The sequence below is a fragment of the Python bivittatus genome, unplaced genomic scaffold (genome assembly GCF_059951505.1).
Source record: "Python bivittatus isolate LINGU-HERP-01145 unplaced genomic scaffold, Pbiv_v1 ctg000980_np1212, whole genome shotgun sequence".
Taxonomy (NCBI): Eukaryota; Metazoa; Chordata; class Lepidosauria; order Squamata; family Pythonidae; genus Python; species Python bivittatus.
The window spans coordinates 55,829,758-55,901,846 of NW_028277125.1; the positions used below are offsets into that span (position 1 = coordinate 55,829,758).

Genomic DNA, 72,089 nt, shown 5'->3' on the forward strand with positions numbered 1-72,089 from the left:
TTTCAGTATTAATTAAATTTGTATTGCTAAAAGAGATATCAAAAACTGTGCCACTGAATTTCAAAGGGAAACAGAACTGATCTGATTAACAAACTACTTAACGTGGAAACATACAGCTTTTATATGGGGAGAGAGGAAAGGACAGATATATTCATGGTTAAAAGAAGAAAAATCCCTTCAAATTAATAGTTTAGGAAAGTTTTTTCTTTCTTTCTTTCTATCATCTATCTATCTATCTATCTATCTATCTATCTATCTATCTATCTATCTATCTATCTACCTACCTACCTACCTACCTACCTACCTACCTATGAATGAATACTGAAATTCTTGATTTGATGATTACTGGATCTGATTGAAATATGTTGACTTTCTACTTTTTCCTTCCTTTCCTAATGAAGAACTGCATCCAATTTATATGTTATTCTGAGGTAACAATTTAAGCAAGAGAAAATTAGAAATTTGAAAAATAAAGGAATGTTCCAAAAAAAAAATGAAGTACTATCACTGAAATTTTTATTTATCTGGAAAGAAAGGGCTAAAACATTACCTCAGAATACAAGATTACAACTTCAGCAGGACATAATGTAAATCCATTCTAGTGGTGAAACATCAGAAGACATAATCCTTTTTCAAAGACCTTTTGTTATTTTAATGTCTGACAAATTATACTTTAAAAAAAGAGTGAGAGAAACAGAAAGAGAGAGAAGGAAAACACTTATATTTAAGAGGTTTCTTTTACTTCAGAAAAGGAATTTTCCTGTTTATAAAGTTTTAATTCTCCTCAGCCAATGGTATCTACTAGGCTGGGTATGTATTAACATAAAAGTGGAGTTATTTACTTTCAATAGGATTCAGCACAAAGTTACCACCAAAGATTTTTTTGCATCAAGTTGTTATGGCAACTCCACTTCTAAAAAGCACTTAAAATTTAGCAAAGGCTTTTGTTTTGGCCAAGATAATTGATGGCTGGTCCTTCAGACTTAAGTCGCTTCTGTAAAAACTGTATCTATATACATTGTTCATATCTGCATGTGAGAGAAAAAGTCATTAAAGTACACTTTGCATTTTATTTTTATTAGAAATAATACAATGGAGTTAATTTATATGAGCTACTCTTCCATCGCCTTGAAATAACTGTAAACTTCATTTGTTTATTTTTTGAAATAAAATTTAATAAAATAAATACATTTATACAATAAAAGTTGAAGGGATTTGATCTAAGTGGACCTAACGCAAGCAAAATGGGGTAGGCTTGAAAATGCTTATTAATGTATTAATAACATTTGTAAGCCACTCACTCAAAGCAACTCTGGGCATTACATTACAGTACATTACAGATTAAAAATGTTAAAAAGTCAAACAAAATCAGAACAAGGAAAGGAAAGGAAAGGAAAGGAAAGGAAAGGAAAGGAAAGGAAAGGAAAGGAAAGGAAAGGAAAGGAAAGGAAAGGAAAGGAAAGGAAAGGAAAGGAAAGGAAAAAGAAAAGTTGGACAAACGGGGACAGCAAAAAACCATAACAATAAAACTAATATCCAATAAGCCCACACCGTCTATTAACCCAATGCCTGGGAAGGCCAAAAGTCATCAACCAAAGTGATCGAATACAGCCACAGGGCAAACAAGAGTTCATCCAGCTGCAACAAAAGAGGGTGAAAAGCAAGGCCAGTTAAAAATGGGTTTCAAACCAGTAATATTTGATTTCCAAGAATGTGCTACTGCAACAGCAGTATAAGGGGGAAGTCTAAAAGGTCCTAGAGCTAATGATATGCAGTGGCTTGGTTGAAGGCCCATCCCTTCCTCTGCAAAGTAGCCAATGAACTAATGAGGTTAGTTCTAGCCCAAACGGACAGGAGAAATCAAAATGACAGAACTAGGAAAAGTATATTTTGTAAGATGAACAGAGAAACATGCTGTGAGGTTGCTTTGGGAAGTTAATGGTATCCATTTCTGCCTCCATAAACAGTTGCCTACCCATTCTGGTGATGGGGCAACAGAACAATGCAAATAAGCCCTAAATTAAATTATTAAACGCACAGGTTGGTACAGGATGGCCTGAAATGGAGATTGTGCACTTTCCACTAGCAGCTCAATCTTCCAAAATGTCTATGAAAGTTGCTAAATTCTATTCAATTGTTAAAAAGTTCTGGGTTGGAAATGCATTTAGGCTTGGATGGTGTGGTTAGCTAAATTAAGTGCAGAAGGCTGATATTTTTTAATATCTGCAGGTATCTTCCTACTGTGTTAATTTCTCATCCTATTTTTTTTGTTGCATTTGTGTTTTGCTTTGAGTCTTCAACTATAAACTTAATAAATCAGTAATAATAAACCTCAATGGAGTAGCATCATGTTGGTAGAAAGCATCACATAGATTTTGTTGAAGGGACCAATTGAATGAAGTCACTGGAACTGTACAGTGGTACCTCGGGTCACGAACTTAATTCGTTCCGCGACTCTGGTCGTGACCCGAATTGGTTGTGACCCGAATCAAATTTTCCCATAAGATTCAATGTAAATATGGTTAATCTGTTCTGACCACTATGAATTTGGTCACCAACCGATTTTGGTCGCGACCTGAATCAAATTTTCCCATAAGGTTCAATGTAAATACGGTTAATCCGTTCTGAACCATATGTATTTTTTTTAAACCACAAAAATATGACACAAAGTACAGTACAGTACAGTATGAAGAGAGAGAACGCTAACCTTGCTTGAGGCGTGGAGGACAGGAAGGTGGGTGGGGAGGCGGTTATTGTTTGGAGGGAGAGTCCCCCTCCCTACAGGAAGCCACGACCATGTGTGTCAGCAGGGAAAATGGCCGTGAATCCTGTTCGTCACCTGATGCGGAGTTCGCGAACGGAAGCAAAATTTTGCGAATGGTGCTGTTCGTGACCCGAATTGGTCATGAACAGAAGCGTTCGTGACCCGAGGTACCACTGTACTGCCTTCATTCTCATCAGGGTTTGGTTTACGGCTTAGAGCAGGAATGCACAACTTTTGCCAGCTTGAAGGTCATATCAGGTTTTGCACAGAAGGTCAAAGGTCACACTCTAAAACACTTGCAGCAAAATAAGCAAACATAGCTAACAACTATTGTATACTTCTCTCAAAATACTTTTCATGGCAAAAATAATAGGCACAGTAATTTGTGTTTACTTCAACCTGTGGCCAAAAAACAAATTGATAACCATCCACCGAAGGTAATGGCAATTTTTGGACATGGAATATTAATTGTGCAGGATGATATGATTCATTTTGACAAGGTGCAGCATTAGGCAAGCCTCCTTGTAAACTCCTTTGCGTAGCTTCTGAAGTCACTTTTGCCTTTTGGAAGTGCTGGAGGAAGCCTCAGAGCATAGTGAAGTCAAACAACATGGCTACCTTGCTTCAAAGGGGTTCTCTCTTGAAACAACACTGAAATGAAATATCCCTTCAGACCTTGTCACAGCCTTAGTACTTTGTTATTTGGACCCAACAGACTTGTTCAAGCAATAAGACATTTTATTATTTAAAATAATTTCCCAGTAGTTCATTTCCCAATAGTTTCATATTCTATGTGTGTATTTGTACCTACCGTAGTTCTAGCACCCATCCGCTGAAAAGGCATTGCAGAACCAGGTATCCCAGCACTGTGCCTCTCTCATTGCATTCAGCCTCACTGATGGTGCTACCCCAGTATCCAATTCCTTGATCGATGGCAGTGCCACACCCCCACATCCCACTTTTACATAGTGGGGCCACATGCTTTGAAACACTTCACTGGATCTAAGGCATGAAAACATTATCCACATAATGTGCACAGCAGGCTTCATTTTGGACTGTTATTTTCAGTGGTCTAGGGGATGGAGGTAATTTCCCTGGTACTCAGCTTAAACATGCCCATGTAGTAAAATAAATAGAAACATTATGTTGAAAGCACCTGTATTTCTCTCATGTAAGTTAATGCCTAATACTAAGCAGTCAAAGATCTAGAAGACACTTCAGAATTGTCTACCTGTTTCCCCTTGTGGCAGATAGTGGATAACTGTTAATAGATTTGCTTATAAAGTTTATTTTAAAAGATATTTAACAGTATTATTTTTCATGGAGGGGTGAACATTGTTAAGCTCCTTAAATCTTTATCAGATAGGTTCCTTAGGATGCTAAAATGCATCCTAACTTAGAAATCAGTTTGTAATGGTATTACATACACAGTGCTATTCTAATTCTGCAAGAGTTGGGGATGTGTGTGTGTGTGTGTATGTATATGTGTATGTGTGTGCAGATGATTGATATAAATAGACAGACTTAGATTCCTTCAAGCATATTTGTAACACTTAGTATACCCTAACTATTGTGTAATCCACACAACAGTGCATAGTTATATTTACTATCTTCATAGGTGGATTTGACAAATTTGACTAAGTCTCTATGTTCTGCTAACAAAGTCTTGTGACTTCTGGATGTAAAACATAACTTTAATCCTTTTTATTTTTAAGCCAAATTTATTTCTTGTGACTATGGATGTTACCTTACTGCTAATACAATTCTCTTGCTTTCAGCTGTTTCTTTCAAATTTCCCTTTGATCTTACTGTTACAAATTGCCTATAAAATGTACTCCTTGAATGACATTTCTGTACTCTTCAATCAGAGATCAATAGACCAAATATATATGCTTCTTGTAATCTAAAAAGTTCTAAAAAGAGTCAGGAAAATTTTTCAATGTAGAATTATTTGAAAATGCTCTTTCTTCAAACAATGGATGGATGGATAGATTTTTGAAATCATACATCTTGGATGAAAGAAACAAAGAACAACTACAGAAATATTTAAACATTCTTAAATGATTATTTGTTATGTTTTAAGTGATTGTACTTCACATGGAGGTAAACAACAAAAGTCTTCAATGTGAGCCAAACTTAATATAACTGTATGTGAAGCAAATATCCATATATTAAAGATTTTAAAAATCATATATTCTTAAACTTGAGCAAAAAAAAAAAAAAAAAAAATCTGAAGGACAACTAGTTCAACAGCTGAACGACTCTTTCTACAAATACCACCAGCAAAAATCATAGACCAAAAAAATTGGATCTTTTAGATCAGACCAAGGATTAATTTTATTCTGTATCCAGTTTGGCAGAGTGTCTCATTGGATGCTCTGAAAACTCCACAAGGGCATGAAAGCAATTGTCTTTTTGTATTATATGCTTTGAGTATCTGTTCTGATACTGGAGATTGCCTAACAAGTAGCCATGATGGACAAAGAACGATGATGAACAATGTTACATAGTATATTGAATGTCTGAGTTGCCTACAGATGTAATGCCACTCTTGCTGAAATCTGTAAGACACCAGGGCTATGATCTAAAGCTCTTTCTCCCCTTCCCAGCCTATAACAGTGGAGCTGTTCTTAGAGCAGATGTTTCACCTGGGGAAACTGTGCAGAGCTCATGAACATATGCATTTCCCCACTAGACTGCAATTTAGCTAGCTCAAGTGGAGAAAATAAATAATATGCTGCCACTAGAAGAGAGAACACAAACACACTCTTTAGTCAATATTTAGAGATGAGCAAAAAAAGAAAAAAAACAAACCATCCAAACCCTAACAACTTGTCCATAAAGGGAATGTATGGCATTTTGAAAGTACATGGATTTAGATTACATGCAGTCATGTATTTTTTGCAGTTATTAATGAATTACATTCTTAAATGATGAATTACAAGAGAACCAGGATATTTACATTGTCAAAGCACTACTTAGAGTCTTAAGGATATTTTTATAATTTATGTCCAACTGCAGAAGGACTTTGTCGTAGATATATACCACCTTTGTCTATTCACTATTTAGTTTTATGGAATCATATTCATGAAAGCTGCAGTGGAGCCTTTAATACTGGACATGACACCAATGACTACTTGAAAGTGCATCATCTTTTCTCATAGCAAGAACTTCATGGTACAGGGCAAATTTTGATCCATAAATCAGGAAATAAAGGAGCAGATACTATTTGATTAGTTACTCTAATGCCCGTTTTTCTCCTCTCACATTTTTTTGAATATCTTTTATACTGTATCTATCAGAATATGAATGTGCAGGCAAAGTCTGTCATTTTTAATCTTTGTGCAGAACTAAGGAAGTATTGCCTTTGTATGTGTGTGTATAATTTGCTGATGTGCTGATATTCTATTATTTTAAAAATCTTACTAGCATGAGGTTTTAAAGCAGTTTTAACACCTGCCACAGATGTCATCAAGTTTTGTTATACAGTTCTGGGTTCAAAATTAGATTGGAGTTGACATCCTAACTGCTGTCATTCACTGACAGAAACAGATGATAAAGGACATTACTGCTGAAAACATACTGTAAAGGGGATTTATTCTTCCCTATTGATCAGAGACAGCATTTCTAAACCCAAATTTTAGATTGCAATAGAAGACTTGGTATCCACTGGAATTAAAGATCTACGATCCACTTACATGGATTCCTAGTGATAGGAAAGGCTTCAACATAGCAGTACACAACTGGTCAGGATTAATCATATGAGTCATCTTTTTCATTGGATTGTTTCTCTGCTCACAAGACAAAAATTGTGAAAAAGATACATACCTTTCCACATGATTTTGGCATCCAAATTCATAGCACAGTTTAGGAGGACCGTAACACAGAACAATGTCTGCTCAGCAACTTAACAATATGTGTTGAAAAATGATGTCTTCCCATGATAAAGATATAGACAAGACACTGGCAGACAAAATAATTATTTTAAGGTATTGAAGAAATGAAATGGGTTTTAATCTTATGAACAGGAAATTATTATCACTTCTGGCTACAGTTTTAATGAACTGTTTGATAGAATCAATGGAAAGCAAATGAGGGGAAAGTTTTTATTTTGACATGGCTTGCAATAAATGTAAGTGATGTGCAGAAATACATTTGACTACTCAAATTTAAAATGTTTGCTGTAAGTGCCCCTTTTATTGTTGAGATACTGGCTATAGTTGAATTAAGGCTTCAGAAATTACTTCTTATAATCACATAAAGTGTTAGAAAGTGTCACTGAGAAGAGAAAACCTGCAATTCTGAATGCTGTTTTGCCAGTTTAACCACACCAGGAAAGAAAAAATTGTCTGGAATGCTGAAGCCCTGTGATTCACACCAGTAATTTATGATTTCTCAATAAAATGTTCCATTACCTGTTAAGGAGACTAAAGTCAAGTCAGATCATCCCAATTTTTTTTGTATAGCTCCAGTTATTAAAATATTAGATATTCAGACAAAAGGAAACAGATGTGAATTAGAAAAACAGTAATATAAATATTGTAGTTCATGCCAACAATACCACTTTTACAATTTAATCCACACACCTTCGTAATCCTAGCAGCCACACTTGGTAAGGTGGCCACTCTAGCATCCAATGGGTCCTAAAAACTCCTGTGATTCTTTATACACATATCAAATATATATATATATGTCATTAATCTACTTATAACGTGGAATATTATTGAGTAATTCCAAAGCACAAAGATAGATAGATAGATAGATAGATAGATAGATAGATAGATAGATAGATAGATAGGAAAAATTCTTATTTTAAACTAAAGGAATAAATTTTCAGTAGATAATTCATATGCCGTAGGAATTATTTCAAAAGAAATAAAAAATATTAATGAAAAGTACTACATCAGAGGAGCAGATTTGGCTGTGGCTGCTACAGACAAACAAAAAGTGTTACAAATTAATGTAAGAGAAGGAAACAATATTAAATATGACTAAAGAATGTTACTGATTTAATTAAAATTAAATTTAAATGAATGTGAAATCATATCACATTTCGTTTTTGTCATCACATTGTTTTTTGAAATGTAGCTTCCAGCATGGCAAAGGCAAATTGCGTACTCATACTAAATGCTTGACTTGATGGTAATTTTTGCTTGCTTGCTCCACCAATATGCGCCAATAATTCATCAGACTGTGAATTTAAACTAACAAACTATTAATTTAAATTCCCCTATGTACGATATGAGGAATCTAGAATTATCCATGAATGATCATTTCAGATATATCATCTATAATATTTGTAACTCATACTATAAATCAGCTGATGCAGTGTTGGAAGGGATTTCCCCATATAACATGGAGAATAGTTTTGATCTTTGACAAATTACACCTGCTCAGAATATGAGTATCGTTTGACAGGAAGGTAAAAACTTCTTTTTTGTAGAATTATAGTCACATTTCCTCATTTCTTTCTATAAATATCAATAATTGTTTTATCATCTTTAAGTATAAAACATATTATTCATGCTTGTTAGTTTCTGGGGGTGACAAAAATTAATGGCCATTTAGGTAGGTAGGTACAGTAAAATGAACTTGCCATAAAGTAGCTACATCATGCCTACTGTGAAATAACAGAACATTTATTTAGCTGAAATGTCTATTAGTAATATATATAGTCTTTAAAACCCATTAGGCAAACTTCTTACAGCAAGATAGAAACTAGACCAGGCAGACATATATTTTTCCACTGCATTAATGGATCTCTTAAATGTTACTAGAAGAATACCCTACATAAACTTTATGTCAAAAAATATTCTTGAAATGCTCTTACTTCATATAGAACTAATTGGTCTGAATATTCCATTAATTATGTTATAATGGTCTCAATCAGTGAGTACCTATTACTTCAATCAGTATGGCAATTATAGGATTACATATCCCATAAACTTTTCAAATGTTTAGCTTGTACTTTTGGTTTCTTTTTTAAAAAACTGCTTTCTGCCATGAATACTTGCTAGAGTAGCAAGATGAGGCTTAAACTGACTAAATAAATTCCATCATTAAATTGAATAATATTTATCTACAACTTGTCATATCTTTCTTTTTGAAGAAGAAAACAAGGTAACTCATTTGGGAAAGCAAGGAAAAATAATAATCTTTTCCCCCAGACATACATTTTCCTTAGGCTATATTTATTAAAATTATATTGTCAGCTAAGAACTAATGAAAATATTTCCGCTAATGTTTCAGGGAAACTGAAACTTCCCCACTGCACATTTGCTTTGTTTGTTCGTTCATTCTGTCATTTCACTTTCCTATTGGCAATGGCAAATCCACTCAAAGCTGTTGAGATTTATATATACAAGGTTCCAAAGAGAACAAAAAGCATTGTCCTCATTTTGATTTAGCTTCCAACATTATACATCATCATCCTGTAGACAAATCAGAATAACAGGAATGCTTTCTGCACTTATTCTGATGTTCTGCTGAATAAAACAAATTACACCAATAAAGTTATTTTTAAAATGGCAATAGCATTTATGTACAAGACTACAGCCATCTTGTTCTTCAGTCATGCTCATGTGGCTGAACTGCCCATTCCTTAAAGAGACATTAAGCACTAGTTTAGGCAGGATATATTCACATTCCCACTAGTATTTATCACAGAACTCCCTCCCCTTGTTCAACTTCTCAGTATATTAAAGTACAATGCAGCACAATATGTATTACATAGTTAGTATCTAACAATAGCAAAAAAATAATAATAAGCACATGAAAGCTTGTCCAAATATAAAGATAAGCAATGAACATATGTGGCCACTTCCTGTTCCAAATTCATGGCAACAAAAACGTACAATGGCAACTCTATTTTGTTGGCTCTTGAAGAATGTATAAACTTAAATTTTGATATTGCTGAGAAAACTCTTCTAGTTGAAATCCTAAAATGTTATTTATGGAAAGAATCTAGGCTAGAAGATGAAATCTGTCATGTATGTTTAAAAGTTGTTGTTATATTAAAAACTACTTTGATAAGGAATTAAATTCAAATGGGTCTTTAGTAGATCCATTTTCTTTGAATGTCTAACTATAACAACATTATACATACTTGTAATGACACTGAAGTTGGAAAATAGTTGCTTTCGCTCTTTTCTTCACAAAAAAGCCCTCTTCTAATGATATCTGAACATAAGTCTTTAGAGATTTATGATTCTATGTAGTAAACCTGCTTGGTCAGTAATTTATAGACTTTGCTGTGTATTTAACTGTCAATATAACTGATTACAGTTAATTCTACATTACTCTATAGCAAACTCATCTTTGTGAAATATTATGTTTCGTGGGAAGGATGTGGAGGAAATCACAGATCCTCAGGCTACAAACAAGAAAAAAAAATCCATATTTGGATGGAAAACTAAGGACTTGCCATAAACCTTGAAATCACCATTTCTTGGTATAATGTTTTAACTCAAGTTGTCAAAAACAAGTAGGCATTGTTAGATGAATATTCATTGTACTTGAAATATGTGGTCTTCCTTAATAAGAACCAGGAAGCCTGCCTTCTCAGTGGCGGCCCCTGCCTTTTCAATCGATCTCCTGCCTAATAAATGGTTGACCCTTTATAAGGCAATTAAGATCTGGCTGTTTGCGGATAATGGATAAGCTGTGCTCCCATTTGGTAGGAAACAACAGATTTCAGTTCTGGTAGCCCTTTAAGGATGTTATTTTGTTTTAGTGGCATGTACTGTTTTTCTTCTGCATTTTTGTTTAATGATTTTTATATACCAACCAGAGTCACCATGTGTGAGTTGGGTGGCTACATAAATGTTCTAAAGTAACGTAGGTGAAATATATTGCAGAAATTACTGGAAAATTTACTTGATGTTTTCAGAAATATAAACATTTATATTCTTATATAAATAATATTTAATATTTATATTAAATATTACTTTAATAGTATTTAAAGAGACAGGAATTTCAAACAATGTATTGTGTTTAAGATAATTTATTAGTATTAAAAACAATTGAATAAAGCTGGCATATTTTTAATTTTAATAATTTTTGATAAAATATTTTACAACTTGAAGACTTGTGTAATGAATAAGATAGAAACATTTAAAAGGTTGAAGGCTGAATACCTGAAATATAGTAACATATGGAAGAGAAACTAATTATTCTATGACTCATCCAGCAGCAGAAATAATGCAAAATAAAAACAAATAAAAGTGTAATTTATGCATCATCTACATTAACAAACCTTTTTCTCCACTTTACAATTTTTCAGCCTTTCTAGGCAGAACTAACTACATGTATCCCATGTTGCTTTTTGTTTCCCATCTTTTCTTGGCTTCAAAACTGAAAAGAAATACAAGCATATGTCAGTCTCTACTGAAATACACTTTAGGAAGTTTCAATCAAATTTCATTCAGCAGCAATGTCTGAACTGGAACTAGGGTTTTAATACTCCAGCAATTAAAAATGGAGAGTATAAACATTCAAATAATGTGTCAGATGTACTAAAGACCCTACATAAAATAGATGCACTACTCAAAGAAAAAGCCAAGGTTAAATTAAATATGGATCAGTTGTGTTAATTTGAAGGAGAAAAATATTTAATTCAGGATATCTACTAGTTGCAAAGACAGAAGCCAATGACTTACCCCCATGCAAGTTTTTTGTTCTTTTGGGCCTCTTGAGTAGCCTCTGCATCTTGCTTTGTTTTCACAAAATTTCGGCAAGCGACAGCTTTGGCAATTTTCACACCAAGCTAAGGAAAAAAGAATATAAATAAGAGTCCATAGAAGTTAGAGAAACTAAAAGCAGTTTTCTTTAAGATATTTGGGGAATGTTTACATGAATCAAATTTGTCCTGTATCTACCATAGGAAATGTCTGTGTATATTCAGTGGATGGTGTAGTCAGCTCTGACTTTGGGAAGCAAATCTGTATTATTTGTCTAGAAAACAACATAAAAACATAAAAGTGGAGCGAGCAATACTCATGGTGAGCTAATATTAGCTGCCTGAAATAACTTAATAACCTATTTTTAGATTTCTCACAATATGAAAATAAGGCAAAGGTGACCTTGTAATACTAATTTATCTGTTAAAATCAAAATGGCCCTAGAGTTTTGCTTATACATATAATGTTTAAGAACTGGACAGCAATGGCTCCATTGCTGGAATTCTCTGACTTTCTTAACCTGGATATTATAAAGGAAGAGTTTTGGAAGACACCAAAAGATTGAAATATGAAAAATGGGTGAAGAAAAGAATATAGGCAAGCAAGAAAGTACAGGAAGTTATCATCAAATTATATTTTTAATCAGTCATAAAATAAATAAAGACAAGCATATGAGTTTTATTTTTGGTTCATATTTTGTATAGGAGTTGCATAGTTGTTTTTGGGTGGCCCTGTCCAATTTAAAACATTCATACTTTAGACATTTTACAGTATATTATATACAGAAAAAAGGGCTGTTTTATTACATATACTGAAATGTAGTTGTTTCAAACAGAGATATGGGAGTGGAGAGATGGGAGAAGGCATATAAGTAGGAAAAAGCCAAAACTGAGGTGACAGAGTGTGCCTATGATGATAAAGATTATACAGTAAGCAGTAAAAGATGAAAGAGGAGGGATAGCCCCTCACATAGCTGTTATAATGTTGGGGAGTACTGGTGGATTAATTGGATATATCACATCAGGAGCCACAGAGACCATCAGCATAGGAACAATTCATTTTGGTGGTGTTGGTTCCTGATTGGTCTTTTGTTCATGCCAGCTTCTGATTAGTCATTTTTGGAGTAGTGATTCCTGACTGGTTTTTTGTTCATGCTGGGTTCTGGTTGGTTAATCTGAGCAGGTGAGTCCTGATTGGGTCCTAGGCAATTTTTTGATTTGCCCATTTTTGAGAACTGATTCCTGGTTGGTCCTGACTTGGGCAGGCAAGTGATGGTCATTTCCTTGATTGAAGCCATGGCAGACTATTTCTGTTTGCTGGCTGTGGACTTTGTGATCTTAGTATGGCACAGGGAAGGACTAATCAGAAACCAACACCACCAAAATGATGAATCAGGATTGGAACAAAGAGCCAATCAGAGACCAGCCCTCACCAACCTGTACCAATAGGAAACCAGCCTGGCTAAATCAAGTCAGGTCACCTAGCTATAAAGACAGGGACCAGTTAGTCCCTGCTCAGTTGCCAATGGTCTGCATAGCAGACTACCTTGCTTCTGAAGATGCCAGTTGCCAGTGAAATGTCAAGAAATTTGCTCTCTAGACCACTGTCACTAAACCCTGAAGCCCAACATTTCCCAACAGATACTGGCTGTAAAAATTGCTGTTTAATAATTTTTTTGAGGACCTTGCCCAGCATAGAGATCAAGCTGACAGCTGTCTGATTTCCCAGATCCTTCTCCTCCTCTTTCAATGAAGAACTTAAGGAAGGATATACAAAGCCATTAGAAAAGAGGTACATACATGCAGGGAACATGTATGATGGGTTAGGAGAAAAGGGGAAAACATTCTTTAGTGCATGTAAGCATAGATATGCATATGTGTTTGTATATACACATATACATAGACACATACACATGCAGACAAGCAATCTTTTCTTCCTCAAGAATGATCCTGGCTATCATGTATTTTAAAATCAGAAGACAAGTTTTTTTATATCAAGCCTGTGCTTGGAAAAATGCTTTGATCATCGAAGTAATCACATTCTTCCAAAGATTTGGTGCAGCCACCCTGTGGGATTTCCTCATCTATGCAATGTGTCCTTCTACAAAAGACATTTCTGCCAGGACTGTTGCTTCACTGCACAGCAAATCCTAGTGGAAATGTCTTATTTAATTAGCAGTATGCATAGAGAAACTTGGAAGCAACCATGCCAAAAGTTTGGGAGGAAATGACCGTATCATCACTTTGCTTATGTTACCATGATTGATGCCTCCCAATGAAGGATTCACACAGTCCTCCTGTATATTTCTTATCATGACATAAAAAGCAGTGCTTTTATCTTGGAACTTCACTAACTCCATAAACCCCATTAATTCAATTTTTCATAATTAATACTGCGCAGTAAGTACTATATAGCTCCTTGTAGACTTGCAGTTTGTATGAATACCTCAAACATAACACTTATTATGAAAGGAATGAATGGTGAACTTTAATGGAAAGAATTGAGACTGTCACTTGCCAACACTAGAGGGCTACATCAGCTGAGCAATTTCAGTTCAGTGGGAAATGTTAAAATTAACTTTTGTATCATTAACCTAGATCATTAACATCATTCTAGATCAGGGAAACTGATATTCGTTTGTTTGCTTGTTTTCACAGCAACTCTAACATAAGTACCATGGAATCTAAGGACAACAAAATGTCATGTATGCCCTTTTTCTTAAGACTTGAGAACAATACAACTATTTTCAGAACATAAATTCTTTGTATAGAAATTTTTATGGGGTTTTTCAATTCCAAGAATATCTTTACAGAAAATGCAACTACCAATTAATGAAGGAGGATTCGGTTTTCCAAATCTGGAGCTATATCATCAAGCTTACCTATTGTCAAGTATTAGATACTGGAAGCCAACAACTGATGTTAATTTTCTAATTTGGGCAACATTGGAATGTACTGTACATACATAGCACCTTTGGTTGGATGGGCAGTATTAGGATCTAAATACAACAGAACTGTAATATGTTTGGAAACAATTGTGTCACTTAGAAAGCTTTGGAATGTAACATCCAATAAAAAAAGATTTGTTTCTTTTTCCCATGCTAAATTGACTCTATGGGGAAACGCAACATTAAAAATTGGGAAAAAGATGGTGATATGGAAAAGTTGAATGGAAGCAGAGATACTGACTCTGGACCAATAGACAGATGGATGAAGATACATTTTTAACATATGCTGTGTTAAGAGATAAATATCAGCTATCAGATGTATCCCAATGGCAATATCTACAGCTACAACATTTGTTAACAACATTGTTTGGACCAGCAGCATTTTCAGCTTCCGAGACACCTGAGGTACTAGAACAATTTGTTAAGTCCTTTATAACTAAAAAACCTACTATTAGCTTTTATAGATATTTGTTATCAATAAATCAGTTTGATATGCAGATGTTACGGGATGAGTGGAATAAAGAATTAGAGGTTTCTATATTGCCTAGACAATGGGAGCGTGTCAATGGACCTTAAACCACAACTTATACAAGAAAAATTAATATTTAGAATTAATGGACTCCACTACATTTGTATAGAAAAGGATTGTCAAAAACAGCATTTTGTTGGAGATGTAATAAGGACAATGCCTCTTTAAAGCCTATGTTTTTACAATGTCCTATATGTACTAAGTTTTGGAAGAAAGTAGTAGACTACATAAATATGATTGTGTAACAAAAGCTAAAATTTTCAGTATACCTGCTACATGGAATTTGACATCTGGACAACGTAAATGGATTTTCCGTGCCCTTACTATGGCCAAAAGGCTGATATTGCAGCATTGGAAAGATAAATGTATGCCCCATTCACCCAATGGATTGAAGACCTGATTGCACTTGCCACTTACGAGCAGATTGCCTATAGATGTAGACTTTGTACGGACAAGTATAATGAAGTACGGGACTCATTTATACAAAACACAGTAGATTAAAAAAAAAAATAGTCACATAAATGTATTGGAAATATATTTGCAACTGAATAATATTTGCATTAGATAAATATAGATTTGTACCTATTTACCGTTATAATAGTATACTATGCTAAGTTTTTATTTCTTTTGTTGTATTTTTGTCACTTTTTTGTAATAGCACTTTTTAATGTTTTTTTATTTGATAGTGTATTATTTTTGTGTTTGTTATTAATAACAATTAACATAACACAATGATTAATAACATTAATTAAAATTAATTTCATTAATTAAAAAGCAATATAAAAAGGACTTGAGAACAATATAGATGTAGTGAAGTGCTGTTCAAATAGTTTTCTTCAAATATTAGATAGAGTAACATGGATTTGAATATGTGAAGCTTTGATGAGTATAATGGCACACACTGATGAATTAATTAATTGCATGCATCATATTCTCTAATTACAAATAGGTAAAATCTTCAAAATTGGCTTATCAAGTAAGTCTCCCAGCAATTGGATGAAAAATATTACATTTCATTTGTTATTCAATAGTTAAATTATTTTGCAGCTTACTGTGCACTTCCATTTTTGTTAGATAAAATATTTGTTACAGTGTCAGTAAGGAATTCTTCATGGGCAACAAAATGGGAGGGGAAGATATATACACAAACTGCATAATCAAGTGAATAAATGGAGTATGGTAAAGCAACTAGTCCAAGGAATCAACTACATTTTAATAATGACTCAGACAATTGGTGACATGAGCGTAACATTTGTTGATACAGGATAGTACAACCTTATATTCTAAAAGAATTATATCCACTGAGTTTTATGAGACTTATTCTGAGATAAAAGGAACACTATACTAGCCTAAATTATATACCCAGAAATGGTATGAACTATGAGCCCATCTAAAAAGGACATATTTATATTATTACTTATATACGCTATGTATTATATTTTGAAATTCCAAGGCATATTCCCATATTTCTGCCATTATAATGTCCACAAAGTATAATATCTAATAGAGCCTAACTCTGACCTAGACCTAAGCATTTATGTCTAGGCCCTACAGGTAAAGCTCATCTGCCTTTCATTATCAGCAATAGGGCTTATATAAATGCTTTGCACTGCTGTCTTTTGTTTAAGTTTCTGACAAATACAATAACTCACTCTAATTTGTCAAAGCATGGGTTTAAAAAGGCTTAAAATGGTATATGCTGTTGTAGAAGGAAAAATATTTTATGATATTCCTATTACAGTAAAAAGACATTATAGAATATGGGATGTAACTTTTAAAAGACAAATGCAAATAAATTGCAGAGAAAGTAGAAAGAATAAATCAGTATGACCATGTCTTACTCAAATGAACATTTTATGCTCTCATATACACTCTTGTATATAGCTTCACTTCCCATCTTAACAGAGACCCCCAAAATCTTGGTCAATAGGTTTTACATTAAAAAAAAAAAGGTCATCAGATAATGTAGCATGCTGCAATGCTATAAGAAGCAATAAAACATGAATAAAAATACATACAACACTTTCTTATGTAGTCAAAGTATCAGCATTTTCCATATAGAACATCCAATATTTTGCTGCATTTTAATTAAGGTGTCTAAACATTATCACAAAGAACTGCAAATTGGTCAGAGCACGCAGTAAAGAAAATTAAGCTCTAAAGGCTTTTTATCACCACATTTCAGGAACCAAGGGTGTAAAATGTTCTAATTTGGGATATATTAAAAGCCATAAAAGGTCTTTCAAAAAGATTAATGGTACTTTGCTTGGATTTAAGATAAGGGCTTTAGCTGGTTGGAAAAGCAGGGCCCTGGCTAGACCCTTGAGGCATTCATCTTTACAGCCACTTGGAAGATTTGTAAAAGCGTCTGCATAACCTCAAGCAAGCGCATTGCGACATTTTTTTTAAAAAAATCCTGTCAATTTTATAGGTTTAATATGTGGAAGTTGTATTGGGAGTAATGTTTATATAGTGATTCATCTTCATTATCATTTTTAAGAGGCAAACTTTTTTAATCAAATAAGTTTTCTATGAGGCAAAAATCATTCATATTGAAGTTCAAAGATAATCATTTCAGAAATCTTGCTCTAGCAGCTTAAAGAGCATAACACAAATTTCCTATCCATTATTTTTCACAAAGAAAAGCTATATGGCTATCAAGAATACCTGGTGACAATTTTTAAAATCTTCATCTTTTTCCAAAGAGTTTGAAGTTATTTATTTAAAAAAAGAGCCAATTATCATACTAAAGTTGTTTTGTGTCTCTGTGTGTGCCTGTGTGTGGAATAACAGGTTTCTATATAAAATATTCATACTATTCACTTTTGTTCTTTAATTAAATGAAAACAGATGTTTTCTAAAGTAAAGCGGAACCATTACTGAAGTACTTAAAGTGCTAAAGTCTTTAATTTTTATATCAGTTTGGTCTACAATTCCTGATTGTCTTTACTCAAGCTCAACATTAATGTCAAGCAAGTTACCTAGGAGACGAAAGAGATCAAAGAGACAAAACCCCCTCAAATGTCTGATTAATCAAGCCTGCAAACAGCTTATTTCTTTTAGCCTGCATGCAAGTATGAAAATGAGATTCAGGGAGCCGTACATTGTGCAGATTTGTTCATTCTTATCAGAACAAAGCCAGCGGCAGCTTATTTCATGGATCATTGGCACTGTCATCAGTGCTACACAGAACGGGTGACAGCTCCTCATTTTAAGGCTTGAACAAAATTAGCAAAAAGTCGGCACAAATTAGCCTCTCATCTTTTTAGTAATATGACATTATTCATTTACTTTTTATCCAATTTTTAATTTTTTCCTTGTCAGCTATCCCTCTCTAGTGTTCCTTGAGCAGCATCATAAAGCCCTTTTTTAAAAAAGCTATGAAACAGATGAAGTTCAAATGGTAAATAAAGTTGAGGCAGAGAGAAAATACATTATCTCATTCAACCGCATAGATACTTACTAAAACTTCCAGAAAACATTACAAAATTCTTGATATGTTTGGTGAAAATGTTTAGAGGTGAGTAGAGGTCATTTATGAGTTGCGTGGTCCTTGAAATCCACTAGAAATGCTCTTCTGGAATCACTATTTATGTGCCAACCAAATTAGGCCACTGTATGGAAGCTAACTATCACGGTAAAGTAAAAGCCATGAAGCTCATTCCTTTTCGAAATTTGTGTACGATCCTGGCTTACTTCCAGGGGTAATACAAGGCTATTTTGCTTAGGCTGGTCTTTAGTCACTAAAACCAATCCTTCTCTTTTGAACGGTGTATAACTTTTACTTTGTAAAATTGTGGCTGGGCTTATAAATATTTGTATTTTACATTTTGGTTACCTCCTTGGGCCTCTAGGTTGGTGGTATCAAATTTTAAAAAAGCAACAGACAGACAGAGAAACAGCCAGGCAGTCAGAGATAAAGATTTATTTCAAAGACCTATTGTAAAATACACATTCTAGGATAAGAATAATTCGATGGAACATTCAAAGCTAAATTCAAAAATGTAATATAAGATCTGTTCTATAAAAGACTAAACCCAAAGGGGTTTTAGCAGAACATCTCTATTTTAACAGGTCCTGAAGCATCCTGTGGTCTATCAGAGAAACCAAACAGCCTTTTAATACTGTATTACAGTTTCTCATCAAATATGAATCTAGTTATTTCAGATTCAGCCTGTGGCAATGATTTTCCTCTTTTATGTTATGGAATGTTATCCACTGCTGATGTATATTAAATATATAAAGCAAACAAGAATCTCAGCTGATTTTGAAGAGAAAATGATAATCTGCCAATTGTTTGTTCAACTTCAAAATACTCCACTCTTTGTTGAGTTCTATTGCTATATACTATATTAAAATATAATCTGATGAATATTTATATTAAAATATCAATAGATAATACCATCCTCATGTTTTAGTTTTGCTTTTTACTGAAATATTTAAATGCAAGTAAATTCTTCCATTCATAAAAAAAAAACATTAAAAATTAACCATAAGCTGTTAGATGTTTTACAGTTCCCTTGTAAGAAAGGGTGCTTTTAAAAAAAGAACTGTAGTACTGTTTTCAGCAATTTCTTTATCTCTGTTCTTCTAAGTAAGAAAGCTTATTAACAAGCTTTGAACTTAAAATCACATTTACAATAATGTGCCATCAACAGTTTTATAAGCTAATTAGAAAAAAAGATTAATTAATGACTGGCTGCTAATAAAATGGCAATCATGAAGAAAGAAACCAAGGGTGCTAAGCTTCAACTACCACCAATTAAGAGCTAATTACAAACAAATTATATATGTGTTTTGCTGTGGGCTTTAATTTACTAAAATGGTTTTAATTAAAAGAGAAAACATGCTGATTAATTGAACTGCAGAAAAAATCTACAGTATAAACTGTGCTTTGTCTCTTTAATTAGACTTGTAACATTTGAATTTTTTAAAGGTTTGTTAAAAAGATATACATAATTAAGAGAGCATATGAATATAATCCTAGGTGATAACCCATGTCATATAGTAAAGGTTAAGGGAAAACACCCCTGATGAAGAGAAACTGAGAAACACCTTCAATTAAGAAGATAGAATAATTAACAATACAGTGCAGTATTTCTAATTCTTCCCACAGTATAATAAATAATTTGAAAGTTATATATAGTTCTTTGTTATTCATTTTTTAAAATGTTTGAACAGCTACAATAATATACATTTTCTGTTTTTTAAAAAATGACTCGATTCATTCTTAAAAATAAAATAAACTCTCTCTATACTATATCAACTGTTTCACTTCAAGCATTATTTTTTGCTGAAATTGTGGGATATAAATTAAATAAATAATTCTATACTAAATTATGTGCCACAAAATTCTTTTACATAAGCACTTCAGATAGAGTGTATAATATATAGGAGTATAACTCATTAGCTTTCTATGGGCTTGTAGCTGCGAATTATCATATTGTGCTCCACATATTAAAGAAAGACTGCCATGGAATCTGATTAATTCTTTTAAAGCGGGACACAGTTTAAATTTTGATAGGATACTTTAATAGAACATAAATGGTAATGACATTGGTATATACTTATTTATATATCAACAGGATGAGTAAAAATCAACAGAAAGAATGAAAAAAATAGGAAAAGATGATGGAATACACAAATCAGTTTGAATTATTTCAAACAAAGATAAAGAGCATATAGCTATTCAATAAAATTATAACTTTGAAACCATTCATACAAAATGCCAAAAAGTACTGAGCTGACATTAATAACAGTTTTGATAATATTATTTGTATTTGGAGAATAACAACTGAGGTAATTTAGGATGCAATTCTATATTCACTTGCTTAAGAGTAAGTCCTGGTATACTCAATATGATTTACTTCTGAGTAGACATGCAAAGAATTATCCAAACAAGTTTCTTAACATGAATAAAATCAAATAAGCATTGTTCTTTTTCTCTCTTCGAGTTAACAGTATTTATTTTTTAACCAAAATAAAATAAAGCAAAAAAACTACAGTACAAGTTACTGTATTAATGTCATCTCATAAGCTAACTGAATGGCTTAATGGAGATCTGCGAGTCTTGTTTTCATTTCTTTTATCCCTTAACTTTTAAGACATCCATAGCAGCAACTAGTTATTAGGGCTGTATAAAGCTTTGAATGGGTTATTTGATTCTAGGAAGCTTCAGTCAAACCACCTCATTGAAGGAGATTCACAAACTGAAGTGGGTAGCTGCTTTAAAGCAACAAACTGAATTGGATGGCTCTAAAGCTCTTCAGAGATTCCACAGCTTTTCTGCTGCTTTTGGGATTTTTGCAAACATATTACAACTTCAGTTCCATATATGAAGAATGGAGAATACCTTGAGGGATGTTTGAGTGTTGTGATAGGCTCTCTAGCATTAATATGAACAGCCAGTGAATAAGATTTATCACTGCATTAAACTCTACACCTATTAGAGCTCTTTTGGAGTAGCAAGGCTAACACATTTTGGGCTTCATTCACTTTCTCAGCTCTCAGCTTCTTTAATGTAGCTAGCTAGCCATAAGCCCTGACTTTGCTCTCTCTTGTGCTAATGGAATGTTACATTTCCATGCTGGTCCTGCAAATACAATTAGGACTTTAATTCAGTTGTCAGCATTCTAAATATTGGCTCAAGGCTGATCTTACTTTTAAATTCTACATGATGGAAGAGATGTAAGTCTTGATAATGAATGAATGGCTGCCAGGTTGACATTTACAGGCATAGGCTCAAACCTTTACTGCTTTAAAAGTAGAGGTAAGATGGCAAGGCTACATATGTTCTTTCTCTGTGCCAGTCTCTTTGTCACACTGTATCTCATCATGTCATCCTACTTGTGCTGCTTCTCCCAATACAGCAGTGTTTCTCAACCTTGGCAACTTTAAGATGTGTGGACTTCAACTCCCAGAATTCTCTAGGCAGCATTCTGGTGATGAGGTTATTTCCAGGAAGGGCCAAACTTGCCAACCAGCTACACCAACCCTCCTGACATCTCAAAAAGCCCAGTGATCATCTTTACTACATCTATAATTCTTCCTTCCTGGAAGAAGTCAAACTTTGCCAATGTGCCCTGCCCAGCCTGGAACAAAGCCAAGGCCAGTGAAAGTGAATCATTCCCAGAAGAGACCAGCTTTTCAACCAGCTAAGCCAGCACTTCTGGCAGAGCTTACCATACACCTATGCTAACTCTCCCACTACTTCAGAAAATCCTGTAATCAGAAGAAGTCTGTGTCATGTAAAAAAAGCAAATGACATTTGAAGTTTCCAGTTAAAGTCTGTGTGTGTGTGTATAAATAAAAAATTAAATCTTGAAACAATTCATACTGAACTATGTTGCTATCAAATCTTAAATCACAAACTTGAATTCTTCCTACATCACTGGCAGTGCTCTGATCTCACTATGGTAAATTTCATAAGGAGTTAGGGATGAAAAATTGCCATAACACTCCCAGGAACACAATAAGGCAAAGTTGATTTGGATTCAATCCAAATCAAGTTCAAATTAAATGTGTGTCATGACTGGTGTGGGTCTTCCGGGCTGTGTGGCCGTGTTCTGGAAGTTTTGTTTCCTAACGTTTCGCCAGCACCTGTGACCGGCATCTTCAGAGTGCAGGAGCACAGACAGGAGCAGTTCTGTCTGTGCAGGAGAGAACTGCTCCTGTCTGTGCTCCTGCACTCTGAAGATGCCGGTCTCAGGTGCTGGCGAAACGTTAGGAAACAAAACTTCCAGAACACGGCCACACAGCCCAGAAGACCCACACCAGCCATCCTATGCCAGCCGTGAAAGCCTTCGACAATACACTGTGTGTCATGACTATTCATCTGGTCCTAAGAACATGTATTTTCACTAATTTGAGAACATCCTCTGATTTCCATCAAACCACACCACTGTAATTCTCCCATCCTATCCCTGCTTCCTTATTTATTTATTTCTTAGGTTTCTAGTTCATCTTTTGTACAGGAGCTCAAGGTGACATATAAAGGGCCCCCTCCTCTTATCTTTCTCCACAATAAGCCTATGAAATAGTTGGGCTGAGAGTTTAACTGGTATGGAAGTGAGCTTCTATACCTGGAGAGGAAAGTAGAACCTGAGTCTTTCTGGGACCAGTCCAACACTTTAATCACTACATCACACTCTCTTGAGAACATCCCAATATTTAATTGTGGCTTTTAGAAGTGCCAGAGAGGTTGTGAAAACATAGATCAGTTTATGTTCGCTTAAACCTATTCTATTATTATTATTATTATTATTATTATTATTATAATACAAGGGGGCATCTATGCTGGGGATTATTATTGTTGGTCGCACAGTCAACCAGATGTTTCGACTGTATTTGGCATTTTTATCCAACTATCGAGTTTTTCCCAAGAAACTGGGATAGGCAGATGTGGTTGTTTGATGGTGTTAAAGGTATCACAGGATGTAAGCTGTTCCAAGTAAAGCTGCCTTTTGCAACTGACTGATGGTGAGTTTGTCAATGCCAGTGGTGTTGAAGTGGTGCTCCAGATGTTTTGGGATTGCCCTAAGATGCCTATGATTATTGGTACTATCTTTGCTTTCTTTTGCATTAGTCGTTCTATTTTTATTATTATTATTATTATTATTATTATTATTATTATTACTACTACTACTACTACTACTACTATTTCCCGCCTTTAATATAAAATTCAGGGCAGAGAACATATCTAATACTCTTGCTCCTATTTTCCTGTGCGGTAGGTTGGGCTAAGAGAGAGTAACTGGACCAAAATCACTCAGCTGGCTTTCATGCCTAAGGAAGGCATGGAACTCACAGTCTTCTGATTTCTAGGCCAGCACCTTAACTGCTACACCAAACTGGCTCTCTTTGTAATTATAAAAATTACAAATATTTCACAAAAAATTACTCATAAAAGTTATCAAGTCACTACTTCTCTGAAGCAGGCTTAAAAATATCTTGGATCTCAACATTTAATAGATATTTTCTATATTTTGTGATCTGTATGAGTTTAAGAAAACATTTTACAATGCAGAGATTAATAGAACTTTGGTAACATTACAAGTATGGGCTGCATTCATTTACAGATTTCACAATGGAAAGGAATATTTTATGTCAGTCTCTGGTGAATTGGTGGAAAGTGTAACTAATGCTGTAAGAACTAATCTTAAAAGGAAAAATCAAGAACAATTTTAAACTGAAGCTTTGTTTCATGAATCTTTTATAATCTTATGAGAACATCAGACTTCCAGTGAGGACATGAAGAGCTAGACGTCCTTGAAGGAGCAGGGATGGCATTATGGTGAAGATTAGCGGCCAGGGATGGATCCTGGCCAGCAAAATCTCTCCAGAGCAAGGAGAAAGGGTGGGATTGCCTACATGTACTCCAAACTGCTGCTCCTCGAGAGTAGACCACAGGAACCAATGTTTTTGCGATTGGCTGGTGAGTGGAGTGGCCGGGAGTCTATGGCTTCCATCTATGCCCACAATCATAATGTAGCCTAAATAGACACAAAGCTCAACCAAGCCTCATTTCTTAACCACTTTTGGAATTACTTTTTTACTGCTTTTCAAACCTTCAGAACAGCAAGTTTGATGGCATTCACTGGGTGAGTTTCCTTCAATCCTCAATGAAAGTAATTTTAAGTGCAACTTTAAGAATTTAGCAGTTTTTTGGGAATAAACAGCAAAAGGGGGATTACAGAGTTATAAATGGACTAAAAGTCTAGATGGACTTGAAATGGGATTTTGAAATTAATTAAATGAATCCTTCCCATACGAAAACAGCTCATGTTCTGAATTCTGGAAAAAAAAAAACATGATAGAATGGGACTTTGAAGGTTGGACACTAGAGGGAGCTAAAAGGAAGTAATGATTACAATTAAGGAGAAGAACACCAATTTCACTTGTTAAGGTAGAATGGAACAAAATACCTTAACATTGAATGTACTGAAGGATACATGAGAACAATGGACTCAGAAGTTAATTTTAAGAATGTCTGCCATCATAGATAGACTGTATGTGAATGATGTCATGGAACAAGTTCTACTTGGATAAGACTGAAATAGATTTGAACATGGATTTAAAAATGACAGGTTAAAAGAACGATCTGGAAAAAGATGAAATACTGGATATACAAATGAAACCGGCTGATATTTTAATAAGTAAAAGGACATACAACCAACCAACCAGGAGAGTGACCTCGATAATTTCTGTATATTGGATTTACCTGTTAAGATTTTGGAAGACTTGGTGAGAAGGGACAAAGAAAAAAAGAAAAGAAATCAAGTTCTAGTTTATCTGAAGGGATTAAAGATCAAAATTGTTAAAATGGAAGGAATATAAAGTTGGTCTATTTGATCAAGGTTAAAATATTGTTATTTCTATAACCCTTAATGTACTTTTGCTGACCAGGATTGAATGATGAGGTTTTAAGGATTTGCCTATAGATAAGAGAGGTGATATGGGATGAAGAGATTGTTTGATGTATTTTAAGAGAAAGTGATAAGTTCTTAAAATTGTTTATACTTGTTGAGACAAAGGGGGAAATTACTTTTTATTTCTTTTGGTTTTTTTTGTTATAGTCTTATTTTTTATTTCTTCTCTAGTCTTTCTTTTATATTATTCTTCTTTTCTTTCTTTTCTCTTCTCTGCACTTTTTTTTCCTTTCTATTCCTTTATTTTTTTTGTAGTTTGTATTAGCTTTTATCTGTACAATTTCTATACTTAGCAACGTTATTTGAAAAAAAAAAATGTACTGAGAGCATCGTTGAATATGAAGACAGGCTAATCCAGTAAGTACTGTTATTATATACCAGGTTTTTCAAAAAGCTTTTGAAGAAGATATTCATCAAACAGACAACTATTACAATATCTTAAAATTCTATAAAGATACCAAGAAAATGAAAATACCAACAAATCTGACATGTATCTCACTACTTTGTGAGCATTATTGATTACTGGCAATTCAGACAGGTATAATAAAATACTGTAAAGTATCACCTATATAATAACTCAATGACAAAATATGTTTTTTATACAGAGTATCCTATACTAGTCTACCAATCTGCATCTTAGGAAGGAATTAAAATAAAATAATTCTCATTATGCCCGAAACCTCAGAGAAAAGTTCACACTTGTTAAAAAAAAACAAAAAACCCGAAGCCTGGTGAATATTCATTTCTTAATACTATTGTATCAAAATAACAGTAACAATCCAAACATGATTGTCAGCCATATCAAAATCTAACTGCACCAAGTGCAGCATGGTAAAATAAAGTTACTCATGTTTCAGTCTACTGTTTCTCTTTGGATTGTGTGTATTATTTACAATTTCTTCAATTCCAAGGCAATCTGATTCCATAGAAATTGGTTCTCACTGTGACATAATGATAGTACACTGACAGCTGTATTTTGGCATTCTTTAGCTCTTCAGGGCATGTTTTCATAGCTTCTCTTAGCCATCTCTTTATTTTTGGCCTCATTTCCCCTTTAAATACTCATGCTGCTCTATCTGTTTTACAGGCTTATAAATGTTATACATCAAAATTAGTTTCACTTATTAAGGGAGGAAACATTTTAAAGCATTCTGGAATCCATGCCTCAAAGCAAAGGCTTTATCAGCAGGTTCCTGTTCCTGGTTTCTTGAAAAAGGAAAATATTAGTGACCAAAACTGTACCTGATCTCTACAGAATACTTACCTACTAAACACTCATTCATCAGATTCAAAAAATTAATTGTATCAACAAATTCATATTTTTATTTAAATTGAAAATACATAAAAGCATTAGTGGTACTTAATAAGTTGTAATCAACCTTTATGGTTTTTTTTTAGGTTGGAATTTGGTCTCCTAAAGAATATGAAAATAAAAAGAGGACAGAAATCTGCGAACAATCTTATGTAATTGTGATGGAATGGAATTATGAAGGCCAAGCTCAGGCAGATAAACATTTTCTTAGCTCGCCAGAACCGCGTGGGAGGAACAAGAGGATGAGACTGGCACCTCCCTGAGGAATTCACACTGTTGTGGCTAGAGGACATTGGGAACTGGGGTTTTAGTTTGGGAAGGATTGATGTCAGGCCTAGCCCAAGGAACTCCAAGAGACAATGCCAATTCAATCCAGCTATGTTTATTAGCTACAACCTCTAGCAAGAATCTTCCCAGACTAAAACCCCAGTTCCCAAAGTCCTCCAGCCACAACAGTGTGAATTCCTCAGAGAGGTGCCAGTCTCATCCTCTTGTTCCTCCCATGCGGTTCTGGCGAGCTAAGAAAATGGTTATCTGCCTGAGCTTGGCCTTCATAATTTCATTCCATCACAGTAATATTAAGGCCACTAATTACATTTCTGAGTATTGGGAATTTCAAACATAAGAAGAAGGAAACATATTCTTGTTACATGACTGCATCTCAGATAGGGGATTCTAGTAGAGAACAGTTAGTAAGTTTACTTGTTATCTATTCATCCTATCCCTAAAAGACACAAAATAAATGTGTCTCAAATCCTAATTGTAAAAAAAAATAGTCATAAAAATAATTTGACCTGAGTTAATGACAGCAACTGGGGGCAGAATTGCCATCGCTAAGTGATGCGGTCATAAAGCACAGTGTCACATGACTGCACCACCTAGCAATAGCAATGCCAGCAGTCCCAGTTGCCATTGTTAAGCGAGGACCTCATGTGACCGTAACTTTCGACTTCTTGCCGACTTCCCCATTGACTTTGCTTGTGGAAAGTTGGCAGAGAAAGTCGCAAATCACGATCACATGACTGCAGGGACGCTGCAACGGCCAGAATGCCGAGGACCAGTTGTAACTACCACTTATTCTGTGCTGTCATAAGTTTGAACAGTCGCTGAATGAGTGGTCATTAAATGGGGACCACCTGTATTATTTATATGAAAGTTGATGATTAATTAGAAAGAAAGCTAGAAATAAATTTAATATCAAACTTTTTTCCCCAACACATTGGCTGCCAAGTTCACCTTAAACTAGTCAATCCCAAATGTCATCTTTGACTGTTTCTCCTCATCAGATCTGACAGGCTGTCCTAAATCTAGGCCAAATATGTAGTTCTTCACATCTTCAATCCAATTCAGTACTCATAGCTCAGTGCATATTAGTCCCGGGCTATTAAGATATCTTTTTATCTTCCACCTTGGCACTTTTTCATATTCATTACTGGTTTATACAGTCTCTCAATTCAGATATAATTCTAAATCACTGCAACATTACAGGAACAAATCTCTTGAACCCTGAGTGTGAGTATTCTCTTTTGGGGGAGGTAATGTAAATTCTAATTTACTAAAACAGTAATATAGTTTCAATAAACTCTAATGTAAAATACAGTTACTGAAAAAATAATATAGATTTAATAAACTATACATCAACTACAGTATAGTTTAGATGCAACAACAAAATCTCTTAAAGTTACGGTAATTTATTTATAGGCTATGACAGCAGATTGTAAAGATTTCTTAATGTGGTGAACATTCAGAATTAATTCAGTGAAGCCTTATTGTTTTGCATCATTATGGAACTTTATAATCATCCTAAGATGATACACTAAAAAACTTTGCCACTTGCCACTGCTCAATATATATATTGTCCTTTCCCTAATTTTACACTGGCAGTCCCATAATATTCAGCATATTCAAAGCTAGCATGAAGTAGTGTCCAGAAGTCTTTATTAGAAGCAGTAGAACAAGTTGAAATATCCATATAGCCCTTACATCTGTTGAATCCAAGTATTGAGTTAGAATCTGTCTCTTGTATTCTGGCATGTTACGGGCCTCTGTTTTATATATTAATTTCATGCTCACACACCACAAATGGGTTCAGAATGAAGCAATTCAACAACAGAGTTTATCCACAGAATTTCCCAAATAACTCCTGCATTTCCCAAACGATTTAACTTGAAAATTGTTCCATAAAATAAGTAATTGAAAACTGTGTATAATGTTTCTTACCATATTAAAAACATAACAAAACTGTAACTTACCTCTCGGGTAGCTAATCTATCACTTAATTCCTCAGCTTGAGAAATATTACCTTCAGCTAAACATTTGTCTATGCTGCTTTCAAGGCCAGACTAGAAAACATAACAAAACAAAGAGTAAAAATCAGTGTTCTTCCTAGAATACCAACTGAATAATATAAAAATGTCCTAAAGTAAAGCTATCAACTCCAAAATAATATTAAACTTCACACCTGTAACTTTCATATGTAACAAATTCATATATAGCAGAATGATTTTTAAAGTAGTTTAGGAAATTATGACTGAGTAGAGCTCAACCTCTGATAACTTCAAAGGCAGATCCATATAGTTTTCTTGTCAAAAAATTGAAGTATATTGCAATTGCCTTCTTTTGGATATTTTTGTCAACTTTCCAGCTTACTGAGCACACCTGGGATGTCTTCCATCCAGGTAGTAAGCAGGTCTGACCATAGGTTGGTTTTGATTTCAACTTTGAGTATCCTGTGGTACTGTTAAATAGTTGCAGAACTGTTGTATGAGAACAACCCTTTATATTACTTTCACCTTACTTTTTGAATAAATTCTGCACTTAAAAATGTCAATGAACATTTTTATGTTATACCAATCATAATAATGTTTCACCTCAATAGCTGATTCATCCATTTCTTTCCTGAACATATTTATTTTTATTTATTTATTCAATTTACATAGCCGCCCATCTCAAACCAGTAACTCTGGGCAGCTAACAACAATAAAAACATCAACATTAAAAACAGTACAAAAATAAATATAATATAAATACAGCTGAGAGATCTAAAAACCGTTGGTATCAACACAACCATGAAACAGGACCCTTCACAACCCTGGGTGCAAAGCCAGGTCTTCAAGGCCTTCCAAAAAGCCAAATGAGTCGAGGCCATCCTAATCTCAGGAGAAAGGATGTTCTACAGGGTAGCCACCAAAGCAGAAAAGGCACGTCTGCTGGTAGCAATGGAGGCAAATATGTGTAGCTCAGGGTTGAACTGTGGAGTCCTTGGGGTTCTCTGAGGTTGCAAGAAAAGAACCAAGCTCAGAGAACCCCAAGGACTCCACGTCTGCTGGTCCCCACCAGCCGACATTACTTGGCTAATGGAACCCGGAGCATGCCCAACTTGCCAGACTGGATTGGACGTACTTCTCTCAAGATCCTCGTTGCTGCAAGTTGCAGCATTGGAATGGATATTGCTGCTCCAGGTGTAACCTTCAGTGCCTTAAAACCAGCAAAAGAGGGGCTATGCCATTTTTTCCAGTAGTTTGCAGCTGTAGATAAATTCGGGAAATTTCTTGGAGCTAGATTGATGATGGCTGGGTGTCGAATTGCACTGGCAAACTTGAACATGGACCCTGTCTTCTTCTTCACTATGGAAACAGCTGCTTCAAATTTTGGTATCTCAGCAACAACTTGCCTCATAGCAATTGTTCCATCCATGCACTGCTTGAGGTACGCTTCTACACTGAAACATATAGTCATTTGTGCTTTGTTGGCTACAAGTTTCATTTGGTCTATTAGCTCTTTAGCAGGTGATTCTGCTTCAAGTTCAATAAGATTGAGTACCAAATGACCAATCCATGGCTTTGAGTTGATCCAGTCAATAGCATGTCCAGCATTGTATAGTGTAATAGGCATTGCATTTGCTGGTAGTTTTCTTTTGAAGTGAGACCATTAGTGTTTCAAAATGTTTGTGGACTTGAGCACTATTGATTCTGATTTTATCGCTGGATCCAATGGCTAGTCCAATAAAAAGGTCACAGCAACGGCAAAGGAGTAAGGTGAGCTCTGTGGCAGTTAGTCCTGCGTCAGCTTTGTTTTGGGTTGATTTCTTGTGCAGTGTACTTGTTCCTTTTGGTCTCCCCTCCTTTGGTGTTAAAAGCCCTGAAGTCTCTGAAACACCAACAGTTTTAAATGCTGAGTGTAATCCATTGAAAATAAGGCACAGAAAGACAAGGCTTGCAGTGACAGGATGGAATTTGTCATGCCACGCTGGATCAAGTAAATCCTTGGCATTTTTTTTTTATATCTTCCTCCTTTCCAATCCCAGGGCCTGCTTCTGTGGTTTCATCAGGGAACTGATAACTATTCCCTGTTAAGTAGCTACCAAACACGGCTTTGGGCTCCCCTTCGTCCATGTCTGTTTCATCCTCATTGTTGTCGGTCTGCTTGTTTCTGGCATTTTGTTTGGTCTATATGTATCAAGTTACATGAAAAGTCCAAATTACTATTGTATCTTTGCAATTCTCAGTTCTTATATTCATCAAGGAAATGATTTCTGACATGCTACCCCTAATCTATTTAACTATATTATTGAATTCAAGCCTGTAAATAGTCAGATGTAGAAGGATACACTTTAAATGTCTAAAATCAAGCATTAAGAACAAGGTTTAATAATTCAATAATAAATCCTAAATTGTCTTAACTTGTACAAATTAACAACTACTACTTAACGTAATAATGTCACAGATTTTTATCTCTGAAACTCTAGTTTATCTTTACTGAATTTGTAATATAGCTGAAGAACAGAAAAAAGAAATACAACACTGAATATAAGTTTATTAGAATTATACATTTCAATGACTAGATTTAAGTAATCAATATAACCCTTATAATAAGTGGTACCTGAATCATCTTATTTTCCTTTTTTTCTCCCCACATTCTTTCCTTTTACCAATATTTTTTTAAGGCTGTGAGCTTGAAAGTGGAGATTTTTCTTTTCTTTTTTACTGATTTATTAAAACAAATTGAGAGTCTTTCCAATTTGTGTGTGAAAATAAAAACTTTAAATGAATACATGCATTCATTACATTTATATACACGCTTCTATAACTGGCCATGGAACAAGGTTCACTGGTAGATTGTACTCCCCTTTTTAGACCAAAACAAGAGCACAAGTTCAACCTGGTCCTATTCACTGATCAAGACAAGGACCTTATTTCTCCCATTCTTGTTTTACTCTGGCCACACCAATCAGCACATGACTAATGGCTGCTGGGTTACAGGGTTCTGTATGTCTGTGTGTGGGCGTGCATATGTATTCACTGCAATGAAATGTAGGCCAGCTTGAGAATCTTTGAATTACAAAGTGAAATACAAGCTTAAAATGAATTTTAAAAAATCTAGCAAGTCACCTTTGGAGTGGTTTCCTTGCTTGCAAGTGGTTTAAACCTATCATTGATTCCAAAATATTGAGTGAGCTCTTTTAAGTGGCTTTCCTTTGTGGATTGTTGGCTACAAGGAAAGGAAAAAAGAACAAATAGTTGGACAAGGTCCCATCACAAGAAAATAATCATATTTTTAAATATGTAACATATGCAATATAATATTAAAATTAATAATTCTATTGCAGACTTATCTAAAAGAAATACATATTTAAATCTAAAAGGACATATTTTATAGACACTGTATTTTCTTCTATCTGGCAACAGTTATACAATTCAATTTTATTTACATTTGTATCTTTGATATAAAAGAATATACCTACTTTATGAAAACAAAGCCGTACATGTCTATCCTTTAGCAGGTGGGCAGACATTTTTTTCAAATAATATTTCTTGATAGGATCACTTCTGTATAAAAATTCACTACTGTGAAGAAGAGCTGAACATTTTGACTATGCAAAATGAGTTTTAAATAATCATGTCATGTTTTCAAATACCTTTCAGTTATTTCTTCACTGTTTTTCTTTTTCATTTCACCTAAAAAAAAAAAATCAAACCCTAAAATTTAGTATGAACAATTTCTTATGAATAAAAAGTTTTACGACTTAATTCAGTCAATTGCTGATGTAGTATTCAGCATGATGTCCCCCCCCCCCCACTTCCATAGCCACAAACACAAATACGTACTGACACATACCTAACTTTAGAGGGAATTAAAGGCCTATATGCTCTGTATAATAATATAGTATGCTAAGTAGTGCATGTGGGCATTAAGTTACAGTGGGAGAGGGATCCCCTTTAGCTGTAACAGGCAACTGAGAAGTGCACTTATTTTTAATTATTTTTCTGATGGCTGAAGATTTCAAGACAGCGATGGAATGATAAAACCAGAGGTGGGTTTTGTTTTGTTTTGGAGGTTTAGGACTGAATTGTAGGATTAATTTAATTATACAATGCCTTTGCACCTATAGCCAAATCATTTATAGAAAGATAATTTCTACTGCTTTAGTTAATCAAGCCTCCTTATAAGACTTACTTAAGATGGGCAGCCATATAAATTTGTAGAATGAATAAATAAATAAAACACCCCAGTCAAAAGAATACGTAACTGGGGGGGGGGGGGGATGAAGTAAACCCTTTAGACTCATTAAAGGGTAAGAGCACTGTCACAGAACAGGTCACTAACCACTAAAGATATATAAAGATATGTTCAATCATAATTTCTCTCTCCAACTTTCCTCTGTAAGTATTGTGGGAATATTACCAAAAGATAGTATTATTCCAACACAGAATAATCATGACAGAGACAAATCAGCTTAGTAAGACAGTTTCTGGTACAAAGATTCAGAGACTAATTTGCATGCAAATCTAAAATATATAAATGGGTGTAGACCTGAGCTGCATAGCCCACTGTGGCCTAGAACTTCTGAGTTCAAGTCATCTGCCAACCTCAGCCTCTAGAATAACTGGATTGCAGGTTCATATCACTGCACCCAACTAAACCAAATGTTAAATCAAAAGCCACAACTGAAGAGGCATTGTTTAAATTTTGTATGGTCTAACCATTAAAATACAGAAGAGAATGTCTGAGATATAATTAACAGTGAAAAAAACCAAAATTTAGAATTAAATCCTAGACATTGACATTTTGTTCTCCTACAGAATACTTCCACTATAGAATTAAGAACACCACATGTAACACCACATGCAAAAAGTATTACATAAATGAACAAAAATGCAAAAACCTATTTCAGGCACGTGAATATTTTCTGTGATGAATGATCTCTCTCGCCTTATCAAAAAGGGCTTTGAAAAAGTCCTCATAAATTCCATTATGATTTTGCCTACAGCAAGTAGGCTGCTGTTTTAGAAAAAATGCCAAAGCCTCTTTGTGCACCTGGAATTAGGCAAATGTTTATATGGATACGGATTACAGTAAATGTTTTATTCTACTGGTTAACAACCAAATAACAGAAAATCAATAAGGTGATCATAAAATTACCCAATCCTTACACTGAATTATTTAGGAACTTTATTATAGTGTTCCCTGCAATTTAATAATTGGAAACAAACCTTTTCGGGAATGCTTTCTCTTTCGTCGCTTAACTGTCTGACATTTTTCTTGATTTTTCATCTCAAGGTTTTTCTTTTGTAGGTTCTGAAATTTCTGTTGAAAGAGAAAACTGATTTTTTTTTTTGGCTTTATTATAGTAAATTGAGTAGCATAAAAAAACAACCTATTTTAACTTTTCCACAATACCAAAAAAAAGTACAATATTCAAAACACAGCAGTTAGTGAAGATGCTTACATATCCACTGTACATGTGCAACTCAGCTCAGCTCATACATTCATGGATTATCTTGATATAAGTACATGATACTTTCATTTTTTTTTATGTAGGAAAGTTTTACTTACTTACTTACTTACTTACTTATTTATTTATTCAATTTATATAGCTGCCCATCTTAGACCAGTGACTCTGGGTGGCTATATAAAATGAATGAATGAATGAATGAATGAATGAATGAATGAATGAATGAATAAATGAATGAATGAAGTTCTGTAGACATTGACTTCAAAACTCTACATAAAGGCTGAGATCCAAAAAGTTTAATATATGTAAGCATGCCCAATGGGACTTTATTTTCTTCTTTAAAAAAACATAACATCACTAAGGATTATGATTATGCAACACTTCAGAACATATGGGAACATAAACGCAGCATCTTCTATAATAATTAAAACAGCCACATCTGCTTTCAGAGTTATGCACCCTACTGAACATGCCATACAACTTGCCACTTTTGAAATTCCTTTTATATGTAATCAGTGACTTTGACACTACTCTAAGAGTTGCTGAACTTAATGTAGCTCTAAAAGAGCTACATCTCTTTCAGGCTCATGTACAAGCAAGCAAGCAAGCAAGCAAATAAATAAATAAATAAAATGATGGGCTGTAAAAAAGCATTTCTCCTAAATTATTCTCAAAACATGCAAGCCCTAACAAACAAGTGTGAAATCCATTTAATGAATATAGTAAGGAATCATTCATGAGTGAGTTAAGAATTCCATAACATTTACTACACACACACACATACATACACATAAACATGGCAACAGAAGTCAAAATCAACCTTAAAAAATCTAAAAGAGATCCAAGAGTACTCTGGTATATAAGCACTTCAGTGATTATATATTTGTTGAAAAGGAATTCATCACAACTTCCTCCAGTCTTATTTAAAATAGAAGTTTATTAAAAAAATGTTATTAAAACAATATTTTTCTCTATAACAGAAAAGCTTAAAAATACAGACGATATTCTATTCAAAATATATTTAATTTACTCTTGCCAGAAGGATTATGTGCCTAGATATCAACAACAGGAATAACTAATCTACACTTCAATTTCAATGAAATACAGAGTTGTAAACAAACCTACATTCCACATATCTAAGGAAATTCCAGGAGGGCATGCCAGACATTCCTGTTCTTCTGCAGAAGGAAGTTGGTTTTCAGCTATATTTTTTTCCTCATGATCACTAGTCTGTTTGCCTAGGAATTCCTTTTCTTCTCTTTTTTCATTTAAGATAAGATTGGGAAGGGACACAGTTTCATCATCATCTGAACTTATGGCAACATCAGCTTCATTCACACCAGGAGGTAGTAGACCACTCCACATCTCTAGAAATGAAAGATCAAATACTCACTATCATCATGAAGGAATCTTCAGCAAAATTATTAAAAATATCTCTAGGGCATCTTTACCAGTGATAAAACCAGGGCAAGAATTCCTGATGCACTGCAGTCCTTAACTATTTGTTCATTTGTATCAGTTAATTCAGGTTCATTTGCTTCTCTTTAAGATCCAAGGAAATTGAATATGAACATAAATTAGCCATACAAGAAATGAGAAAAATACAGAACTGCAAAAATAGCAATGCTTCATTTAAATAGCTTAAAAGACTTATTAGAACTAATGTCCAATAACCTACAATTTATTAAAAAAAATACCAATGTGCATAAGTAAATTAACTACTGATAATAGTACATAAGCATTTGTTTTTACTGTTGTTCTGGCAGTTTTAGCAGCAAATATTTTGAATCATATACAATTTTTAAAAAAGAGAAGGTACAAAGAAAATGTAAAATCATATGTATTTGTAATAATCTGAATAAATGTATAGCATATTCGCTATGATTCTTTAACTAGAGTACACACAGTGCAATAATACAAGATTTCCTATCCAAGCTCAATTTCTGTGAATAGTAAAATTATTACACTATAATAGCAAACACTTTAGCTTAGAAAAAGATAAAGCAATACAATAAAAGAAATCTAAAGAATAAGAAAAAAATAGCGGCATGACATCCATTTAAAGCAGAAAAGTATCTGAAAAGAGAAATTAATTAAATGTTAAACATTTGCTCATATTGCCAGAAGTCTTTAACAGTTTCTTGGAAGAAGATGACTAATCTCCAATTCCTTGGCACTACCACTAAAATCTCCTATTCCTGAGAAGGAAAAAGTTCTCAAGTTAGGATTGCCTGATATTTTACTACATATATACATACAAAAAGGATTCTAAAGCAGGAAACAAAAAGCATTGGTATTTTACCAATCTTTAATATTGTTAAAAGAAATTGTAGTTTTTTATTCTACTCCTCATACTGCATGATTTAATTTTACTACTATGCCTATAGTATTTTATTTTGGACTGGAAATCACCCATGAAGCTTGGTGGTAGTATAGAAATGTTTTTATACATAAGTAAGTTTTCTTAAGGTGGGCTGTTTTCTTTACATTTATAAAAGTAGCAATTACATATTTTCCTAGACTTATTCATCATTCACCAATTTTTCAAACAAAACATATTCTGCAGTTGTTCTAGATGTCCCTCTTCAACTTTTGTGTGCATATGTATACATGTGGTACACAAAAAGATGGAAGAAGCAGACAAAAATAAAGAATGGAAAATGTCATCTCAACAACCTTGTATGGATCCATACATTTCCATGTATGGCCATCTTAGTCTCAGTCTGTTTCAGTTATAACTCTGAATGGTATGGCACTCTATGAAAAAAATCTGTGGCTATCCTTCTGGACTTACAGCTATTGTTCTCTGGGCAGGCACAGGATATGGCCAGGTAGGCCTATATCCAGCTTCAGCAGGTGTTCCAGTTGTAGCCATATCTTGGTTGAGAGCTCCCGGTGACAGTAACCTGTGCCTCATCACCATGAAGCCAGACTACTCCAGTGGGCTCTACACAGCACAACCTTTAAAGACTACTCAAAAACATCTGGTGCAAAATACTGGTGGAAGATGGCCACCTCACTCATGTTATACCAATATTGCAGAAACTGCACTGATTGCTGGTAAGTTTTGGAGTACAATTCAATGTGTTGGTTCAGACCATTAAAGCTCAACTTGGCTTGGTTCGTAGGTTCCATCAGAACCACCTTCACCAGGAAAAACTGTTCTGTCCACTGCATTTACTCAGCAGGGACAGTTATCTGGTGAAATTGAAGGGAGTGTTTTTCAGTTATGGAACCTGCTTCATGAAATAGCATCTCCCTCTCTCTGACACTGGACTGGCACATATTTTAACATCAATTTGCAAAACAATAAAAACTAATCTGTTCTACATGGCCTTGGATATTTAAGGCTACCTATGTTGATGGTACTTATAGATGATATTTTTACTGAACTTTTTGGTTTTATGAATTATCAACATTTTATTTATTTTATATTGCCCTATTTTGCTATTGTAAACTGTTATGAGCTGTACAAATTGGTGATATGTAAATACAATAAATAAACAAGTACCATACCCCACTCCCTAAGATTCTATGTAGTTCCCTTTGGGTCGCTCACCCATCCCTCATTTTTGCAGTAATGTTTTTCTGTTTGCTTATTTCTGTATTTTGTTTTTTTTATTAGTCCCTCCAAAATAGAACACTCTACCCAATCTTTGTTACTGTTATAAATGTTTCTGTTACATGTTTTATTTTAGAAAATCTCAAATTCTAGTAATTTTTAATAAAATAAGATTATGGTGCAGTCCAGTAGTTGTAGATAGACTAGAGGTCTCCTGATAAGAGGCTGGATGGTCACCTGTCAGGGATGCTTCAGTGGATCCTGCACTGAGCAGGAGGTAGTATTAGATGAGCTCTAAGGCCCTTTCCAACTTTATTCCATGATATGAAGCAACACATTATTGGTTTTACTTCTTGATGTCTGTCACTTCTGAATGAAATACATACATTTTAATTGTTAACCTGATTTTCTCATTTGTATAGCATTACTAAGAATATAGTTAAATACAACTGCTTTCCACTAAATAATTCACTAACAATATATATCAAATTATATATTGCTGAGCCTTAATAGTCCCTAACTCAAAAATGAGCCCACTTACAAATAGTGAAACAATAGAAAACAATTGCCTTTTATCATATTTATGTTTTCCCATTATTTGTTTTAATGTTAGAATCTCTGATACATTATAATTCAGGTACACAACTTGTATATACACTTATTCACACTTCATTTGAGAAAAATCAACACAGCTTACCAGTTTAGAAATCCAGGATGTTTCTAATCCTATAAATACACTGAATGAAGAACAATAGCTACAGATTATAGTAGGTGGCACAGACGTTATCTTATGAAGATTTCAGCAGCAAAAAACTAGCCAATCTGAGAATGAAATATAAAGATGCTTATCGTCCTTCATACAAGAATGTTATCCTTCTTGCCTCATGTCTCATTGTAAGGGCAAAACTAAACAGAGATAAAAATCCATATTCTTAATTCCAGCATTATTACACTCAGGTACAGAGCAGGTGTGTCATTCCATTTTTGGAGCAAACATGCTTGCATGGAGTAAGTATGGCTAATCCTCCTTTTCACTCATCAATCTGCAACATTAATTTCATGACATTACAATATTAGATCCCATCTGATGGAAATAATCAGCAGCAGTGAAATACCTTAATGTTTTCAAAGCAGAAAAGTAAACATGCTTATCACCACTCCTTTTTTATTTGCATACCACTCAGTCATTCACAGCAACAGGTCTTGGCCCCAGATTACAAAATAGCTACCATCAAGTGTATATTCTTTTATTATCATTTAGAAGTTATTTCTACTATTAATAAATCTTACACTATGATATATACCCCGTTTTATATATTGCACCAAATATTTATGGTGTTAATGGTTCAGCATCTGGATTGCATCTCCTTCTAGGTTTCACCTATGTCCATGTTATACTTTATTGTTATCCACTCCTTAAATCCTTCAAACAGGCTTAAAAGTTTCTCACCAACTTATCTATGCAAAACTTTCTGCAATAACTATGAAATAATGTTAGGAACCCTATGAGACAGTGGGAGCTGATGCCCAAATGTTCTCGTTCCTTTTAACACAAAAGCAGCCGAGCAGCCCAAAATCACCTCAACGAGCTCCAGCCAAACGCAGATTTTCCTTTTCCTACGGAGCGGTGACGGCTTTTGCTCGAACATCACTGATGGCCTTTGCATGGCCAAACCCACCAATGAATAAATAAAAGCAACTGAAAGCGGGGGTGAGAAGAGAAAACCCACGGGTTCTCCGGCACAAAGCATGCTTCAGAGTTGGGAAAGGAACGCCGCCACACTCGAGGGCGCTTCTTTCTGAGCAAATCGTCGGTCGGGCTCATCTTTCCCGAACTGCACACCTGGGTCTGCCAAAGAGACGGCTTTGATCGAAAATCTGTGAAAAGCCACAGCTTGCCTCAGCCAAACTGCCCAGGCAACTTACTCCCCTCATTCCCCCACCACAGAGCTACCCCAGTAACACTCAAATTGCCATCCCGACTTACCGCCGGATCTTGTTTACATTGCCGCCATCTTGGAGCTTCTCCCACAGCAGGCCTAACGGCACGAGCTCCGCCCCTCCACAGACCGGCATTGGCCAGCCTTTAGGCGCGGGCGTCTCTATAGCAACCGGTCGTTCTGCGTTTCCAGTCGAAAGGCCGCCTGTGGAAACTTCCGGGTTCTGCTGGCGGGAGGGTTGTCGGTGCGCGGAAGCAGCGCTTGAATTTGAGGGGAAAATTTAGACAGATCGAGAAGGGTTGAAAGCTTTCTTCCGCTGGACTGCTTTGAAAACGGTATAGGTAACCCCGTCTACCCCACAAAAATTAAATTAAAATAATATTCTGAGTGTAGTAAAAAATTCAGGTGTTGCCATGACCAAAGAAGTTCGGATAGCTGAATTTCTTTTGATTATGTTATTCAAGTCGTTTTCGACTCCTAGCGACAATTTAGATAGATTTTCTCCTTGACGATCTGTCCCTAACCTGGTGTTTCAGATCTTCCAATATTGGACCCATCTCTACTGTATCTGGGTCCATCCAGCTTGTGGCTTGTCATCCTCTTTTTCTCTTACCTTCCACCTTTTCCAGCATTAGAGCCTTTGCCAGAGAGCTAGGACTTAGCATAATGTCTCCAAAGTAGGATAATTTGAACCTGGTCATTTGTGCCTCTTATTTGTTCAATGATCCATCGGTTTGTTTTCCCAACACCAAAGTTCAAAGGCATCAATAGTCTTCCTATCCTGCTTCTTCAAAGTCCAACTTTCACTTCTGTGGAGTGCACAGGGAATCCATGGCTTGCACAATTCTGATCTTTGTAGGTATAGACACATCACTGCATTTTATATCTTTTCCAAGGCCTTCCTGGCTGCCCTACCTAGTGATCACTGAATTTTCAAATAAGGAATGACTCCACGGATTTCCTTCCCTTGTATTAACCATGATCTTGAAAGTGTTGTTTGTGCAACTTGAGAGGTGTGACAGACGTTTAAAAGGCAGTCCCTCCACAAGTGCACGGGGAATAGCTATACTACTGGAAGTAAACATTTCTGAGAGGAAAAATTGCTGCCTATTGATTTCGTTTGATTTAATAATCATTAGCTAAGGCAGAAACAAGCACACAGCAGGTTATTTGTGCCAAGAGTTAACACCCAAGGGGGTAATCCTCCCTTACCTACCACTTAGAGACTGATTTCTAGAAATAATAATACTATAAGAATTTAGGTATATTGGTTTGGGTTTTTCCCCAAGCCTAATGTAGTAGAGAAGCTTTCAGGACTTTGTTTCCTAATTAGAAGCTTCCTTTTGCTGCCAGAATAAACCAGTAGCCAGTTTATTTATATAAAATAATATTTTAAAATATATAAAAATAAAATAAAGCAGAACATTGCCAGGAAATGGAGAGCTGTTTGTATTTCTTTCTGCTTGGATGCCAAAATAATACGATTGACTCAAATATTATACATCTTGATTGAGGGGGGAGGCAAACTGCTTCAACTTAGCCAACAAAATGTTTGTAGATGACCATACTCATTAATACATATTGGGAAGTTATTTGCTCTTCAGGGCTACAGGTTTTTCCCCCATTCCTTATTTCAGGACATGTTAAACCATGAACCATGATTTACAAGTCACAATCCTTGGAATCATAGATCATCATGCTAAATCCAAATCAAACTAACTACATTGTGGCTTAACATGATGAGTCCGGTTGCAAAATTCCTTTTCAAAGAGTTATTTCTTGAAATAAGGGATTGTTAACAAAACGATTAAAACCTTGTGTTCCTTATTACAGAGAAGTTCAGTTCTGTTAGCTTTTTGTACGTGTGTCTTTGTTAGACTTACTCTTCTACTGTGTTCTTTTATTTGTTATTTAATATTAGGTAAGGCTGCAAAGGCAAGAATCATTGCATTTAGGAGTAAGAGGATCATTATAGTTGCTAGGCTGCCTCCATTTATTATAAACAATATCCACTGATTTCTGTAAATTAATCAAAAGTTTTGTATGCAAAGCTGAATATAAATGCCTTCCTAACTATAACCTCAGCACGTTAATCAAACAATCCATAAGAATACCTTCAAACTGATCTTGGTAATCAGCATGGTTCAGCCTGAATTGTCCTCCTCTCAAGCAGTAGGTTAAAACCCAAACATTCCTTGTGGAAATGGTTGGTTCTGAGCATCTCTGTTAAGGCTATTGGATTGGGCTGCAAAAATCCAAAAGAGTACTAGAGAGTGGTTATGTATTGAAAATACTCTTTACTGCCAACTAGTATTCATTCAGATTTTTGTAGCCTTAATTTCTGTCAGAAATGTTAGTCTAGTCACTTAGCTTTTATTCTAACAGGGAGCCAGGAATCCAGAGAAATGCTTCTTTTCATCCTTCACAATGTTTATCCTTTGAGTCTGCCCACTCATTAACCGTATCTTGAAATCTATACCTTTCAACCTATTCCACAGTCCAATGTATATTTTAATACTCTGTTATTAGTATAGTAATCCCAGAACTTTTAAGATCCAGCTAGAAGTCACTTGACTCATATCCTACTCCTTCCGAATGCTCTCGTACCTGATGTACACATTGGGTTGGCTTTGTGCCAACTCATCTCATTTTCCTTCCCTGTTAACAAATTCTCATTTTCAGTGGCAGATTTCTTTTCCTTTCAATCATCTCCCCAAAAGTCATACAGAAACACCTCTATTTCATTTTTTGTTTTAAAAAACTAACGTTGCAGGTGTTTAGTTATTCATTCATTCTTGACTCATGACCCAATGGGCAGTATTTCATTAGAATTGTCTTTCAGTAATGGCTTCTTTGAGCTCTTGTGAACTCCTGCTTGTGTATCAGTGATAATATCTAGCCACTTTGTCTTCTGTCATCCTCTTTTTTTGATTGTGTTAGATTTTTCCAAATATCAGTGTCTTCTCCAATGATGATTGCCTTGATATTATGCCAAAAATATATTATTTACCCAAAAATTAAGTTTTAACTTTATGTGCTTCCAGTGAGCCATTTAGTTTTACTTCTAGTATAGAATCGTTTGTTTTTCTTGCGGTCTAAGATACTCTCAATAATTTTCTCTAGCACCACAAATTAAAGGCATTTTTTTTCTTTGATAGCCTTTTTATGGTCCAGGTTTTGCCACCATACAGTATGTTACAATAGGAAAAACCATGGCTTTAACAATATGTATTTTTGTTTTTAGTGTGATATCTCAATCTGCACTTTACTATTTGTATAGATCAGTCATAGGACAATTACATACTGCTGCCTAAGGTATTTTTCTCCCATGCTATGCCTGGCTGTTTCTTAAGCCAACTTCAGAAATTTCTTAAGACGACTTCATAAATTCTTATCTGGATTGCAGTAGGTTGGCAAAAAGGCTGGGCTGGTGCTTAGTTCAGACTATGGTGACTGCAAGACCTGATTAGTCATATTACTGCTTCTTGCCCTCCCCATCTATGCAGGAAAGGCAAGCCTCATTGACTGGCTCCTGGTCAGACCAATCTACCAGTGCTTGCCTTTTTCTTTTAGAGATTGTTCCCTCCTCACTAGTTCCCACGCCTTTTCTTTGCTTACCAAGATGTTTGCACAGATGGAAGCTTTCACTCCCCCTGCCCCGTCTTCCCACATTATCTCCTTTGACACTAACATAGACCTTTTCTTTTTTCTCCCTATGGTACCATCCTAGCTCCAATGAACAAAGTGATAGAGAACAGGTTGTTCTTTTCATTCCTTCATTCCTCTGTAGGTCCATGGAAACTTTGTGACAAGGAAGAACTGGTGGGTTGTTTTCATAGAAACTAAGTAGCAACATTGCAAGTTAAAAATGTTTTTAAAAAATTAAGGGAAGGAAGCTTTGCAGTACTATGTACCAGGAATGGAAAAGCAAGGTGAGGATGCTTCATCCAGCCTGGGCAGAAATCAAAAGTATGTCCACAGTGAGAAGTAAGAGGTGAATGGAACATAGCTTCTAGATAGTTCATTGATTTAATGGACCATTGTTGTATCAACTGCAAGATTATAAAAGAAAGAGGAACAACCAACCAACAGAGAACACAGTAGTCTGGCAGCCCAGGACTAAATGGCTCAGGGTGTATTTACAATTGGCTGGGAGTAGAAGGAGAAGAACATTACTCAGGAAGCAGTGACTGTCCTGTATTGGCAATGCGCCAAGCAGAAACTCTGAATCTCCCATTTTCGCCAAGTAGGATGGATAGACAGAGAAAGATAAGAATCGTTCACTCTAGGAAAATAAAATCCATTACTATCTCTTCCCCACCTATTTGCATTGGATTGCATTGTTTGTTGCTTGTTGAAGTTTGTGTAGATTTCTCTCATTAACAGCAGACCAAGTTTTGCATTCTTTGCTTTTACCTTCAAGAAGAAATTCCTCATTTACAACTCTCAAAGTGGCATCATCAACATATATAAGGTTGTTAATATTTCTTCCAGGAATTTTAATTCCATTTTATGTCTTTTAAGTCAGCATTTCTCATTATATATTCTGCATGTAAGTTAAATAAGGTGCCAATAGCCATCTCTGCATTCTCCTTTTCCTATTCTGAGCTATTGAGTTGCTCCATATTCTATTCTAGGTTTTGCTGCCTGTTCAACATACACATTCTTCATGTTTCAAAGAACTATCCACACATCATTGTGTTATACAGCCAACAGTCTTTGTATAATCAGTAAAGCAAAAATAGGTATCATTAGAACTCCCTTGCCCTTTAAATTTTCCATCAAATGTTAGCAGTGCAGTCCTGGGTGCCTTGCCTCTTTGAAAGCAATCATGTACATCTGGTTATTCTTGTTCTATGTATTGTTGAAATCTTACTAGCATGTGAGATAACTGCAGTCATTTGGTAGTTTGAGCTTCCCTTAGCACCACATATTTTCTTAATGGGATATAAATTGATCTTTTCTGGTCCCTTGGTCATCTGCTTACAAATTGTAAGTAGCATCATCTTGCAGGTTTTTAAACAGCTTGGCTGGTGTTTCATCAACTCCTGCAGCTTTGTTGCTAATAATATTTTCTAGAACCCATTTAACTTCACTTTCCAGAATGTTTGGCAGTGTTAAGTCGGTCAAACCTTTGTAAGGATGATTTGGAGATTTCTTATTTACAGTTCTTACATATATTTATGCCATCTTCCTTTATATCTTCTTTCCCCAATAGATTTTTGCATTCTTTGTCTTTTATCATGCACATCTTTGCATAAAATTTTTCCTTGATTTCTGTAATTTTCTTAATTAAATCTCTTGTCCTTCCCATTTGATTGCTATACCTACTGTAGTCATTCACCAAACCTATATTCCATATTTTTTCTACCTACCCTTTTCTATCACAGTAGCAATGCCTTCCACACTTTAGTAAGAAGATAAGGAGGGGGACAAAATAGAGGAAAACTTCCTCTCCTACATTAACTAACTGCTAACAAGCAAAGACAAAAAAATCTTAGATAAGACTGACCTATCTGGGCTGCAAAAGTCTGAACAATCCACTAGACAGCAGCAAAGGGTTACAGAAAACTCTTAATTCTCTGCTAACATCTAATGGTCATCTGAATTTTTGCAGGCAAGATAGGGCAGCTTTAACCTTGGACTGTGTGCACATTAAGCTAAATTATGGTTTGCAAACTATAGTAGCCAAGCCAAAACCAAACAAATTACATTATGTCTTAATGTCTATATTGTGTGTGTTAGGCCATCAATTAACCTAGAAGGTGGTTTGTTTGGACTTATCATGTTATGCAGATTCAGTCACTGCTGTTTGCTAACCATGCTGTATAGTTTAGCTTGTTTTGCAGACAGTTTTAGTTTAGTTAATCTTTGCCTTCATTGCCTTCTCTAGGACATGCTAGGAACTTACTTGCATTCTATGAAGCTCTTTCTTTCCAAATACCTATATATTCATGTCGTGGTTGAAAATCAGGTCATTGTCAGAATGCTACATCTGCAAAACCAATCAGCAGAGTCTATAAAGGGATGGGCAGTTGGGAAACATTGGCTGCCTGGAATATAAATAAGGAACTCTTGTATATACGCTTACACACACACACTCACACACCCCACACACGTATGTGTATGTATGTGTGTGTATGTATATATATGTATGTGGAGAGAGAGAGAGAGAGGTGAATTTAAGTGAAAAATAGTTCAAAAATTGAACTGCTGGACAATGTTGAGAAGATGCCCGACAAACTGTGGCAGGAAATTAAATTGAAACATTCATTGAAACAGCAGTTGAACACATATCATATAAGAAGCCAGAGAAAAAGCACAAACCATTAAAATAGCCGAGCGAACAAAAGCAGCCAAAGCAGCAGGCAAACGATAGGAAGCAAGGAGACTGAATGCAGATCTCCAAAGACCAGCAAGAAAAGAAGTTTACTGGGACCAGCATTGCAAGCAGCTAGAAGAGGACTGCATGAAGGGCCACATCAGAAATTCATTTGCACAAGTCAAAAGGATTCAAATACCATTTATGGCTCGTAAAAGCATAATCAAAAATAAACAAGGGAAAGAACTTTCTGACCAACAAGGTGTCAAGAACAGATGGCGAGAATTTCAGCAGGAAAGAGGCCCAGGCTCCTCAGGATGATGAGGAAAGGGAAGCAGAAATAGAACCAGCCATCCTTCAGGAAGAAGTCATGTGGGCAGTGAGCCAACTGCCAAACAACAAACCCCCAGGTGTTGATAACATCCCTGCAGAATTGTTGTGGCCTGTACCACCCACAGCCATCACAGCCTTGTGTCAGAAAGTTTGGGAAACAAACACATGGCCACAGGATTGGAAATGATCAGTGTTCATTCCATTGCCAAAAAAGAGTGACTCCAAGGACTGCTCCAATTACCACCCAATTGCCGTCATCCTTCACACTAGCAAGATTCTTCTTAATATCATACAACAACGTTTGGCATAGACCGTTGAAAGGGAATTAACCAGATGTTCAAGCTAGCTTCAGAAGAGGTAGTGGCATTCGTGACCATATTGCAAATCTACACTGGATCATGGAAAAATCTCAAGAATATCAAAAATACATCTACTGTACATCTGCTTTATTGACTACAAGAAAGCTTTTGATCATGTTGATCATGACAAGCTGTGGAGAGCCCTAGAAGACCTGGGGGTGCCAACGCATCTGGTCAAATTGGTGCAGTTGCTGTACACAAATCAGGAAGTCACTGTGTGAACGCCATATGGAGACACTGATTGGTTCAAGTTAGAGAAAGGAGTACGGCAAGGTTGCATTCTTTCACCTTTCTTATTCAACCTGTATGCTGAAGTGATCATGAAGAAGCTGGATCAAAAATCAGAGTAAAGTTTAGAGGAAGGAACATCAACAATCTTCGATATGATGACAATACAATTCTCCTCTCAGAAACCAAAGAAAGCCTGAAACATATGATCAAAAGGATTAAAGAAGAAAGTGAGAAATTTGGCCTCTTCTTGAACATCAAAAAGACCAAGTTCATGACCACTGCAAGGAATGGAAATGTCAAAATAGCAGTAGATGATGAAGAGATCAAATGTGTGCAAGAATTCACTTTCCTAGGATTGTAGATTGATCAAAGCAGTGAATGCAATCCAGAAATAAAGTGTCAAATTGCACTAGGTTGCACAGCAATGATGACCATGATTCGAATATAAAAAAGTAAAGACATCAGCCTGGCAACTAAATGCAGATTAGTCATGTTTCCCATAGCTACCTACAGTTGTGAAAGTTGGACCATGAAAAACTAGACAGGAGGAAAATCGACTTGTTGGAGCTCTGGTGTTTGAGAAGACTCCTGCACATTCCTTGGACAGCAAAGGTGACAAGCAAGCAAGTTCTGGAGCATATAAAACCAGACATCTTGCTGGAGGGCAAAATCACAAAATTCCGCCTTACTTATTTCTGCCATGTTGTGCAATCAAATTCACTGGAAAAGGCAGCTATGCTTGGAATGGTCAGCGATAAAAGGAAACAAGGCCACCAAAAAACACAGTTGCTAGATGCCATCAGAGCCGTCACCAACCAGAGCATAAAACTACTGAAAGAAGCCGTACAAGATCAGAAAATGTGGAGAGAGCTGGTCCATAGAATCTCTGAGAATCAGTCACAATTGAATGGATAGCATTATATATTATATATAATGCTGAGCCATGGATATTATGTTCAGGTTTTTTTGTTACTCTGTGTTTATTTAACTATTGTTTGTGAAACAACTGTAAGTGTTCATACATGTTAATCCACAAATGAGGATTTACAAACTGCAATGACCAGATGCATGTAACACACTAAGTCAATATGTGATTTGTTTAGTTTTGCTTAGAATTTAGAAGGGTTCTCTATGAGACTCCTGTATCTGTTGTCCTGAAACCCACTATTGCTGAAATCCCTTGTAACATATAAAACAGTAACACTAACCCTGATGTTGTATTGAACAGAGTAACACTATGGACTTTTTTCATTTGGCTGAGATTCAAAGTAGTATATGAAACAGTAATACTAACCGTGATGTTGTATTGTACAGAGCAACACTGTGGACTTTTTCATGATTTTTTAAAAAATCAGAATCCAAATATTATTTTGCAGTTTTTGTCTACCTGCATCAATACTTAAATTATACTATTCAGTCAAGCAACTGCATCAACACTTAAATTATACTATTCGATCAAGCAAAGCTGAGTTTGTTGTTAACACTTCAACAGCAATATATTAATTTGCATCAACATTTTGCAGGCAAAACATTATTAGAACCACTCCAATCAAGCAGACAAATTCTCCACTCTATTCCTTTGTTCTGCTGTCTTTTTGTCCCTTATGCTAGAAGTAATGTCCCATTGATGGAAGAGGACTTTTATGCCAACACAGATTATTTTCTAGTAACACAGCACTTTGATCTACTGGCATAAGATACATAGGAATAATTCTGTCCCTATCTAGGAACATAATTCAAGGATAAGATTATACTACAAATGGATGAATTGATGTAACTGGAAAAGTTGGTAGAAAAGTATATTCGTTTTCATATCAGTTCGGGGATCCAAATGTATAAATCTATTATTATTTCCAGTTCATGGTTTTCCTTTCTTGGGATAACAAATATTTTTTACTGCTTCTTCAGTTTTCCAAGCAATCCCTGTCTTAATGAATAAGATACTGACTGCACAAGTGGTATAGGATACAAAAAGGAATGTTTGCTCACTGAGTCTCCTTGTGTCTAAGAGAATGATGCTTCTATCAAATTTAGTCCAGTTTTATTTTCCAGTTAATCTGTGTGTGTGTGTGTGTTTCTCACATCAGTAATCTAGTTCTTGTATGTCAAAACATTTGATTTATTTCTTCAAGTCAGTGGAAGTAACTTCCTTTTTTACTCAAATTCTTGTCTTGGAATTCTTCCAAACAATTATTCATATGAACGAGTCATGTGTCAGGGATTCTCTAGAATGTAAAATAACTAGAAAGATCAGTAATTACACCGTAGGCTATATAATCATTGTTGCTATTGCTCGAAAATGTAAGGTAATAAAATAAAGGTGTGCACATCATGCATCTGTGTCACTGCTATTCATTTTAGTCAGACTTCTCTCACCATGGCAGCACATGCTGCTGAAAACACCAAAACAAACTATACCACATTGTACACAAAACAAATAAGAGGGTATACAGAGTTGTGTAATCTGAAAGGCCATATCAGCATACAAAGGGCCAGAGCAGGTTTCAAGTGGTTTTCCATGGTCTAAAGAGATAAATATTGAATGAAGACACTATTTTGCTCTCTCACCTGCTCCCCTGCCCCCAAATGAAAATAGCCTAATTTTTGCCCTGCTCCTTCTAGGGAGGTTCTGGGACACAAAACGACGGGCCATATGTGGCCTATGAGCTGTACTTCTTATAACCCTGCCCTACCCAAATTCTCTGCAGAAAAGATCTAAGACAAGCAGAATTTGAAAGAAGCCAATACAGACGTCAGATATTGTTTAAAGATCACACACTTCTTCCCCAGCAGATACCCATTGACAAAAAGACATACAATATGCTGGAGATAAGTCATTTTGGTGCTTTATCACATAGCTGTAGCATAGTCCTATAGCAGATGCATTGCTTGCAAAGCGTCACAAATTCAACTCTTGATTTCTCCAGGCAGAACTGAAAAAGGCAGGGTTAACATACTGCACTAAGCCATGATGTAGTTTTGTCTAGTTTTGGTTTAGCAGATTTCCTCATGTTTTAACATTTGAAGCAATACCATCAAATAATAAAATTACTTAGTTATGGCTAGTAAGTAACTCAGGATTATTATTTTATGTAATATCTATGCTTTTAATAATTCAGAGCTATATATGTCTATTTAGAAGTAAATCCCATTAAATTCCTCAAGGTGAGGTTAACTGGTTATACTCATTATACAACTGAATCATGAGTTAATCTTGCACAAATTCTGTTTTTTATACACAAAGGCCATATTGTCCAGTGTGATGCCTGGACAGTGTGTCTTTGGAGAATCAAAATTTAACCATATCTTTCTATCATATATGTGAAAGAAAATTTATTTGAATTTTGACCAAAGTTCTTTTTTTTAAATGCAACATCTTCCCACTGTTGTATTTCTAGATCTGTACTGTAAGCTATCTGGCTGTGCTGATAAATTGATCAAAGCTATGATATGAAAAACATAAGATACATGGCAATTGTTCTTGATTTACATAAATAGGATATCAAGCACCATATAAGGTAAATCCCATTAGTTGACAGAATTTTTAAATTTCAGTGTAAAAGATTATAGAGACTGATAATATTGAAGAACTGGCTCTCTCAGATATATTCTGGATTTTTAAAACTTTGGTTCACACTGAACAACCTAACTCTTGTTTAAACATTTGGCTGGATATTGCTTGGAAACATTACTGTTAGAAATAAATGTTCTTTAAAATGTACATTGCATGTGTTTGCACAAAAGAAGACAAATTATATAATCCTAATGTTAAAATGTATATTTAAGATAAATTAAACAATCATTTATCACTGGATGTTCTTGACAGTGGCTGGCAAGAAATGAATCTAAAGTTATTTTCTTTCACAAATATAAGGAAATATTAATTTTCTTCATTTTAGATAGTGTTTTGGAAATAAGCTGAAATAATCAAGAATGGAGGTTCTTGTTTAAACATACTTTGAAGAATTTATTATATTAGTAGATTACAGTCATTGTGTTAGGATAGTATCTATGCCATATTCATTTTTGTGAACATAATGGGAAATTCTACAGAGTGATTGTGCTTTAATAAAACACCCCTTGCTGAAAAGGAATACTAATGATTTTAGAAAAAGATGTACAAAGACAAAAAAATAGCATCTAAATTTTCAGGTTTTATTTTGTATTAATCTTTTGAAATAATAATGTTCAAGATAGCTTTAAAGGGGTTTGATGCTGTTTGGAGCTGTGTATTTTCTGTCAGTTTGAGACACATTTATAATAGGATTCTAACATTTTTTAATCATGTAGGGGGTATCTTAAGGCAAGTAATACATTGCAGCAAAATAATAAAATTATAGTACAATAATATTCTAACCTTTTTGATACAGTAGTAATAACTTTACATTAGGCTATGCAGACTAGGTTTCATTCAAACTTCATAATGAATCTTATTAAATGACCTTGAGATGGATTATTGTCTTGGTGAGTACATAAACTGCCTTGAACTATTTGAGGAGAAGTGGTATATAAATGTAGTGTCTAAGTGTTGCATCACCCATTTGTTTCAAATTGTACTAAAAGGAATTTCTTCAGACTCAAGATCAATTTTGCTAAAAATAAGTTTTTATCTCCATTTATTTACTGGCCCAAATTCAATCCATGACCTGCATTTGAAGCAGATCATGGCCCAAGTGCCAGGACAGGACAAGTATATTACCAGGGCTTTAGCAGAAAGTGGCCTGAATGCCAGCAGAGCAATAGGTAATGACTCAAAGATGCCGCGAAGCTTTATATCTTACCATAGAGGGTAAAATAACTCTAGCATAAACACAGTGTTGAACTATATCTTTTCCCAAAATAAACATTCTAGTTTTCTAAAATACAAAATGGCAGTGAAATGTTCCCAGTTGTTCTCTCTGGAGCTATTGCTCACAAGTACTATTTTTACCTCCAATTGTCTTACCAAAAGTGCATTCTTACCACATTTTCTTTTCAATTTATTATTTCTTTTATAATGAATATACATATATTTTGCATCCTTATTTATACATTTTAGATTAAAAGTTTGGTATTCTTTCATTGATCTAATATTTCAACTTGATTTGGATGGGCCTGGAAAGCAGTGATTTCATCTGAGATTGTTCTGAATTTTAACCACTTTATGTCCCAGTAAGAAAATATTCACAAAATATACTCCTAACCATTATAAATATATGTTGGAGGTTACATGGAGCATGCCTCTCCTGTATTTGAAATCAGTTTCATCTTGGCTGCAGTCTCCAAATCGATTGATTTGGGCCTAAGACTCTCCTAGCAATAAAACTTGCTAAAGAAAAGAAACAATTTTGCAACCCAGTTCTGATTTGTTTTGCAAAATATGAGTTAAGCAATTGGGCCACGTTACAAAGCACTTTAATTTGTAACCTTAGCACTGAACAAAATTTGAAAAGTTATAAAACAATAAAAAAAATTCATTTTGGTCATAGACCAGTACAAGAAGGTTACAAAAATAACATACTGAGTGGCTAAGAGCTAGCAGATGGCGATTGAATGACTTAGAAATAAAACAGCTCACAAAGATACCCAACTCAGAATGTGCAGGGAGGACAGTTAAAAAAAAAAGCTTACACCTTATTAAATCTGTTTTTCTATTTTCAAGCATAGCTGTTTCAGTGTTATCAAAATTAATACAAATATTAAAATAGATGATCCTTCATTATGAGTCAAGTACTAAGGTTAGCGGAAGGGAGTATAAGGTTAGAGAGAAGAGAAAATGTCTTTGGGGATTTTCACAAGTTGACAATATTTCTACCAAGCTCACTTTTCCTGTGCACTAAAACCAGAGGTCACATGATTTTGGAATGTGTATATCCAAAGATAATGGTACCTTTAGAAGACTCTACTTACAGGTAAGTAACTCTTCTTTAAAGGAGGTATCTTTGTGAGGCAGACTGTTTATGGGAGCAATTTGAATTGAACTTTAAATGAAAAAGGCATATCTCTGTAAGTGGTAATAATTTTAGTCATCTCACTGTAGCTAGGGGTTGTGGAATTCATTAGCACAGATTAACATATAAAGTGGGTGAGATATCGAATAGCAAACGTAAGGTTTAGGGACCTTAATTCATCACTGAATGAACAGCGTGTACAGTATTAGGGACTATGAAATTTTTAATTTACACAAAGTGTCCAAGAATATAGGGAATAAATTTAAACCCCAAACAGATAATGGAGCTGTGCCCTGCCTCGCTGGCAAGTTGAATTGTTTTTACACTGAGTGAAGAAAGCTAATTATCCCAAGCACAAGGAGACTGCTAAAAATAATAAGATTATAAAGAATAATTTGCTGATATAATTACAACAAAATTGGGTACACACAATCGTCAGATACATGTATTGCTTGACCTGGGCGAGAAAGTGAAATAAATCCTTTCTCTATAGCCTTCGTAAATTTGTTTTTATCATCTCAAAGTGGTGTTTGCATAGGCAACACAATTTGCATGTGTAATGTGGCTGTACAAATTGACAACAAGTAAATTATTCAAGGAAATAGGCTGGTTGTGGGTCTGAACTATCTCCACAAAGCCTATTCATTTTGAAGAATCACTGAGACGTGAAGCCCATGCATCAACCATTTTCTGACAATCCTCAGACTTATTGTCTCCTAAAATGTCATTATGGCTATTATTTATGAAGCTAATTCATTTATTAATATATATTTAACTCTGACTTGTCATGCACCTTAGTAGGCTTTCTGTGCTCTGCATATTTTTTGAATAGATGAAAGAGTTTTGCATGCTTTAATGATTACTCTAAGCTGCTATAGATTTATAGAATCCAGCTTTATTATCTACTTGCTTTAATACCTTTTTATAACTTTTTCCCCCTAAAGGCCATGAAATATAAATGGCAAATGACATATCCAAAAGATTGTGTAAGAAGAGATTTTCTTGCAGTTTGCTGAATATTAGAACAAAATGGGTTAGCTGTTTAAAGCTTATCTCATTTTTAAGAGGGTATAATAATTATACTAGATCGACTACTCCCCAAGTCCCACACGTGGTCCACCCATTTCAGAAAAGTGGAGAATATTTCCAAAATAGAAATATTTATTATTTTCTTTAATCCAAAACAAACAAAAAAAATAGTTCAATAAGCATGTAGGGACAGGATAGGGACTGACACTGAATATCAACTTGTCTTATAGTCAAATTGCTTTGTAGCATAAAACGGTGCGCTTAGAATATTAGTAACTTAACAGATAGGGCCATGATAATTTTTTTTCCTGAGCAACTTATTTTAAGATGTTTGATTTTAAAAGTTTAAGAAAACAAATATTAGATCTTGCTGAAAACAAACCAATTGACTGGAGATGCAAATAGCTGCAGAAAGCATGGATGCCTCTGAGGACTCTCTTGGGAGGGGTGGTTTGCCTTCTAAATTTTCACACTTTTCATAATGTCAGAGTAGCTTCCTCTGTTTTCTCTGTTTTTCTGTTCTGACCATATTTCCATCCAGGTTTGTTCTTCCTTTTGTATCCAGTTATTTCCTTCTGTTCCCATTGCAACTACGCTTCCTCTTACTTCACCACCATGTCCATCCTGGTTACTGGTGGTTGTTATTTTCCTTCTTTTTCATTGTCTCTGCTGGAAGGAGAGTGGAGAATGTGAGCATACTCATGCATCTTTGTGCGAGAGAGCATTTTGTATGTGAGAAGGGGGGAAAAACACTAGTATATGCAGATAGTGAATCAATTTTACCAGGAATTATTTTACAAATAATTTCAATTTTAATAACAAGTTATTCAATTACTTTTTTTCCTTCCCTCCTTCCTTCCTTTTCAGAGTGTTCCTTCTGGCATGCATAGTTATGTGCTTGTGTTTGCATTTGCGTGCACGCATGTGTGTGTGTGTATTTATGTCTTTTTTACTACTATTGTTTTTGCCAGGGAAAGGTAACTTAAAGTCATTCTTTTTTTTTAGGGTAAATATGACAGAACAGGACATCTGGGAAATAACTATAAAAGCAAATCTAAAGCTCTGTATAGCTTTAAAATATATTTCTTTTTCCAGTATGATGTCATTCCCTGTAAATTCCTTTCTATCACATGATGTTAGAACTAATCAATTTTTGACTTATCCATAACACCAAAAGTAATGTTGTATAGATAATTTTGAGGTATTATTGCTGATGTTGTTTTCCATTGACAAGAATGCTTGCCTCATCCAAAAATGGTTCCCATTCTTTATCCACTGAAGGCAAGATTCCCTGATTCACAGCCACTGCTTCATCATAGCTTTTAAACTGAGTGGCTGGGTATCCTCCTCACACACATACACTTAAATACAACCAGGCAGCAATGATGGTGGGACCCTCACTGGATACCAATTTTTGTGTTCTGCTAGTAGTCAACCGGAACAGAAACTGGTTGGGAAGTGTTAAATGTTGGGAGGAGAGTAACCATATGGATATTCATGAAAATGTTTCTGAGGTTTGGTGGGATGAAGGTGATGGCTGAATAGAAGTACTCTAAATCAACATAATATTAATTTTAAAATATGGCCCAAAGATTAGAACAAGAGAGAGGAACTCTTGGCCCTCCAGAAGTTATTGAGCTACAGTTTCCAGTGTTTCATACTCCTTGCTATGCTGATGACCTTTGGCTGTTGTGAGTTATTGTTCAACAACTTCTGGGGAACTAAAAGACTGCCAGCCTTGAGTACAAAAATTTAAGGACCTGAGGAAAATTAGCTCACTTATTTTCCCTAAGGTTATGCTTCACTTCATTGATTAAGGTTTAAATGTTGCCTGTTCAATTTTTGTGGTAGACCTCCAGGGAACTATAGAATATGCAGCTGACTGGACTGAATATAGGCATCAAATAAACATGTTTTTGACATGCAGGACTATTTAAAATTCCCACTGTTTTCTCAGTCTACATTTTCCTTTCTTTTCATAAGAATACATTGGGATTATTTCATTTTATTTTTACTCTTTTTTAAAAGAATAGGCACTTTCCAAAACGAGATAGTGATTATCAAGAATATGTGCATGTAATTAAACTTTGGTCTATATCATTTAAAGAAAAAGGAAAGGATGTTACTCTGATCTTCAAAAAAAAGCTATGCATTAATAATTGCAGAGTAAAAGTGAAAGTATTGTACATTTCCTATGAATGCTTTCTGACATGTGTCAAATGAGCTCATTATCAATGAGACTTCCTAGGTAATCACACATTCGGTCATAGATGTTCAAAGGTCATCTTCTTGAATTGTTTCTGTATGGTTGAAATGCACTGCAAAAGTGTTTTCAAAGAGCAGCGGGAACAAGAATGATAGCTGATAGTACTTTAGCGTTTTTGAGTTGTTAACTTTAGTTTAAATTATGGTGCAAATGAAAAAAGAAACAAAACCAAATATTATTCCAGAATATAAGATTATTGATTATAAAATTCTTATGTTCCTTTTCTAAAATCAAATATTCTTTCCCAATATAAATTTCTATCTAGCTATATTATTATAACCTTTGATTCAATCTTCTAATTCACTATCCCTTATGAAAATGAATATGCTTTTTCTGAAGCTTTGAGATAATTGAGGTTGCAACATTCCTCAAACTTAAACACATACAAAACAATAATGAATTTAAAAGTTTCAGAGAATTAAGTATGTTCTTTTGTATTTCATGAATGAAATAACCCAGCATAACAAGTTGTGTGAAATACAACCTACTACTTTTTAATCTGACCATTGAAGCAGGATCCACCATTGCAAGTTCTCCACTATACTCCATTATTGTATCCTTTTCATCTTCTTTTTACTTGTCTGTCCCTAGGTTAGCTTGAGAAAGAGACCAGCATCACCTAAATGAGCCCAGCTAAAATACCCTTTAGGAAACTCTTTTTTTTCCCTTCTGATTGAAGACTTACATTGGGTAATTTTTTAGATTCCTTACATATTATTCAATATTGGAAATATTTTGCTGCTCTTATTGTGCCTGCTGAATGTCACCCAGTGGCACTTTTTAAGGCAATTCATTCCCTTTTAGGGAAAGATGATCACTAAAACCATCTGAAGGGCTTCTGTGAAGAATTCTTTCAGCATATAGCTTATAAAACCACTCAGATTTAAATAATTTATTTTATTGGTAGGTTTATTTGCGGGGATTGTTGCTTGATGATATTTCTGATTGTTAGCGACCCAGAACCTTCTAAAATGGGCAGCAAACAAAGCAGATAAATAAAGACCAGATATGGGCTGCAAAAATCCAAAAACCACTAGCAATTTGTTAATGTTTTCTATACCATGTTGCTTCCATAATGACCCTTTGTATTTGTGCAGTCTAGAGCTGGTACTGCTTATATAGGCAAAAGCTAGCTTTTAAAGCATTTAAAAGTGATGAAGGAAATCTTTGTTAAGATTCCTTATTTTTTTCCATAAGAGCATCTTTTGTATGTTCTCCATTTACCTTGGACTAGGTGTTTTGCTATACTTATGAAGGTGACTTTGTATTATAAAATTTAGGCCACAGGCCTGATCACATGCCAATACCTCTATTTTCTTCCCTTAATTACCTTTTTAAATATAAGATTGGCCCAAACTATTTAATGACATAGATTACAACTTTAACCAATCAATCTCAAAAGAGAGAAGGTTTTCTCTCTTTTTTCCACCCATAAGATTAAAAGTAAGGTCCTTAAGAATTGTAAGACATGCCTGCCACATCCCAGGAATGTTCCATCTTAATTGGTGTTTTGGTACAATTTTTAAATTTTGCATTGCAGCAATCTGGACTTCAGTGATATTCTTGAAAAAAAAAAAATTCTCAGAGTCTGGAGACTTCAGAATGGTGCACAAGAGGTATCATATCTTCCTATACTTTTCAGCACAAGTGCTTTTTAGCAAAATGACTCAACGAGCACTTTTGAAATTTGAAGGAAGTTATTTATTCATTTATTATTTAAAATATTTAATAGCTAGCCTACCATCCTGACAGAGAGTCACTTTAGTGTAGTGGTTAAGGCGCCAGGCTAGGCAACAGAAGACCACGAATTCTAGCCCTGCTTGGGCTTCATATGACAAGGGTGAATCCAGGAGAACAGAGGGATATGCATCTGGTCCTCTAGGGGAGAGAGCATTCCAGTTCTGGAACATGTGAACTGTCAATCTGTCAGAATTTAGCATGATTTTACTGAACCCTGACTTATATTTCCTGGTTTGCTTCCTTTCTTTTCTTGCCATTGTTTTGAAGAGTCTATAATTGAGGTATACCCTATGATTGCTAGTTTTATGTGGTGGCCACATTTATTTCCCAGAGAGATTAATGTACTATTCCCAGATGAATGATAGTAAATTAAAATGCCATTCACCAGCTACAGGGAAAAAGCTTTGCTTCTGCAGCCAGCAACTTTCTTTTAAATCAATATTCCCACATGCCCCAGGTTTGCCACCTATGAATAGGACACCAAAATGAGGAGAACAAACATGAAGAAAACCTCACAAGTTCCAAGTTCAAGCAGTTTTATGGCATTTAGATCCCATTAGTGTGCAAATTGGTTTTTGGCTGTAGTTTATTGCTTTTGCTTGATCATGTCAAAGACACATCAATGAGCTGGGGTGAGTGGTTGGTTTAATTGTAGCAATGTAGTTAAGGTTAAGGGTTAGTCTGATTATTCTTTTGAGGAATCTTAACAACAAATGAGAAGCTATTTAAAAAAAAAAAGAATTTGAAGAAATTGGTTCAGAGTAAGAAAGGGACTGAGACTAGGATACATATTTAAATTATATGAGAAATATATCATATGAATGGTAGGATTGGAAGAAAGGATAGCTGAAGTCAAAACTGGAGATCAAAACTAGAGTTGTGCTGCATTCACATCTGAAACAGGCAAGGATACTTCCAATCTAGCTTGGTCATTCTTTCTGTATCTGTTGGCTGATACTTAAAAAAGCTGTCTCTTTTCTGGAATTTCCATGGTAGCTAAGAAAAGATGTGGGTTCAAGTATCCAATAGATACAGGGAGGCTGCTGAGGCTGAGGCTGAAGCTGAATCACTCGTCTGTTTGGATCTGAATATTGTACCAAAAAACATAGCTAAAAATAAAGAAGATGTGGGGCTCATTAACAAGGAAAAAATGGAAAATTAAATGTCAACCTGCATGCTTTGTGAACAATTGATAGCAAATAAGTAGCAGTGGTAGATAATTTTGGTTTTTAGTGTTCAAAATAGATAAAGCTGGATAGTGTGCTAGAGAATTAAAGAGAATATTAATCCTAGTGAGGAAGGCAATGTCAACATTAAACAAGATCAGGAAGGATATGGGCATTTAAAAGACAAGAAAGATTTTGAATGTTAAAGCAGTGGTCTCTTCTAGGGTGAAGTGTGAAAGCTGTACATCTTTGAAACACAGATTTGGATATAGTTAATATGATCTGTGAGAAGAATCAATTGGTCAGTGCTGGACTAAATAAAGGATGACTGTTCTCCTGAGGTGATAGTAAGAGCAGCAAGGAAACACATATACTTTGAGCATATGATGTGAGCAAATGTTGGATTAGAAAAATATGTTTGTCAAGAGTTGAGAGAAATATCAACCCATGAGTGTAAGTCTCTGTTCAAAAATAAATTGTGTGATGGGTGGGTGGCTCCTGACTCTTTCCCTGGTCTTCCCATGTTGATGGGAAGAAATGTAGGCCTGACCTTGGGAATGGGGAAAGAATAAGTGGGCCGTTAATAGGGAGTTTCAGAAAAGATTGTTCAGTCCTGAGAAAGGAAAGCATTAGAAAGAAACTTAAAAAAAACCCATTTTGATTTTGTTTGGTATAAGAAAGGGCAAAGAGAAACTCTGTCAGTTTTCAAAGTTCTGTTATTCTACCCCACAACAATTAAGAGCATTCCTGGAATCCCCATTCTGCCTATTTCTTCACTTTCCCTACTTTGAAGGGCTGACATTTGATGAGAAAAGTATACAGAAGGCATGTAACCCACATTTGCCTCACTGCAGTTACCACAGAATTGGATAGTTCCCCCATTTTGTGGAGACTGTAAATGCATTCAGATAACTTTGAGTATAGCCTCATTCTAATCTTCCCTGTCAATACCTGGAGGTTGCAGGGGAAGGGACAGAAGTGTAGCCCCATCTTCCTTTCATTCATTCTTTTCCAGAATTTCTTAAGAGGCCACAGTTGTCATGAGAATTAAGCACTTCAATGAAGCCCATTTTCATGTAGACAAAAGATTGCCAAGAAAAAATGTTATGGAGTTAAAGCAATGTTCATTCTTGCACTTATCAAACTCTACCACTTAAAAAAAAAAGTCAAAAGAAAGGAAGAAGATAGTACTCAGAGAATCAGAATAAATCCTTCTGCTGCATCATCAGTGCTGGAAGATTTGAAGGAGTTTCACAAGGTCACTGAGATGGATTCTGCCATTTTAGCTTACACCTGGTATTATAAAATAGTATTATAAAGCATTATGAAGTGCCTTAATTATGCAGAAGACCCCTAACAGGTATATAGGGTTAAGGGAGTCAGAATATCTTAGTATATTTAATAAATTGAAAATTAAGACACAAACAATGGGGCCAACAGAAACCTAAGTCCAGTTGGTCCAATACTCTAGTCTAGCATACTAGCCTTGAATACTTTCCATATTGTTAGAGCCCTGTTCAGTTTGCTGTGATTTAATTTACTAGTCTGGCATAATCACAAATGAAACTGCTGTTAATTCATATCTTCTGAATTATATTTTGTTTTATTTTTTTCTTTTAAACTTTTGCAAAGTATTGTCAACAAATAATTATGCACTATTTGTATTAAAACAAGATCTAATGGTAGGAAGAATTCAAAAGCAAATGTTAACATCCATTAAATGAAGGCTGATAAAAGCAGCAAGAAAACCTAAAAAGTGGCTGATATATCTGGGGAAAGGAAGTGGACATTTTTTCCCCAAAGGAATCATTTCCTTTTGAAGATAATAAAATATATGATTTGACTGGTAATGTCAATCTGGACATGTTTTTATTGTAAATGAAAGAAACTTTAAGGTATCAAAAACTATATTAAGCAAAGGATGAAGCTATCTGCTCTCATATTGTCATTCTATACTCTTTCTATATTGATACATCTGGGTTAAATGTGTTTAAAAGAATTTAAAGTTACAGTGTTGTGTGGCATCATACCTCACAAAGTGTCATAGCCATACATAATTTGATATCCTCAAGGTGGGGGATCATCTGAATCAACTGGAAACTACCCCTTAAAATCTGATTACAAGGATCAGACTATATATTTACTAATTCATCTTGGACTTTGAGACAAATTATGTTTAAATCTGGATTACACTGTCACTTCTGTGGTTCAGATGCTTAGCCGTCACCTTGGCCATTTGCTTGGTTTTATTTCTGAGATGGAAGAATTAAAAGAAGATGGATTGGGGAGCATATGAAAAATATTTAAACTTGATAATATTAACTCACCATTTATTAATGCATTATCAGCTGCTGGCTGACCTTATCTGGGCTCATAAATTAAGCAAGGTCAGTATTTGGATGGGAGATCATCCAAAGAAATACAAGGGCTGTCAGTTAATGGTGAAGCCAGAAGAAGAAAATAAAATTACAGTGAAGTGTCTTAAAGTCAGCAGCAGTTAACCTCAACTTGAAAATCTATTTTTTAGATTAATGAATACTAATAACCCATATTCCCATAGCAATTTCTAGCATCTTATCCAGATTACTCAACCAACGTATTAAACCTAATGTAGGTTACTTCTCAGGTTAGAGTCTGTAGCATGCTATCTTTGTAATAAAACAATAAACTGCATTCTCAAATGTCTCAGTAGAACTTTTCATACTGAACATGACCTACTTGATCTAGTAATTTGGGATGAAAATTTAAGGAAGTTCTTAAACGTTTATATGATCCTCTACCATGTCATCACTGTAAAAATTTGGAATGGAGAAAATTACTTTGTTCTTAAACTACAGAGACTCATCTTCCTAATGGTATATGGTATAGATTATGTAAAATTATGGAAATCTGGCATTTATTTGGGGAAAACTGAACATACAAAGTATCATGGCAAACCACATAATGTTATACTTTCACTTGGAAAAGAGCGAGCAATGCTCACAGATAATTCAAAATCCTTGTGTGTGAAGTAATCTTTGTTAATATGGAGGATCAATTGTAGATACCATTTTCACAGAAGTCCTTAAAAAATGATTGCCCAAAATATAAACTGCAACAAGTTTCTGTGTATCTCCTTCCTTCCTGCATAAAAAAAAATGAGTCTCCCATCAGGCCACAGAGCACTTTGTATGGACCCTGTTTTTGGAGGACAGAAAGAATGTTCATATATTTCTCCGTCTTCAGCTTGGTCTATCTCCTCTTCCACTGATCTTGACTGAAACTCCTGTGCAAAATATTATCTGAATGTAAGCAAATATTTATATCTAAAAAAGAAAGTCATGCATATTGAATGTCCTCAGTGCAGCCAATATTTAATCCCTGACACATCAGTAACATTTTTTCTTTTGCAGCGGAGCTATATCTTAATCTGTTGTAAACTGGATGAAAATGAATCCATGGTACAAAATAAATGGTAGAACTGTTTTTCCTGGCACATCCCTGAGTACATGTAAACCCATTTTAAATTGAATTAATTTTGTGATGGATGGCCTACTGTTTAAAATAACCACCATTTATGATCAAATACTTGCCTAGACATGCATTTGCAAGTGATTATTGAAAAAAATAAAGTTCCATAGGGAAAAAAAATTCCAAGGATACCTTATCTTTTTTTGTCTTTTTCCATTAAACTATGGACCCCTTTATAGGAAATCAAATATGCATTTGGTAAATCTTATCCAATTCTTGAACATGACTTCAGACTGAGAACATAGATCTTTTCCCCAGAAATCAGCCACATGGTATAAAGCTGACCTATTGGCAAAGTGCCTTATGGTCCTTTTAGTTCTTTGGGTCACCTGTTTCTACTTGTCTCCATGTTCTCTGGCATTTAGTTTTCTTCCCTGCCCCTCCTAAGGAGTTTTACCTGTTTTCAGGGTCAGATTAAGGCCAACTGGTGCCTTAAGCACAGCCCAACAATGATGCCCCTTAGCCCTTCCATTGCTTAACTGACAAGCCATTAAGACTGCTGAAAACTAAGGTTGAGTGTGGCAGTGAAAGAGTTAAGGACATGATCGCTAGGGCAAAAAACTCAGTGGTGCCTCCTTCCCTTAGTGCTCTAAGTACATGCTTATTTTGTTTAATGGTTAATCCAGGGCTGCCTGTCTTGTCCAGAAACTTGTAACCTTCCTTGATGTATTACCACATAGAAGATTCTTCTCAAGCCCTTTTACTTTCTCCAGTAAGGACACAAACTTGCACTTCTAGCAGCTGTTGTTGATTCTCCTCAGGCAGGAAGACCTTTTTTTGCTTTCCATGCAGCCTGGAGTTGATTGGAGTCTCCTATGCAAAACTCCCCCATTCACTTGATTAGTAAGCTCATTCTCTCAGGGACCTAACTTTCAGAGGACCTAGTTTCCTGTAGGTCCCCTGAAATGCCTCGGCTAAATCAGTAGCAAGTAATGCTCCAATCACAAGCAATGGGCAATCAATAGCACAAAGTAGTTGGAAAACAACCTGCAGTCATATTTTTGCCAACCTAGAAAGCTGAGGATAAGACAAGAAAATCACTGTCCTATGCCAATAAATTAGGAAACTATAAAACTGCCACAGGCCAAATAAAACCAAGTTTGGGCTCTCACAGCTAGCTGAATTTGCCTTTCATGTGAACTCTGAAGACTGTATTCAAGGTCCAATAGACCAGGTACAGATCTAGACCACTAAACTACCAATCAGGTGACAAATCCAGAGAAGAAGCAAGAGACAAGGTCAAACAAAAACCAGGGGCAAAAGAGACTATTCACAAACATGAGTTGACTTTTAGATAAATTGCTTTCAGAGGGAGGGAGTGCAATAAATAAACCATGCTGAGCCTCCATCCAATACACTACTGAGTCCCATCAAAAAGTAGCTTACTCCAGAGTCTGATCTTATGTTAGGGCTTATGTGTCTTTTGGCTAGCCTCTCAAATCTGAGAAGTTCAGCTCTGAATCTTCATTGAATGCCTCTGTCGAGGACAAAGTGACTGAACTGAGTGTCTTCTTACTCTTAGTGGCTGCAGGTGAGTTCCTCTGAACTTGCCAGGTCTGTTAAAGCCAGAGTATGGTCACTGGCTGCAATACTGCTGGAATCTCCAGCGACAGGACTACTGCCACATGATACTTCTGGTTCCACTTTGGCTTACCCTCCTTATCTGAAGACATATCCCCTAGCATGAGTGTAACAACAGCATCATCTCCCCCATTACAGTATGGGGGTTAGTCAGAATACCGTTTACTCCAGCTAACTCTAATTACGACTTATGATTGCTGCACTAGAAAGCCTTATTTCTTTTTTTTTTTAATAACTTTATTGTATTATATTACAAAATACAATTAAAATACAAAACAGTAGAAAGCTTTATTTCTTACTGGAAAGAAAATATAGCAATATCCCACATCAGGGCCAAAAATGTCTTTGCCTGTTGGGTGACATTGATTCTCTTACAAATATACTACTATGCTCTCCTTTTTATAGGTGGTGTTTAGACTTAATTGCTCATGCAGGTCAGATGAGGAGAAAATGCTGTTTCTTTTTATGGAAATGTGTGCAAGATGTGTGCAAGTCTCTAGAAAGATGGCCATGTTCTGTGCTACTTGGGCACACCATGTCTGGGCTTTAAAAGCTGCATGACCCCTACATGCCAGCAGAGTCGGCTTTGCTTGTATCTCTTTGCTGTCATCTATGCCCAATATGTGATTTTTAAAAAACAAAAAAACAAAAAGCCCACTGAATGAACTGCCAAAAGAGACATACTCAGATGATATATCCCTAAACCAGGAAAGACTACCTATTCCAGTAAAGGAATACCTATTCTGCATGCAAAAGTTCTCAGATTTAATTCCTGCAGCTCTAGGCACATCAAAGAAAGAACTCAGTTCATGGATAAGATAGGCAATCTGATTGCCTGAAGACATTTTGGATATTAATCCATGAACCACAGATAGCATGGTTAATGAAAAGGGATTGTGGGAAATCTGGAGGACCATAAGATTGCCTGTCCCCTTCTGTGTATAGATATGGTGCTAGATGGACTAATGGTCCGATGAGGTCTAATGCAGCTTATAGAACCCTACTGCAGAAATGCTAAGAAATAGTGTTGAAATAAAAATGAAAATACTTGTCAGCAAGCCCATGCCTGTGAGAGTTTCCCTGAGTGTTGAATGCTTTGCTCCTTTATTAGCATCCCTTAAATTATGTATTAGAGTAACCCCACTATACCTCAAATGGCAGAAGCTTTACACATTCTATTAAACTTCTAGCTATCATAAAAATAAATTAGGCAGCCTACATTTCCAGGTTAATCTTCAATTTCATAATTGCATTGGTAATTACTATGTTAATATAATTAGGTGCTAACATTTAATTGAGAATTATTTATTCAGGATTCTCGAGTATTGCAGACCTTTTTTCCCCCCACAGCACCAAACCATTTCATGCATCCAGTATGCATAAACTCGTTATTGAAAGGACAGCATTAATAGCTCTGTCGCTAAATTTCATTTTCTTTGCTAATCTTAATTTAACGTTCCTAGGAACAGAGACAAGTATTTGGCACTTTTTATAAACATTTCTATCTGCCCCAATATCATTATATTAGAATATCAGTAAAAGGATGCGGAATCATACCATACCTTCTATAGACAGCAGTCCAGAATTTCAATGAACAGTTCAAATAATAGTTCCTATAATCATGCACTGGAAAAATATACTTCACAATGAATGCAACCTTTGCAAACAGGGTATTTTTCATTCCCGCAAAAGTATACAGATGAGAAACTGGTTCAGTTTCCAACACTGCTTGATAAATATATCTCATACATGTTTCCTACTAACATACATACTCTTTCTCTTTACATTTTCTCATATGACATTCACTATACCCTTAAGTTTCTATAGCACATTCTCTAATGTTTTCATCTAATATATAAAGAGGTTAGTATAATATATACTAACCTCTATCCTGCATGGTGGGTGGATATATAAGCCAAGTCGTTTTTGTTTTACAATGTTTGTATACAGTCTGTAGTCTATAACTTTGGACTTGATTGCTTAATTGTATATTCCAAATTCTGAAATATCAGTTTTCCCCAGTATATAGCTATGTGTATGCCTCACTCTTGAAGAAATACCCTCATTCTTACTCCATCTATATACCTGCACATCTGTGAATGGAGAATATGTATATTTATATAAATACAGGCTTGCATATAAACAATAAGCAATTATATAATTATGTTGCATTGAAACAACATATTGTACCAAAACTGAGAAGATGGAGCAATAGATGGTCTATATAGCTAGGTTTAATTATACGTTAAAGGATTTAGCTAGTTCTATATTAACATTTGATGGATATATTTTTAGTTTCTACAAATGTCACTCATTCATTATTCTAACTGTTTTCTTCTGATTTTATTAGCACTGTTATATTTTTGGTTGTACTTTATCATATCGTCTGGTTGTAATACTTACCAATAATAAAAATAAAAATAAAAATATAAATATATATATATATATTTAAAAAATAAACAGAGGATGTACAGTAGGCCTGGAACATTTACATGCAGAAATAAGTCACTCTGTATTTCCAGCCCTGCAACTGATGTTCCAAGTCATAGTAGCTCTGCTGGTTTTATCTAGCAATCACAGCCGAACCCTTGATAGGTCTGTTTTCCAGTTCTAATTGCCTTCTAAACCAGACAGTTGTCATCACCATTTCTTTAAGCCAGTGTTGTCCAAACTTGGCCACTTTAAGATGAGTGGACTTCAACTCCCAGAATTCCCCAGCCAGCATGGCTGGCTGGGGAATTCTGGGAGTTGAAGTCCACTCATCTTAAAGTGGCCAAGTTTGGACAACACTGCTTTAAGCAATAAATTCCATAAATCACTTAAACATTGCACAAAGAAATGCTATTTTGTGTTCTTTCTGAATCTACTGGCTATCTCTTTGTTCAGTGAATTCTACTTCTAGCAATATGGAAGAGGAGGAAACAAGTTATCTCCATTCAGTTTCACCATGCGATGCAGCAAAGCAAATAAGCAGCATCATTTCCCTGTTGATTGTTCCCAACGTCTGATTAGATTACTAAGTCGTGCTTCATGCACTGAGAGTGATAGAGGTCACTTCCACACTACCACCACTTCACTCCATATTAGTCTGAAAAAGATCTAATAATTATCTTCAAATCTGCCAAATTCAAAACCTTAAAATCGCTGTTCTGCAGGAAGCTACTGCAGGTACTGCTTAGCAAAAATCCTGTCATCTAAGTGCCATATAAAAGGGAAGTAACACCAATAACAGGTCCTTACTTCTTGTTGAGTGCATTTATTTGGTTGACGTGGTAGTTTATGTAAATAAATGAATTATCCAGAAGATCCACAGAGCAGCAGTATTTCCAACATCTCCCCCCAAACAAACCAACAATTAGTTTTACTGTGATTTTCAAAACATCTACAGATAAGCCAGAAATAAATCATCTTAATTCTCGAACACAACTGAGATCAAGAGCTGCTCTGAAGCTGGTTGAGAGTCCTTGTGTGGAAGTGCCTACAGTATTTTTCTACAATTACTCAAGGTGAATGCATTTTGGAATGTTTCCCCTTCCAAAAATGTGTGAGGCCCCTATTTTTCTTATTTTTATTTGCTCCTGAATTTATCTCCCACCTTTCTGTTTAGTTGAACATTCAAGACAACTTGCAACAATAAAACCAAGGAAAACCCAAAACAAAAATTAACACCTTTAAAATCAACATCAAAATTAATCATTAAAAGAATTAACAATTAAAAGTTTGGCAGAAGAGATGTGTTTGTTCCATCTTCCCAAATACTGGGAGAATGGGAGCCAAACATACTTCCTTAGGGAGTCTAGGAGTCAGATAGGAGAAAGCTACTTTCCACGTACTAGTTAAGCTTCTGGCGGGGTGGAGGGAAGCGGGCGTGGCATCTTCAGAAAGGCCACTGATCTAAGTAACAGGCATAAAGGAAGAGGGGGGTTCTGCAAATAATAGAGCACTAAGCCCTTTAGGCTTTAAAATTCAACTCCAGTATCTTAAAATGTGCCTAAATGGGAGTTGGTAGCTTGTGCAGATATTTCAGTATACCATCATATGATTCCTGCACTGGTGAGCAGTCTAATCGTTCCCTTTTGCACTAATTGACATTTTCAGATCTTTTTCAAGGGCAGCCTCTTGTAAAACACATTAGAGTAATCAAGATGAGTTCTAACCAAGGTATGGATAATTATTACCATTATTGCATCTTCTAGGAGCTTGTTGAGGATCAATCTTTTTATGCAGGTATTCCCCACATATATGTTGGATAAATATTTACATTTTGTTTGTTTCTCCCCCCAGTCCCACACCTTTAATGAATATGTTTTATACTATCTTAATTTTACTATAAGCTCCTTCAAGGTGTGTTTGTATGTGAAGTTGTCCTAACAGTCAAGTCATGAAGTTGCCTGCATATTGTTCACCAACTTGTGGCTGGAATAATTTTAAAAATGTTGAGATCTGTTTGCCCTTTTCTCCTGAAATATAAATTGTGACTCCATAAAACATATTGCTAATTCATTGGGTTAAATTGGGCCAATGATTAAGTCTACATATATTTATCACTTCAGAATTATGATACAATGAAGCAACTCATTACCTGATGGAGTCTGTATTTGTTCATATTTTCAGAGACAGAGAAGACAAAGGGACTTAATTGTGATCTTAAATTACATCTTGGTTGTGGTCAGCTTTTAACTGGTTTCTATCTGAAAGGAAATCATTGTGATAGATTTGCATTCCCAGGGAAACAGAACATAATGAAATAATCACAATAAATTACTGTAGCTATTTAGCATGCTACTAAATCTAGATGTGTGACCTTTTTCATATATTATAAAGAACTCTTAATTCCCTGTCAACTTGTTCTGTGAAAAATTGGCTGAGCAAGGCAGATTTGATTGGGTCATTTTATTAAAATGTCTCTTCTCTTTCTATCCATCATGAACACTCAAGGATAATTTAAATCAGAAAACCTATATGTGCCTTACATTTCTCCAGAGGTGACTTTAACATTTTAAATGTATTTTTTAAGTGATTAACTCTACCCATGACATCTTGGTTATTCAAATTATTAATTAGAAAATCTTCCTAGTGCAATACACCAAGGTTTGTTGCAGGCTGAAAGTCGAAGCCACATTCTTTTCTTCCTGCTCCTCTCATGAGTTACATATGGCACTGCATGAAGGAGGCGGTGTCTTCATAGCATTGAAAATTTGGGTTCTAGCTTTTGCACAGTTCCTCTATAGACAGAGGCTCTTTGCAGTACCTTCTATATGTGGATGATGGGAAGTGGGGTAGAGGGAAAAGCGTCGACATACTCATCCCTGCTACCCCTCCTTTTGTGTATATCCTATATATGTTTGAAAGCGTGGCTAGGACTCCAGTGGCTCTTTGCCTGGGAATAAAACACAACCTACTTGGATATTCATATTTACATATTCTCCATTGCATTGAACCAGAGAACAGTCATGTGTTCCATCATGTTCCAGTATCCACAGATACTGGAAAAGGAATGCACTACATTTCTCAGTTTCCTGTGTAATCCAGAGATATAGCATCAAACAGTTCTCTGCTTCAGACCTTTGCTCCCGGTGTATGTACAGCAGTAGGAATATGCTATAAGGAACAAGCAGACTAGCAAGCACAGTCTCATTCCTGTTCTCATGTGACAGAAACCTATGAATATACTGTTTGACATGGCTCAAAATGTCCAGAAGAATTTAGACATTTTGCACAGCTGGTGCAAAAGTAGCATTTTTTTTAGAGGAGTCTTTAATAGGGATGGGAAATATAGACAATGTGTTCCATTCAGATTATTGCTATTTATAATAACCTACACAAATAATATACATGCTTCTGAAGTGCAATATGAAGCCTTCCCTCCCACCCCTTCCTAACTGATTCTCTGCATTATAGCAAATGAAAAAAAATTGTTTAAAGAGAAAGCTTGTATTTGAATGTTGTTGACCCTCCAGGGAAAGAATATTTATCTATCTCTACTGCAGTTACATTCTGCCTTTTCTTGGAGAGATCAGCGTGATTTACATTGGGATCCCCCAAATTTTCTCCTCACAACCATCTTGGGAAGTAGATCAGCTGGCAGAGAATGATTGCACCCAAGCCATCCAGTGAGCGCTGAGCTTAAGTGGGGACTCAAAATCTGGTTTCTCCAGTCCAAGCCAACATCTTAACCACTACCCTAAATGACTTTCATCACCTTATTGAATGAACACCTGTTCATGAAGGTTTACATTGTGAATCTCATGCCTTTAAAAAAAATGTCATTTGTCAAAAGAGCATGCAGTCAAAAACAAAACAGAAGAAATAAAAGCAATAATTAAATTACTAAACCAATGATTCCAGTGCGATTGCACATCAGAAATAAAAAGTATCCACAAACCAAACCAAAAGAAAAATTCACCTAAGTTTTACTGTTGCTGCATAGCAACCCAGAAAATCTAGCACTTGAACTTAAGGTTGCAAATATGTTGGAAAGTCAAACACTCTGACCTGCATGGTTAATGAATTTAATCAGGTAGAAGCAAATGCTAAAAGTGCCCTGTGGCTTGATGTTTTCAGCCAGAGGGGAAAAAAACCCTAATCCAGTTGAAAGACTAGAAGTAAAATGACCGAGTACATATGGTCCCACCTTATTACTGAGGTATTCAGAAACCAAGTCAATTTTAATATCTTGTAAATTAATAAATGGGGCTTTACAATTAATCCTGTACTATACAGGTATGCAGAGCAAGTTTTACAAGCAGACTAATGTGATTTTCATGCATGATGTCAATCAAAATTTCAGCAACTGAATTCCAAACTAAGTTTGCTTATCAAGGTTCTAGAGAAAAATGGGAGGGGGGACCAAGGGTGACCTCTTGAGTTGGATAAATATTTTATGGGCTTTTAAGTTGTAGCTGTATTTAAAAGTCACTGTACAAGATAAATACATCAATATTCTTTCATATTCCTTTCATCTCCAGTGTGGCTTATGAATTTGGAGGTTCTCTGATTGTTCTATGCTACCAACTGGAGATGCAGAAGCTGTTCAATTAAAATGCTTTTGTAAGGTTTTTTTCTCCCCTTAATTTAAGAAGGCATTTAGATGGGGTTTTTTTTACTTAGTATAATTATTGCATATAATTATTTTATGATTATGCTTAAACTATAAAGGGTCTAGGTACTTATGCAATTGGAGAGCATATACATGTCTAAATAAATAAACAGTATTACCCAGTTCTCAAGATTACAAACCATGTAGATACAGGAATGCTGGACTGCAGACCCACACACTTTTATTCTGCACCTTCTGTTCTAAAAGGAGATACAACAGTCTATTGCAAACTCTTATGGCCCTAAAAATGTGCTAGTTTATGAAAAGCAGCTAGTAGTAGTGCTGTTCAAAAAATTCCCTCCTGTAAAAGAGGATTATTTTTCTAATACTTGTTCTGGTTGCTTTAGAAGTTCCTTTGGTTGTGTTACTTCATTGCTGACTAGTTCAGAATATTATTCTTATTGCTTATGATCCCACATCTCTCCGTTCTTATGCAGTATTCCTGGATTTTCCTACTTTCTGAGCTGAAAAAGACTATGACAGGAATTCCCTTAGGCATGGGAAACCAGTGAGGCAGCATATCATTACACAAATAGCTCCATAATATAGAGATATCTGATATAGTGATGATGTGAAACTGATGGCACTGCCTCTTGATATCACAATGCAAGCTCCACGTTCTCATATTT

At 35.2% G+C, this 72,089-nt stretch overlaps 1 protein-coding gene across 4 annotated transcripts; it reads right to left on the bottom strand.

Moving 5' to 3' along the window:
* Positions 1 to 10,756: 10,756 nt before the first annotated feature.
* On the bottom strand, positions 10,757 to 40,067 carry FAM204A (family with sequence similarity 204 member A). Of its 4 annotated transcripts, XM_025165884.2 has the most exons (10): positions 39,942 to 39,999; positions 39,685 to 39,832; positions 38,652 to 38,776; positions 35,518 to 35,759; positions 34,151 to 34,244; positions 32,575 to 32,614; positions 32,048 to 32,147; positions 28,910 to 28,999; positions 11,422 to 11,528; positions 10,757 to 11,116 (listed from the first exon to the last, which is right to left on the bottom strand). In XM_025165884.2, exons 4-10 carry the CDS (start codon positions 35,755 to 35,757, stop codon positions 11,065 to 11,067), a joined length of 723 nt encoding a protein of 240 aa, XP_025021652.1. In that variant the 5' UTR covers positions 35,758 to 35,759; positions 38,652 to 38,776; positions 39,685 to 39,832; positions 39,942 to 39,999; the 3' UTR covers positions 10,757 to 11,064. The 4 variants fall into 4 exon arrangements, with proteins under 4 accessions (XP_025021652.1, XP_007427002.1, XP_015743342.1 ...); XM_007426940.4 differs by lacking the exon at positions 39,685 to 39,832 and having other exon boundaries at positions 39,942 to 40,041; XM_015887856.3 differs by lacking the exons at positions 38,652 to 38,776; positions 39,685 to 39,832 and having other exon boundaries at positions 39,942 to 40,067.
* Between the last annotated feature and the right edge of the window lie 32,022 nt (positions 40,068 to 72,089).

Coding starts and splice junctions, on each gene's coding strand:
- FAM204A (XM_025165883.2), bottom strand. CDS start 30,551: ATGCCTATTACACTATACAATGCTGGACATGCTATTGACTGGATCAAC. Junction 11,529..28,909: donor ATAGATTAGCTACCCGAGAG/GTAAGTTACAGT, acceptor TTTTTTCCTTAG/CTTGGTGTGAAAATTGCCAA. Junction 11,117..11,421: donor AACAAAAAACTTGCATGGGG/GTAAGTCATTGG, acceptor ATTTCTTTTCAG/TTTTGAAGCCAAGAAAAGAT.